The sequence below is a fragment of the Perognathus longimembris genome, chromosome 19 (genome assembly GCF_023159225.1).
Source record: "Perognathus longimembris pacificus isolate PPM17 chromosome 19, ASM2315922v1, whole genome shotgun sequence".
NCBI lineage: Eukaryota > Metazoa > Chordata > Mammalia > Rodentia > Heteromyidae > Perognathus > Perognathus longimembris.
Window position 1 is genome coordinate 22,757,463 of NC_063179.1, and position 72,089 is coordinate 22,829,551.

A 72,089-nucleotide genomic window follows, 5' to 3' on the forward strand; every position below is an offset into this window, starting at 1 on the left:
CTTTCTTTTATCAAATATATGATTCTTCCTTATTTCACTTTTCATTCAACTCTATGAGAAATTAATTCTTTTTTCCAGGTTTACAGATGTGAAAAGGGATGGGTAGGGTTGAGAGAGATGGAGGAGAATGATAAAAAAAAAAAAGAGGTGTCATTGATCAAGGCATTGTGCTCATAAACTGATGTGTTGAGTGGAAATCCCTTTGTTTAACTACCTAAAGAAAATAAAAATAAATTTAAAAGAAAGGTCAGTCAGGATGCCTGTACAGCAGGTTTCTTATCTATTCAGACTTGCAATTTGAAGTCCTACGTTCCTCAGAGTCCCCTTTGTGAATCAAAGGCTTGGAAACTGTAGGTAAGGTAATTTCTAGAATCCACATCCAGGTTTCTAGATCAGTGATTAGTGAACTTTCTGTGTACAAGATCAGAGAAAAAATAGGATTTATATAGTAAATGTCTCTAAATCGATTTTCCCATTATGGCATGAAACCTTTCATAGTCTCTATATAAATGGTTAGGTGTGTTTGTGGTCTTATAAAACTTCACTTATAAAAGTAAGCAGTAGGCCAAATTTAGTTAGCATACTAAGGCTTGTTGACGCTTGCTTCCAAAAATCTTTGCAATGCTGGGATTTCTTGTTCATTCAGGAGTGAATGCAGAGACCGAAGGAAAGGAAAACTGGAGGAAAAACTGTTGTGCCTCAGTTTTCTCTTCAAAGCGTGGCAATAATGAAATCACTCCAGACCAATGACGTTTGTCAGCCATTTAGAAAATATTTTAGACAATCCAGGTTCTCATCTAATTTTATTTGCTTCTATCAAAGCAGACGGAGATTCACACCAGTGAGTGTTGAAGACAAGAGCGAGATAAAGGGAGTATACAAGGAGTGTGACAACAGTGTACTGCAAAACACAAGTTAGGATGTCCTCAGAAATTTCTAACCTAGGGCAAGCAGAAGACTCAGACAATGCAAAGTTTGCATCAGAAATCTCCCTCTCTGTCTCTGTCTCTGTCTGTCTGTCTGTCTCTCTCTCTCTCTGTGCAAAAGTTTCCAGTTGTGACAACATATCCATGTTCCCTTTCTTCACGTTTACCACGATTTGTCATTTGTAATTGCAAACCTAGTTGCTTGGGTTAAATATTTATTTGGGGGGACTTTTATAATTAGTTATAACTTGGTAACTCAAGTTTGAGCCATAAGATATAAATAGAAGTTTTGTGTATAACTTTCGGGAGGTGTTCTGGAAAGGAGATAGAGTGTTCTCTGCCTTTCTTCTTATTGGATGAAATACACAAATGATGGAGATGGCTGAAGCTTCCGCAGCTACATTTCTCATGAGAAGAAAGCTATATACTGAGAATCACTGAGTTGCAAGATGAGAGGAGTTTGCATCTCTGATGATTTTTCGAACTACTAGACTTCTTTCAGGAAGAGAGTAAACAACATAGCTATCCTTATAAAAATAACATCATTTTATATTTTCTTGAAGTACAACATCATTTGTACTAACATCCACTTTCATAAAAATGTCAGTTTGGGCCTCACTTTAGAAATACTTAAACATACTCAAACCTGGGAAAGCCCATACTTCTGTCTGGTTGGCAGCGCACTGGGATCGTGGTTCATTTCTAAGTCATTCAGAGATCAGAAGTCAGCTTAGGACAGGGGATGCAATGAAGAGGCAATAGGAACAGCGGTCTATCATCATGTTCTCCCATTGTGAACTTACTGGTGCGGAAGTAAACTGATTCTGGACTAGGGTTGTAGCTCAGTGGTAGAGTGCTTATTTGGCTCATGTGAGGCCTCGTGTTTGAGCCCCAGAACAGGCTCAGTGAAATGTTAGGTTTTAAGAAAAGATTTTTTCCTGTACTAGAATAAATAAGCTTAATGGTACATACCTATAATCCTAGCTGCTCAGGAGGTGGACTCAGGAAGATTATGGTAAGGCAGGCCTGGACAAAGTTATCTGGTTTCTCTCTCAAAAGCAAAATACAAAACCGAAGGACTAGGGGCCTGGCTCAAGTGGTAGAACATTTGCCTAGTGTGTGAATCCCCCAGTTTCTTAGGTAGCAGGTAGATTTAAGCAGTGAACCAGAAAAAGCAAAGGAATGTTTGGTATGTGGCTAGCACATACTGATCATGAGGGCTAAAACAATTGGTTACACAAAAGGTACACATGTCACCCTGTCTAGTTATACAAAAAGAATACAGAGGCTGCCAAAACACACCACTAAACCCCCATTCAAGCAAAGTGGAGTGACCAAGAGTTATCTTGGGGTCATTAACCTGACTTTAAAAAAATGGTAACATTCATTTATTTGCAATTTTATGCTAAACTTATTCCCATGACCTAGTTTTTGTTTCTTCAGTTTCTCCTGGGATACCTTTTTCTTCTGTGCAACTTCCTCTTCCGGTTTAAGAACAATCTGCTCCTTTCAGTAAGGATCATCTCAATGTGGCAGGGGAGCTCATGGATGAGTTACTCCTACTATGGGCTCTGTAAGTTCAGCTGTGCATCTTGGGTGTTTTGTTCACCTGGATGTGTTCAATGACCAGGGAGTCTACATCTAAACCCTTCAGTTCAGCATTACTCTCTGTATTCTTAAGCATGTACAGCAGAAATTCAGCACTCTTTTTGGGCCACCGACCCTGTATCCAACCCCACTGTTTGGCCTGGGCACACTTGCCAACTCCACCATGCTGGAAGGGCACATTGCTTCTTTAAAATGACATCTTTTAGGTGCTTGGTAGCTTTTCAGATATGCATACCCTTGATGGCCTGGGCTGTTTCTCTGGTGTTCTTAAAGAGAGCACGAAGATTTGAACTTCTTGATTTTGTGGGGTTTCTGGGTCTAGAGAGTAGCAAACCATTTTCACAGGTCACCTCAGGAAAAGCTAACATGACATTTTAATCTTATGATAGTTACATATTTTTTTCTCTACCCTACATGCCAGGTTTTACTTCGGGAACAACAGGCCATCACATACACAGATAATTTTGTTTTTAAATATAAAAATGGAGAGGTTCAGTTCCTAGAAAGGACACATCCTAGGAGTCGGAGAAGAGGGAAGGACTTACACAAAGTTTCTCCTGTACCAATATGAAGACTGGAACTTCTAGAGACTGAAGATCACTCTCCTTTCTAAGATGACTTGATATTTCTTGAGGGTATACGTCTACTTCTATCAATACACATTGCTATCGCTGCCACCATGTTTCTTGCCTTGTTTGAATTCATTTCTTGTGGAGCTGCAGGCATTAAAGAATCTAACCAGAAATTTCTGAAACAGGGAACAGGTTCATTCTCTATTTGTCAAAAAACAAATTGAAAAAGAAAGATTGGAATAAAGAAAGAAGAGAGAGGAGAAAGGGGGGGAGGGAGAGAGGAAGGAAGGAAGAAGGGAGACAATGTAATCAGGGAGAGGGAGAAGGAAAAGGAAAGAGGAAGAAGAAGGAGGAGAAGGAGGAGGAGGAGAAGAAGGAAAAAGAAGAGGAAGAAGGAAGAAGACTTTTTTCTGTTCCAAGGTATGATGTGCTGGTGGTTGTATAATTATATACTCAAAAGATGAGCTATTGGCCTTCTCCAGAAGCACCTGAAGCTTAGAGAAGAGTGGATTACTTAGATAAAAAGAAGAGATAGTAAGAAATGTGGCTTCTGAATTTAAGCAAACACAGTTTCAATAAAAAATCTGAAAGTGTTAAAGAAAATTCACACTTTGGCAATAAAGAAAGAAGTTTATTAAAAAAAGAAAGCTTCAGCCAGTTCCAATTTGAAAATTCCATTAAAGAAATTGTATGAAAATTAAGAGAGTGACCCATAGAAGACACATAAGGATTCTTTGTTCTGTCTACAAAAATCTAGAAATACTATTGCCTATGAAAACAGTACCTTGAATTTGTCTGGGACCTTCAGCCTGCCTGCCTTCCTTCCCTTCCTTTTCTTCTTTCCCTTCTTTCCCTTCCTTCCCTTCCTTCCCTTCCTTCCCTTCCTTCCCTTCCTTCCTCTTCATTGATGGGAAGGGTAAGATGGTCCCTACAGTTACATGCAGGTGTTGTCAAGAGACTCACTTTTGGGAGAAGATGGTTGATCTGTCGGGGTTGCTAAATTATAAGAAATAATGAATTTACTAATTAATCAGAAGCAGGTCTTGACTTAAATGCAACATTTAGGCTTATGTCACCAACCAAGGATTATGACTAACCCTAAAATGAATTCCTCTTCCATAATTTCAAAATGGATGCAAATGGAAAAGAGGTAATTAAGTTTAAGCGTTATCAGTGTACATATGTTCTGTTTAGGAACATCGGGGAGACAATATTCTCTTTCCCCAGCGTGTGGCACTCTGACTCTAGCCAAGCCGTCTGATCCATGCCCTTCAAAAACAATTCACTCAAGACAAATTCCTGTGCTGCTTTTCTGTCTTTGTTATGATTCACCAGGGGTGGAGTCTGCATTGTGAGGCCACAACATGAAAATTATTTTATTAAAGGATCTTGAAAACACATTAGTGAATTGGCTACCTGGAAAAGTTTTGGATGAGTAGGTATTAAACGTGGGGAGGAAACCAGGCAAAGAGGACAGAGTCAGCTGCTCTAGAGGGAGTAGTACCAGAGCTCCTTCTGAAACTGACCACAAGAACAGGGCCTGTGTTGCTGGAATATGACCCTTCCCAAAAGAGTCAGGAATCCTGAGTTCTAGTTTTTAGCTTTCCTTGAACTCAGTCTCTCATCTGGGAAATAAAATTAAACAACATGGGTTTATATCCTTCCTCCCTTTCTTCCCTCCCTCCCTCCCTCCCTTCTCCCCTTCCCTCTCTCCTTCCTTCCTTCCTTCCTTCCTTCCTTCCTTCACTCCTTCCTTCCTTTCTTCCTTCCTTTATCTTTCCTCTTTCTATCTCTTCCCCTTCCCTCTTTATCTCTTCCTCCTCTTTTCCTCTCTAATTCACCAAGTTTCACTATGAAATCCAAAATGTCCTGGAACGTGCTATATTGACCATCTTGACCTTGTGATTTTCTTTCCTCAGCCTTTGAAGTGCTGAGATTACAGATGTGCATGACCATACTAAGCTATATGTCTTGGCTAAGGACAGAATAGTGCTTTAAAATAGGACATTTTGGGGCTGGGGATATGGCCTAGTGGCAAGAGTGCTTGCCTCATATACATGAGGCCCTGGGTTCGATTCCCCAGCACCACATATACAGAAAATGGCCGGAAGGGGCGCTGTGGCTCAAGCGGCAGAGTGCTAGCTTTGAGCAAGAAGAAGCCAGGGACAGTGCTCACGCCCTGAGTCCAAGCCCCAGGACTGGCCAAAAAAAAAAATAAATAAATAAATAAAATAGGACATTTTACAACGTTTTGATATTAGAAAATTTTGTTTCAAAACAAAGACAAGTATCCTTTAAGCAAATACTTTCTAGGTGGTCATGTGCTGGGATCACCACTTCCACACACCCAGAAAAGAGAAAATAAGTACACCAGACTGAAGCAATCCTGCCTGCACGCCTTCTTACTGCTCTCCTCACAAAGTATTTCAGTGCACTAGAAACTTCCGGACTTGATGGTTTAGTATTTTCAGAATGTTATTTGAAAAACTAATAGCCTATAAAATTTTATGATCTACTTCATTTTAAGTTTGCCATAGATTCTTTAAAGTTCACCTATATATGAATTTCACTTGAAATGAAATGAGGTCTGAATCCTAATTGTGTGGAAGGCATGGATTAGTCTACAAGGGTTCAGACTGAGATGTAGAAAGTAGATACTACTGGCAAAAACTATATATCTAAAAATATTTAATTAATATTTCAAAAATTATAAAACATTAATATACTTAGTAAAACACTAGAAATTTAAGAAGTATACAGATGATGGAACAAGTACTTTTTCCCAGAGAACACAGAAAAAATGTACTTAAACTCCAGAAGCCAAATATGCCACTAAATGGGGGGGGGGGTGCTATCATGAGGAAGATAAAGAAAGAAGAACATTGAGGAAAATATGGTTCTAGATGAGAAGAATAAATCTCCTATGATAACTACACAAAATGAATGTAAAATGGACTTAAAGCCTATATATAAATCCCAAAATTTAAAAATCCCTACAAGAAAACAAAAGGGGGGATCTTCATGACGTTGGAATGGCAGTAACCTCTTGGTTATAGCATGAAAAGCACAAACTCCTAAGCAAGAATAGACAAATGAGACAGCATTCAACTCAAAAGCATCTGCACTAACCTATAGTAACCTGTAGAAACCATACATCTGATAATAGTCCACTGGTCACATGTATGAAGAAGTCACTTAACTCCTGATCCAATCAGCTGATTATAAAATCAGCAAAAGATGAGTTGATATTTCTCCAAGGAGCACATTTACCAATGAGCAGCAAGCATAGGAAAACACATTTCATGTCACAAGTGGTTGGGGACATACTAATCAAACCCACAATAGGATACCACCTCACCTCATCTCACGCTCCACATTAGTTAAGGATGGTCATTAAACAAACAGAAAAATCATGTGGTACAGAAAGTGGGGAGAGTAGGAATATTTGTGACTGTTAATGGGATTGTAAAATGTGGCTGCAGTGATTTAAAACAGTGTAGAGATTCCTCGAAATATTAAAACCAGAACAGCACGTAATCCAGCAGTCCTCTTATTCCTAGGTATGGAAAACAGGAAACTGAAGACATAATTACACTCTCATGTCCACTGCAATATTTCTCAAAATGGCTAAGAAGGAGAAGCAGCCTAAATTTCCATTGACAAATGAATGAACAATATAAACTACACATATAATAGGTAAACATTCAGTTTTAAAATGGAAAATCTTTACAACCTTTAAAAGGAAATCTTACCAGAAATGACAGCATGGACGAAAATTAAGGATATTATGCTAAGTTAAAGAAACCAGTTAAAAATGATAAGTGGGCTGGGAATGTGGCTTAGTGGTAGAGCCTAGCATGCACAAAGCCCTGGGTTCAACTCCTCAGCACCACATAAACAGAAAAAACTGGAAGTGGCGCTGTGGCTCAAGTGGTAGAGTGCTAGCCTTGAGCAAAAAGAAGCCAGGGACAGTGCTCAGGCCCTGCATCCAAGCCTCAGGACTGGCAAAAACAAAAAAACAAGGTAAGTACATGGAATAGCTGAAGTATTCAAACTCAGGAACCAAGCCCTGGTGGTTGTCAAGGCTTGAAGGTGAGAAAATGGGGATTTGTTTTCCAGTGAGTATGGAATGCCAGCTATGGAAGAGGACAGTGTTAATCTGTTGCATAGCAATGGCTGTGACTAACCATACTATCCATGTAAAAATCAAGAGGCTGATTTTGCTTTATCACTATAAAATAAGGTTAAGCCATTCTATAACAGTTATAAAGATAAGCTGACTGTGTGTTATCCCCAGAAAAGTTAGTTTCTTTGTCAATTAGATATTCATGTCTGATCTATCAAAATGGAAATGCAAAAACAAAAATAAAACCCTTTAAATCTTTAAAATTCCCAATTCATTATATTGGAAATATAAACTAATACAAACTGCTATGGAAATCAATGTGGAGATTCCTCAGAAAACTAAAAATAGAACTAGCATATGCTCCTACCCTGTCTGAAGTGTGTCTGAAGAATATTTTATGTGTATGTCAGGATATAATAGAAGTATTTGTATACACATGCTTATTGCAGCACTACTCACAATAGCCTAACTATGAAAAAGCTCACATGCAAAACAAAGAATCGATGAAAAAAATGTGGTTCACGTACACAATGGAGTACTATTTAGTCATAAAGAACACTGATTATGTTGTTTGTAGGGAAATTTCTGGAAATGGAGACATCATGTTAAGTAAGCAAAGTAAGATAACATGAGCCAAATATTTAATATATTCTAATAGTTGTAATAAAATATATTTAGAAAACATAAACAGACAATCAATTTAGATTTCTTATTTGGTCAAAATAAATCTTTCAAATATGATAACAAGGAAAGTGAAGTCCTAGGTTCAATTCCTCAGTACCACATAAACAGAAAAAACCGGAAGTGGCTTTGAGAAAAAAGAAGCCAGGGACAGTGCTCAGGCCCTGAGTCTAAGCCCCAGGACTGGCCAAAAAATAATAATAAATAAAAAAGGTTTGTATAACACAAATGAGAAGTCTTTTTGAATGATACAGTATCCATCTAACTATTTTGGGTTTACCTTTGCACATAGTGCTATTGAAGTGTTTGGATTTTTTTTATTACCATGTACCCATCTGAGAGTGGTAGAAAAAAATGACATTAGAATAATGATTTTCTCTATTGCATTGTAAGTTTATTTCTGTATGAGGAATTCTAGAACTAGACAAAATGAACTGGGCATTTTGTTTATGTGATTTTGTCATATGGCTGACTTTGAGTCACAAGAGAACAGTGTGCAAATTAAAGATATTCAAGATCCAAAACTGTAAGAAACTAGAAAAAAAATTGAACCGCCAAGTGTAATACTGCCCCCAACCCCACAATAAAACAGTATCGATGAGTTTTATTATAATTCCTTTATGTATGTATGAATTTTAATCCTTATAATGACTCAGGATCCCACATTATCTAACTTCTGTGTGTGTGTCTGTCTGTGAAAGCGAGAGAGAAAAAGAGACACACACACACACACACATACACACAGAGACAAACCAACAGACAGACAGACAGAGAAATCAGTTAGAACTTAAGACCCTAGGCACTGTCCCTGAATTTTTCTACTCAAGGCTAGCTTCACTTCTTAGCTTGCAAACTTGTAAATAAATATGTTGGGTGGTATACAAGTATATACAAATGTATTAACTGAAATATGGCAGATTCAAGGGCAATCTCAAATGTCTAATTCCTTAGAAAGCTAAAATCAAAATTCAGAAAAATAAAACACCAGGAAGCTAGTACTGGAAAGGGGAGGGGTGGAGTTAAGAGGAAAGGAAACATGGGTAGATGAATGAAAAGATGAGTGGGGAAATGACACGAAGTCAATGTATAGTCTAGAAAACTAAGGAGAGGGAAGGAGTAGAAGGGTAGGACGGGCGAAAGGTTGAAAGGGCTGATATTGATTAAGATATATGGTGTTGATAAACTACTTTGCAATTCCTTTGCACAACTACTTAAGGATAATAACACATTTTTAAATTACGAAGAAATACATGAAGAATGATTCAGAACTACCAATCATAGCAAAACCTATCTTGTTTCTTAAAATAATATTTTAATGATATTTTCCAAGTTATTTTAATAAAGCTTACTTCCATGAAAACCAGTGGGAGAGTAAGAGGAGGTAAAGTAAGAATGAGGAATAAAGCAAGTGAATTGGATCAAAGTAGGTTATAATCGTGTATGGAAATACTATAATGAGACCCCATTGTACAACGAAAACATACGAATACAACTTTCTGAAAGCATCTCATAGTTCATTTATGACTAAACCTTTTCCTTATTGTCTCTTGAACTACCTATGGGGACTTAGTTCTTCAATTGCTCAGAACCAAAGCACTTTTCCCACACAATGTTCATCTCTTTCAGAAAATCATTATCCTCAACATAGGAATTATCATTTTTATTTTGCTGTTATTTTATTTTTATTTTTTTTCAAATTTTTATTATCAAACTGATGTACAGAGAGGTTACAGTTTCATACATTAGGCATTGGATACATTTCTTGTACTGTTTGTTACCTTGTCCCTCATACCCCCCTCCCTCCTCCCACTTTCCCTTTCCCCCCCTGAGGTGTTCAGTTTACTTTGCAATTATTTTCAAATACTTTGTTATTCAATGTTTATTTCTACCATTAGACTAGTTAACAAAGTTATGTGACAATGGTATAAGGAAAGAAATTCTTGAAGCATGTTAATTTTACAATTTATTAATGAATTTCCTTATAATGACAATCTTTTCTCCTCTGTGACCTTGAATGACCTTAGCTCCTCACCAGACCACTCTCATCCCACTTAGGGTTTTCCACAAATGTCATCTCAAGCCAGTCCTCATGATAATCTTATTTAAAATTTTAGTCCCATTTTATCCATCTTCCCTGATTTGGTTTCTTTATCCTCCTAATGTTCTGCATAGGACAGTGATTTATGTATTCATTGCCTCCTCCTTCCTCATTACAGTGAAAATTCCATGACGACAAAGGAAAGAAAGGCATCAGGTTTAATGCATTATTCCATCTGACTAGATTCTATCTGACCTGGAAGACTCTCACTTTTCTTGCAGAAAAACTCCTTCCCTTTTATTACAGGGAATTCAATGAGACTGACAACATCAAGCTATCTATTAAATATTAACTGGGATTCATTTCAATCTTCCATTTGATTTAAAAGAATGGAATACACAAAGCAGTTTGAGTATTTTCCTGACATATTCTGACATAGTGGATGACCTTCCGCATTAGTGCTCCAACACACTCTATTTTGGAACAAAGATCCATGGCTCTGTTTATGGGACAATTGGAACTGACTGCATTTCAAGTGAATCAGACCATCAAGCCTTGGAACATGGCTTCAATTACAGGTGTGCCTCGAGGGCTTCTGAAACACTAGCTCCCTGGGGAAAATTGTGTGCTTCTCCCCTGCTACCTGCCTGAGTCACTGCCAGCTCTCAGTACTATTGAAGTGTGTCACACCTTAGAATTTAGAGATTTATTTATGTTGCAACCTAAGATTAGCCTATGGGACAGATGGAAAAAAGGAACTGAATTTTCAAAACTATAGCCAAGACAGTGGCAAAGCTGGTCCTAAAAGAGATAATAAGCAGAACTGATGATTCATGTAATGGTCTCAAGATTAGACCACACTAATTAATGCATGAAGTCATTATGGCTTTCTATCAAAGTGAACTTTGCTTGAACCTGCTTCAAAGTAAACACTCAAGACTATGACATGGATGCATAAAATTCTGATAATTTAGATATTAAGAAGAGCCAGATGTCCTATTATAAAACACATCTTTCATAGTCTGAGCATTGAAACAGTGAGCAAGTGTAGGAAATGTTCAAAACAGTCATAATTACACGGTATGGTTGGTGGATGAATAATTTTAGTTCTTGGATTTGAATCAAAGCATGCATTTTATGCTAAACATTAAAATTATTTTATGCAAAACAATGAAGTAGTATGCTTCAAAAGGAAGCTGTGGTATAATTTTGTTTTGACAAACAGTAGCTACATGTTTATCAAAACTATTTAATTTTCTTCCTAGGTGAACAGCTAGCTTACAAATCCCATCCTTTCCTGAAGTCAATTGGGTCTGGTTATAAGATTGAGTCATAGACAAGAAAATATAAGTGGAAGACTGTGTGCTGCTAGAAATCCTAGGCCATAAAATTGTCCTATGTGTGATTCTTTTTGCTTCCACCATCTGTTGGCCAGCTTTTGAGAACCTAGCAAAGAATTCTGAGTCCTTGGAGGATAGTGTAGTCATAAAATGGAAGGAGACTGGTCCTGGAATCACAGTGGAAGAATTTCCATTGGATAGTGAAGTAGAACCCCATATGAATTAGCAGTGCTGAGCCACTGAGAAATGTCTGATTAAACAGGAATAGATTACATTGTACTTCCTTTTCTTTCAGTGAATGCGTACTATGGAAACAATATATTTTGAAGAGGGAATGGACACAGTAATTTTTATCTTGGTGATGACAGGAGAAAGTTTTAAGGTGAAAGAAAAGCTCTATGCACAATTAGAGTTTTCTAAAGTGAGAGTTGGCTTGTCTTCTAGTCTTAAGACCACTTTAGGTTTATAAAATTTGTTATTTCTTTATTTATCTATATTACTGGGGTTTCAACTTAATCTCACACTTGCTCAGCTGGCACTCTACAACTTGAACCATGCCTCCAGACCTGATTTTTTATGGTTATGTTTGAGACATTTGGCAAACTTTTCTACATGGGCTGACCTTGATTTTCCAGATGTTATCCTTCTGAGTAGCTGGGATTATAGATATAAATCACTTGGTGCCCAGTTAAAATTAATTTTTAAAAGATAAAGGAAAATAAAAGCCCTTCTTTCATTTCAAAAACACACATTTATCTGAGGTTTATTATGATGTTCAAATGCTCCTTTGACTTAAGAGATTACTCTTAGACGTCTGATACTGAAATAGAGAACAAAGAGAACAAGATACATGGCTTATACTTTTCTTTAAAACTTGGCTCATGTGTTTGTTTTTCTTAAGCCCTTGTCTCACCCAGTGGGATTTCTACTCAAATATAGTAGTTTGATCCTCTAGTCCACATTAGAAAGCATCTATCACATACAAAATTCCTAGAATCCCATATTGATTATGTTCATATATTTATTTCCCATTGCACATTTCTCAATATGTCAAACCTTGCCTCATTTCCTGGGTTGCTTTATTTCCTCCATTCTATTCTGGATGCAATTGATGCATCTTCTCTTTCATTACTTTCAAAATAATATAAAACTCTGTCATGTTGGATAATGATTATGAACTGACACCTGGTTTTGTTGCCATGATAGATGGATAAAGAATGATCATTTTGAATCTTAAGATTAATCCAAAGGGCACACACAACAAAAAGCCATATCAGAATTTTCTAAATATAGTCTCTCAAACAAGCAAAACTTCAAAAAATTTGCTTGCATGCGTGAACTCCTGAACACAAATAAATTTATATACTCTTTGTAATGCACCTACCCGACAATATGAAGACATTTGGGTGTATAGCATGAAAGATATTGGAATGACAGAAAAAGTCTGGGGATAGAACATGAAAAAAAGGTTGTTTAGTACTATATACTAAATTCTTTTTTTTTTTTTTTTTTTTTTTGGCCAGTCCTGGGCCTTGGACTCAGGGCCTGAGCACCATTCCTGGCTTCTTCCCGCTCAAGGCTAGCACTCTGCCACCTGAGCCACAGCGCCCCTTCTGGCCGTTTTCCATATATGTGGTGCTGGGAAATCGAACTGAGAGCTTCATGTGTAGGAGGCAAGCACTCTTGCCACTAGGCCATATTCTCCACCCATAAATTCTCAATAAATAATAGGGTTGGACTTCTAAAAATTATACCATAAAGCATTTGTTCTCTTTGGTCAGATACTCTTCTAAAGTCTATTATTTCTTGCACTACCTATTTTCAAGTAATTTTCTCATCTTTTCCAAATGATTCATCTCAGAGTTGTAAAAGACAGAGTAAACTCTTCATAAATTTAAACTGGAAAAGCATTCATTATTCAGAAGAGTATAGGAACATAGTTTCTACTTGTGCTGGTTAAAAATAGTGACTATTTTTCTTTCCAAATTGTTATTATCAAACTGATGTACAGAAAGGTTACAGTTTTATACGTTAGGCATTGGATACATTCCTTGTACTGTTTGTTACCTTGTCCCTCATACCCCCCTTCCCCCTCCCCCTTACCCTTTCCCCTCCTGAGGTGTTCAGTTCACTTACACCAAACAGTTTTGCAAGTATTGCTTTTGTAGTTGTTTGTCTTTGTTTACCCTGTGTCTCTCAATTTTGGTATTCCCTTTCAATTTCCTAGTTCCAATACCAGTATACACGGTTTCCAATATACTCAGATAAGATTACAGAGATACTGTAGGTACAACCACAGGAAAGTGATTCAAGAACATCATCAATAATAGAAGCTACAGATACACATGGGACATTGAAAGTAGTTACATCTGTGATATAACAATTGTCTCCATAACATGGAGTTCATTTCACTTAGCATCATCTTAGGTGTTCATAAGGGTATAGCTATTGGGCCTTGTGATGCTCTGCTATGACTTGCCTAAACCTGTACTAATTATTCCCAATAAGAGAGACCATAGAGTCCATGTTTCTTTGGGTCTGGCTCACTTCACTTAGTATAATTTTTTCCAAGTCCTTCCATTTCCTTACAAATGGGACAATGTCATTCTTTCTGATAGAGGCATAAAATTCCATTGTGTATATGTACCACATTTTCCTGATCCATTTGTCTACTGAGGGGCATCTGGGTTGGACTATTTTTCTTTCTTAAAACATTAGAGCTAGAACCAGCAAGCTGTCACTAAATAAAACAATTATACACGAGATTTGTATGTAGAAAAATATACAACCAAAGATTCCTCTATTTATATGTCTCATTACAAAGCATAAATTCACACTTAATATGAGGAACTTTTCTAACAGTCTCAAAGATGTGTTTCCTGTAGAATTAGGTCATAGGATAGACCAGTAGCTATTAATTAAGAAACTAGAAACCAGACTGTGATCGTCAGCTGATGAACAGGAGTTGTGAAGCTTCATTTTGTTGTAGTCATGGCTGGGCCTCCCAGATGTGTGCAAATAAAAGCAGAAGCAGGATCCAAATGGAGATGAGTGCATACTGCTGGGCTGTTGAACCCTACTGTCAATTGTTCATTTGTTATGCATTATTTTGGAGTCTCCACTTGAGGCTTAACTTGATTCTCATTGCAAAAGGCTACTATATTAAAAGCAGCAGCTCTATGAAGTCAAATGTGCAATAATAATAGAGTCATCTAATTTCATAAAGGGCTATAAAAAGAGAGACGTCTACTCTCAAAAACAGCCCATTACATCCTTATTTTGTCTAAGGATTAAAGAAAGATAGGAAAAGTAAGAGATAACTATGGACAATGGAATCTGCATTCCATGAACAACCCAAGAGACATGGGCCTTTCCAAATGAGTTCTTGGCTCTGGACTTAGAATTTGAAATATTTACCTCTCAATGAGATCAGTTTTTGACCAAGTTCTAATAAAATTGTTTTGATACTTCTTATCAGTTCTACATAGACACTACTATGTTTTACTAAACTGAAATGGTGTTCATGGATTGTGTTTCCTTCCTTACAGAAGGCTTGACATTTGAAAGAGGTCTAGACAGCCAAAGGTGAAATGGTGTTCATGGATTGTGTTTCCTTCCTTACAGAAGGCTTGACATTTGAAAGAGGTCTAGACAGCCAAAGGTGAAATGTGTCTTGGGACTGGTTCCTAAGGAACTGGAATAAATACCCAAATGTTAGAAATGTGACTTCTCTTTAGAAAATATGCTGCATGGCATAAAGAGAATTACAGGTCTAGTTTCCCTGTGAGATGATTTGCTGTGCTGACCATTGTCTTCATCACTCACACTTTCCTGTCCACGCCAAAGGGACACAATCAGTCTCAAGCCTACTTTCTTTCTTTTTACTTAGCTCAGTTGATATCAGAAATGTAGTTCAATTTAATGAAGTCAGAGAAATGTATTTAAAAAAACATTTCAACCTTAGTAACTAGACATGTAATAGATTTATTTCTTATTGTCAAGCAGATGCAACACCTTATTAACATCACATTGATATTAACTAAGATATGCCTCAAATGCTACTACTGAGAATGAATGTACTTGTTATCAATTGGCTGCATTGGAGCTTTAAAACAACAGGGAGAATTGAAGAAACAAAGCACTTACTGGCTACCTCCTTTTACTGAAACCAGTTCAAGCTCAACATGTGTTCCTGGTGCACCTGTCATTCTAATTTATCAGATAGCAGCATAGTGAAGGTCCTATATTTGTACAATGAGCCCTATTTTCTTACAGACTATTCTAGGTGTATATGTTATGAAAGAAATTAACATATTTCTGGAGTTAGTCCTTTATAGAAAATGTAAGCCTAAGCAAGGGGCATCCTCATTTTAAGCTCTCATGTGGAAATTTTGGCTACTGTGTCAGAAGCTAGATCCATAGAACCTTAACTTTCCCAATATGGGTGTGGTCTCTACCTCTTGAGCAGTTCTCATATAAAAATACCAAAATAAGATTCATCCATATATGAGTTCTTGGGTCACAACTTATGTGCACACACTCACAAATGTTTGTTCACATCTGACTGCACAGTTGAAATGACTTATCTTCCAAATTTCAATTGTGATTCGCAATAAAACTTGGTAGGCTTTGCTATTTGGACTAAAACTAGTACATATAGGGAAAGCCGGATTCTGCTTGATGATATTAGCCTTGCTGCCTGCACATTTGCAAAGAGACATTTAAAAAGATTCATTATTTTCCTGTTATTCTTCTTTGATTTTCATAACTCTAAGGAAAAAATAATCACTTTCATGTTGTGGCTGGTATACTGTCTCTTCCAAGCCAAAGGTGAACGATTCATCACACTCATCAGTGATAAAACTCATGGTGGGGGGGCTGGGGATATAGCCTAGTGGCAAGAGTGCCTGCCTCGGATACACGAGGCCCTAGGTTCGATTCCCCAGCACCACATATGCAGAAAACTGCCAGAAGCGGTGCTGTGGCTCAAGTGGCAGAGTGCTAGCCTTGAGCGGGAAGAAGCCAGGGACAGTGCTCAGGCCCTGAGTCCAAGGCCCAGGACTGGCCAAAAAAAAAAAAAAAAAAAAAACAAAAAACCTCATGGTGGGAAGAGGAAAATAACCAAATATATTTTGAAGTTAATTAGAATTAAGCTCTTAAATTTTGAAAAATCCAATTCACTCCAACTTTACACACAGATGTCTCTTATGATTGAAGTCTTTATAACAAAGAAAAGTGCATTTTCCACTAATACATTGCTATTAAAAATTCAGAACTTATGGACTGGGAAAGTGGCTTAGTGGTACAGTGTTTTGCCTAGCATTTGAGAAGCCCTGGGTTCAATTTCTCAGTACCACACAAATGGAAAAAGCTGCAAGTGGCTCAAGTGGTAGAACACTAGCTGTTGGGGTTTTTTGCCCCTCCCAGCTCGGACTCTTCCTTCTTTCTTTCCACCCTCCTTTCGTCCTCTCCCCTAACCCTCGGCCTGCAGGTAAGTTAGAGTGGGACGTGGGGGTCGCTCCGACCTGACGAGCACGTGATCTGCCGTAGATGTGAGATCACCTGCAACGAACACATGCAACGGGGCCAGCTTCTTAGAGCGAACTGACTTTATTGAGAGAAGGACAAGGGGAGATGATTTCGAGGGAGGGGTTTGGCCAGGATTCCGATAGGCTAAGAGCTGTCACCTGACCCCCAAGGGCTAACATCACTGGAGCGTGCCGGGCTGGCTAGAAGGTTGGGGGCTGTTTGCCCAACCGGTTCCTCTGGATTCCAATCCAGAGGGGGTAGAAGGGCCGCATTCCCCAGGGCTGGGGGAGGTGCATCAAGCCCCTTCCATCAAGGGGAAAATGGATCCCAACACTAGCCTTGAGCACAAAGAAGCTGATGCACAGTGCCCAGGCCCTGAGTTCAAACCCCAGGACTGGCCCCCCCCCCCAAAAAAAAATAGTCAGAACTTAGCAATAGCTCTCTGTTCTTAGTCTTCTAGCAAGTAGTACTATTTTTTCAGAAAAAATAATAGTTTATTTTTACCAGTATTGATAATGTTTTAAGATATTTCCTACAATGTGAGACTCAGTCAATGTTACCTCATTTCTTTCAGATCTAAGTATTTTTTTATTGCTACATTTATTTTTTTCTTATTTATTGTCAAAACGATGTACAGAGAGGTTACAGTTTCATATGTTTGGCCTTGGGTACATGTCTTATACTGTTTGTTACCTCCTCCCTCATTCCCTCCTCCCCCCTCCACCTTTCCCTCTCCCTCCAAGAGTTGTTCAGCTGGTTTATACCAAATGGTTTTGCAAGTATTGCTTTTGGAGTCATTTGTCTTTTTATCCTTTGTCTTTCGATTTTGATATTCCCTTTCACTTCCCTAGTTCTAATACCAGTATATACAGTATCCAGTGTACTCAGATGAGATACAGTGATAGTGCAGGTACAACCACAGGAAGGGAATACAAGAGGATCATCAAAATAGAACCAGATAGTAGAATATACCCATTTGACATCTGATATAGCAGTTGTCTTAATCATTCTCATTAGACATATAAAATTCTTGCTTTATAACATGTACCACAATGGTTCTCTTTTTAATGAGTTAAATGAAACTGATGTGCACTCACTATTTAAATGATGACAATTGTGTTTTTATTGTTATAATTTGACCAGCAAAGCCATCATTATTTTTTAAATATATTTATTTTTATTAAGGTTTTGTACAGAGGGGTCAAGTAATGAGTACATTACTCTTTTAAGACAATGTCACCACTTCCTTTGCTTTACTCTAGTTTCTCCTCCCATCCTTGCCCACTAGTTACAAAATGCACTTTCTGTGCATGTAAAATACACTTTCTACACATATATACTGAATAGCATGATTGCAATTGTTCACCCTTCTCCCTCCTTTTCTGAGCCTCCCTTAACTAACTCAAAGCAAAAAAAAATACCAACAACAATAACAAAAATTCATGTGGCTATTATTATTTTTATAAATATGAGTAATGATAAAAGACTGATTATTCATCAGAGGGTGTTGAGAAACTGGGCACATGTGCATTGAGTCTCACTGGAATGATGGTCTCATGAAGGAGGTATCCAAAAGACCAGCAGGAGTCATGATGAAGTTCAAGCCCTGAAGAATGGAGAGGCAATGAAAGCCAAATAATTGGATGTGTTCCCTGCTCACATGAGGTGCTATAATTTTCAACAAGCTTTTCTCATGATTATAATCTGAAAACTACTATTTTATTCATTTTTTTCCTATTTCTCATAGACGTTTACTCACTGTTGACCACTGAGTGAAATCAAAGTTCCAGAACTTTTAGGCAGCAAGGTATCCTTTAGTCATTTGTCAGTAATACAGTAATTATTGTACACAAGTTAGGCTGAACTTATTCACAATTCCTCAGAAAACCCCATTAATCTCTGCCGAGGATTCACGTATTACTCTATATCTAGATTATCTGTTCAGAACTATATAATTTGTCTTATAGATATTTCTTTCTAAAATTGACCTATATTGGAAAAAATGACAGTAAGGAGAATTTGTAAGAGAGAGACTTGTTTCCCAAATCTACATATAATGTTAGAAAAAGTATGAGTCTTATGGGTTATGAATTCATGTGGATCTTCAAGGCCTTTTTTTTTTTTTCGCTAGACTTCAACTCCCTGTCTATCTTAGGAATAGGGTGAGGTTTTTCCATTTAATAAACTGTGAAAGAAAGCCAACAAAATCTTAGCTAACAATCAAAGAAGAGACAGGAGTAGTGATTTTGAAAACCCAAGTAGAAAGTAAAAGAAATTTCCTATTTGCATTGTTATGGCCCAAAAGTGCATTTGAGGCTACAGGAAATATCCCCCTAACAACCTGTAACAGGTAAATGCTATCCTTGGAATGTGAACAGCACAGAGTGAGTCCAGGAAGCCTGGATCTTCACTAGTCAGAACTGACAAGCTACTTGGCAATAAAAGACATCATAGAGCAAGAACAAAGTCTGCCTGAAGCAATGGCATCAGTAAGGGACATAATTCACTTAGCTTGGGGCTGGTAGAGTTTTCCTTTGTTTGAACCAGGACATGGACAAGATTATTAGAGTAGCTGTTTTGCTCTTCTGAATGGGTTACTAACACAAATAAAACACTTCTGGTACCCTCATTTCTTCCTTTTACTCACATGACAAAGACAACAGGCTTTATGAGAGGCATAGCACATCTCAGAGCAATGCAATGTTGTTATCATAAATAAATTAGTTTAACCCTATGTCACCCTTAAGTGAGGAACATTTCACTGACTTGCAAGCAGAGCTACAGGCCGGATGGGTTCTCAGGAGAAAAGTGCATGGGAAAAGGAGAATTTGGCACCAATTGACAATGAGATAAAAAAAATTACAATGTGAGACAGAATGGCTCTCAGGAAGGATGTGTATACCAAAACACTTTCACAAAGGGATGAAAGCAGTAGAAAAGCATGGGAAATTGTGCAATGTCTTATAGTAGAATTAAAACAATTCTTCCCCTATACAGATAGTAACATTAGTTAAAAAATAACAGCAATTGTATTTTGTAGCTGTTTTTAAAGTTGACAAAATAGAATAAGAAGCTTTTACATACTACAAGGTAATATTTTATATTATTATATTGCCGATAATATTTATATTACTCATATTAAAATGTTAACCCATGTATATCCTATAAAATTAAGAAAATGAGGGAAGAGGTGGGTTGGGAGGAATGGGGAAGAATGTTGAAAGGGGTGACATCGATCAAGAAGTATTGTATTGGTGGGTGCAGGTGGCTCATGCCTTTAATCCTAGCTACTGAGGAGGTTGAGATCTGAGGATCACAGTTCAAAGCCAGCCTAGGCAGGAAAGTCTGTGAGACTCTTATCTCCAATTAGCCATCAGAAAACCAGAAGTGGCGTTGTGACTTAAGTGGTAAAGAACTCTGAAGAGCTCAGAGTTCAAGCCCCACACAACCACCACCACCACCAACAACAAAAAGGTGTATTGCATTTATAAACTGTTTTGTTGAATGGCAACACCTTTGTACAACTTCTTAAAAAATAATAATCAGGAGCACAAAAGTCTTTAAAAGATAAAATATAATGTGCAAGGATAAAAATAAATGAAAAATAACCTGTTTATCTTAAGATTTACATTTAAAAGTTTGCATAGGGTAAACATAATCATTTAAATAAAAGGAAAGCCAAACAAATTTTAAGAAATAACAATAGAAATGAAAGTTCTTTCATCATCTCTTTTTTATATCTGCTGTGTTCATTTCTGTATTAGCTTAAGATAGATATCCAGCATTTATAGTGTTAGGTCTGTCTAATATAAAAGTCATTTCAGCCTATTCTATGTTACTAGAATGTCCTTGACATATCTGAGAACACAGAGAAAAGAGAATCCATGTGTATTTTCATATCTTAAAAGTTCATCACATTTATTTTCTTTAGCAAAGATTTATATATTTTAAGAGAATTAACAGTAGGAAAATTACCTCCACAAGTGCTTGCCTGGCTCTGAGTTGAATGGAGAAAGGAACTCTGCTCCTGTGACATAGAGCAGTCAGAATACATCATTAAAAAAAAATCAGACAGGGCTGGGAATATGGTCTAGTGGCAAGAGTGCTTGGCTTGTATACATGAAGCCCTGGGTTCAATTCCCCAGCACCACACATACAGAAAACGTCCAGAAGTGGCGCTATGGCTCAAGTGGTAGAGTGCTAGCCTTGAGCAAAAAGAAGCCAGGGACAGTGCTCAGGCCCTGAGTCCAAGCCCCAGGACTGGCAAAAAAAAAAAAAAAAAATCAGACAGCAAATATTAAAGAAAAAAAAATGGAAGGAAAAAATCATAAAGATTTTAAACTATTTTTAGTGTCTTGTCTTATTCTTCGATACTATTTTTTCCATTTTATTTCATTACTCTGCCACATTGCAATTTGTCTGAATTTTCAAGTCTCTTTCACATTCCAGGGAAATTACAATTAAAACCTCTGTGTTGTCTTGGTTACATGAATTTGTGATGTTTATCTCTGGAGATTTTCAAGTTAATATTTTTAATTATACTTTATAGCTGAGGTGATTGGAGAGCCCACTTTACCTACTCTGTAACTTATATTGTTTGTTTGCATATTATTTCTCATCTTTGAGTTAGTTTTTATCTCATCTGTTGATTAGTTTGTCTAAAATTGTCACTGTGAGATGAACTAAAAATTATATTACTCATCAGCTCCTAAATTTTCTAAATCAATAGAAAAATGATAATTGAATATCAAGTGTTAATATTTAATGGACTTTATGCCTGTCTCTCTATGCATGTATGCTTCATGCACACATACAATTATATGTATATGTGTGCATTTATACATATATGTACATATGCACACATACATATGTACATGTACACATACATGCATATATATCAACATACATGTGTATGAAGTGGAAAAAGTGTGAATAATTATTTAAAAGTCTTTGAGACAGTTTACTATTTCTTAAATAGTGTACAGTCTCTTCCTTCTTTCTAAGACCATTTTGGCCTGTTAACTTCAAAGTTCAGAGAATAACCCTTGATTAATTGCAATAGCTAAGAGATAGGCTATAGCAAGGAGAGCAAATATCATATGGAGACTAGACTAAACTTGAGAATGAAATATTTTTGTTTTTCTCCTTCATTTTTATATTTTCTCTAAGTTTAAGTTGGCTGTATTAGAAAATGAATCTTCCCACCAGCCATGTAGTAGGGTTCCCTTTTGGCCACATCCCCTCCAGCATTTGTTATGATGGTTAGTTTCCTTGATAATTGACATTCTACCTGGGGTAAGGTGGAATCTCAATGTTGTTTTGATTTACATTTCTTTTATGGCAGTGATGTTGAGCACTTCTTCATGTGTCTCTTGGCCATTCTCATTTCCTCTTCAGAGAAGTCTTTCTTTTAGGTCTTTAGCCCATTTGTTGAGGGAGTCTTTGAGGATTTGTTTTGAAGGAATTTAATTTTTTTAGTTCTGCATATATTTTAGATATGAGGTCTTTGTCCATTGTATGGCTGGTAAAGATCTTCTCCCAATCTATGGGCTTTCTGTTTATCTTGCAATCTTTGCTATGCAGAAGCTCTGCAGTTTGATGCAGACCCATGTGTCCAAACTTTCTTTGATTTGTTGCATTTCTGGGACTTTGTTGAGAAAGTTTTGTCCTGTGCCAATGAGGCCAAGTATTTCTCCTATATTTTCCTGTAGTGTTTTCAGGGTATCTGATTTTACTTCGAGGTCTTTGATCCATTTGCAATTGATTTTGGTGCAGAGTGACATATAAGGATTTAGTTTTAATTTGTTGCAGGTGTTGAACCAGTTTTGCCAGCACCATTTGTTGAAGAGGCTCTCTTCTTCCATCCTATGTTTTTAGCTCCTTTATCAAAGATTAAGTAGGCATAGTTCTGCGGATTCATTTCTGGGTCTTTAGTTCTGTTCCATTGTTCCTCAGGCCTACATTGTTGGTGGGAACGTAAACTTGCTCAACCACTCTGGAAAGAGGTATGGAGGTTCCTCAGAAGGCTAAACATAGAGCTACGCTATGACGCAGCAGCCCCACTTTTGGGCATCTACCCAAAAGATTACAAGCAATACCATACTAAAGCCACCAGCACAACAATGTTCATTGCAGCACAATTTGTCATTGCTAAAATATGGAACCAACTCAGATGGCCCTCAGTAGATGAGTGGATCAGGAAAATGTGGTACATACACACAATGGAATTTTATGCCTCTATCAGAAAGAATGACATTGTCCCATTTGTAAGGAAATGGAAGGACTTGGAAAACATTATACTAAGTGAAGTGAGCCAGACCCAAAGAAACATGGACCCTATGGTCTCCCTCATAGGGAATAATTAGCACAGGTTTAGGCTAGTCACAGCAGAAGATCACTATAGCCCAATAGCTATGCCCTTATGAACACATAACATGATGCTAAGTGAAATGAACTGCATGTTATGGAAATGAGTGTTATATCATTGTCATAAGTATCTTCAACATGCCATGTGAAATGGTACCTTTTTTTTTTTGATGTTCCTCTTGTATACCCTTCCTGTGGTTGTGACCCCCCCACCCCGCTTTCACTGTATGTCATCTGTGTACCCTGGATACTGTATATACTTACTTATATTAGAACTAGGGAAGGGAAAGGGAATATCAAAGTCAAGAGACCAATGATAAAAAGACAAATGACTCCAAAAGCAATACGTAGAAAACCATATGGTGTAAACCAACTGAACAACTCATGGAGGGAGAGGGAAAGGGGTAGGGGGGAGAGGAGAATGAGGGAGGAGGTAACAAGTTGAACAAGAAATGTACCAAATGCCTTATGTATGAAACTGGAACCTCTCTGTACCTCCCTTTGACAATAAATAATTATTCAGAAAAAAACCCAAATGGATCTAAAAGTGTCATTAATTAAATCACTACTTGTTTGAGAGGACAGTTTATAAGGCAAATAAATGCAAAAATTTTATAAAATTCAAAAAGGATTTGTAGGAAAATAGCAACTGCTATTTTCCAGGGAAATTTCAGTCATATATATCAGAGAACACAGGCCTTTGCATGCCTGCCTTTTGGAACTCAAAGTCTTTTTTGTTATTTTTGTTGCTGTTTGTGTGTGTGTGTGTGTGTGTGTGTGTGTGTGTGTGTGTGTGTGTGTGTGTCTTAAGTGAGAGTTCTGGGGCTTGAGTTCAGGAACTAACCAATATCCCTGATATACTGTGGTTGAGGCTAGGGCTTTACAACTTGAGATCCTTCTGGCTTTTTAGTAAGTAATTGAACACAGGAGTTGCATCCTTTTCTTCCCTGGCTGGCTTTAAACTGTCATACTTATATCTTGCTTCCTGAGTATCTAGGATAACAGGTGTAAGCAACCAGCACCAAGCAATTTTATTTAAAAATATATATATATATATATATATCACCAACTTTAGAGTTGTTTCCTTTTCAGTTAGGGAGTTCTGATTTCCCCAACACGTTGTGTCAAATTGCATACATTCCTTTCAGAGCTTGATAAAAAGAAGCAATTTGTCATCTCTGGTATGATCTATGATAGCAAAAGTCTGGACAAATATTTAAATAAATATCCATGAGTTACACTGAGATTATTGGCTGAGAAAGTCTGCATGATTCTCCTTTGGAATTTTCCACAAGAGAAAGGTGCTTTTGCATTTTTTTCTCATGTAATTTCCAAACTCTCTGGAGTTTGGGGTTTAAAATAAAATAAAATTTACCACCAATTTTTTTAGGAAAATTTCTGTAAAGTTAGGAATTGTATCTGGAGCTTCCTTGATTTCTTTCATAGCTAAAAGATGAGTGTTATACTGATGAGATACTTCTTTCAGCTTCTTAACACTGTTCTTTCTGCTTTGTTGAATCTTCCATCCTGAAGCTACTGTCTGTGAAGATGTTTGAGAATCCCTGTTACAGAAGTAGACTTACACTTTTCATTTTTTGTTTTTTAAACAGAAGGCAATTTTTCCCTAGAGAGTGGGAAAACGCTAGAGTTAATATAATTCTCCAGCCAGGAATAGAATCTCTTTTTTCTATGTCACTCCTGCTTTTGAGTTCCACAGAACTATTCTGAACACTTGATCTTCTCAACATTCTGGTCAAGATTTAGTGTATACATTTATAGATACACATACTCAGCCTTTTAAATTGGTTAGTTATTAATCAAACTGTTCTTGAATTCATTGTATCATGCCTTTGCAATTTGTGTTTAGCAGCTACAATATATTTTATTTAAGTGTTTCTTCATGACTGAACTCTAGGCTGTTGTAGGGAGAACTGGTAAGATGATGCATTTGGAAAGGTGATAGTGTTGAGGCATACTGGTAGTTTTCATAAATATAAAAAATACTCAAGGTTTGATCAAGAGTATAAAGCAAAATCCTTTCTGAGTATTTTTCCACTAATGAAACATAATTATAATATAAAATATATAATTATCGTGATTACATGAAAGTGAGTGTTCAATATTTTCTTCTTATTCTTTAAATAAAAAGTTGTATATAGATAGATGATAGATATTAATTGTATATGGATAATATCTCTGTAGGGATGCAAACACATTCAGTATTAGTTAATTATAAAGAGAGAGACTTGTTTCAGGGTAAAAACAGTGAGACATGGAAAGAAAACATTTTGTTATAATAGTTTCTCTTCCTTTTGAATGATGCCTCATCTTAAAGTACTAATTAACCTCAAACTAAATCAAATTTGAATACCAAAAAAGAGTTGTACATTGACATACCATTTCAATGATTTGCTATGGATAAACATACAGTATTTTTATAGTGAAAATTATTATTTTAACTTATATCAGGGCCTATCCTTTGTATAACATTTTTACAGGATTTTACTAGTGTGGACAATCCAAGTACATAGTTATCAAATTATAATTGTAGTATTTTATGCATTACAACAACAACAACAACAAAAATAAACTAAAACCTTTTCAATTTTATGCATTCCAGTGTGGTCCTAAAATCCATGTGCCTAGTATATTATATGATTAAAAAATAACATTTAGTGATGGGATGGTTTACTGAGCCACAAGCTAAATTAAAGGTTTAGCTTGAGATCTAACCATGTTTTGAAACTCCAAATTAGTAGGAAGATGAATACTTACTGAGCATCTGTTATATACCAATCTCTATTCTATTAATACAGAAGACTGAATAAGATAGAAAAGTCCCATGAGTCTTGCATTTTTAAAAACAGAAATAGGTTAACCCAAACAAGCAAATAGGATAAAATACAAGTTTCAAATGCTATGTTTGTGGCAAAACAAAATGAAAAATAGGGTAATGTGTCAATGCAGAAAAAAGCTAACTACTTTAGAAAGTGTGGTCACCAAAGCTCTGATGAAGTGACATTTAACCCCTTAGTTATACCACAGAGCCAGCTGAGTAAAGATTCTTGAAAGTGTCCCAAGCCTAGAGCCCTGACATGGGAATAATCGTGGTGTTTTCAAAGGAAATGATCAGAGGCAGGGTTGAGAGATGAAGATGGAGACATCATCAGAGTGGAGAGTGTATAAGACCTAACATACCATATTGAACAGTTTACAATGCTTTAGTTTCATTAGAAAGCCATTCAGGGATTTTTAAGAACAGGTATAGCATAACTGGATTTATGAATTAGGAATATCACTCAACTGTGGGGTCTCAGAGGATTGCTTGTAAGGGGCAGCTCAGAAGGTGCAGTGCAGTGGGTAGGGAGGAGTATTAGAATGTGAAATTCATTATGTGTTCGATTGATAAGAATATGGAGGGTTAAATAATAATAAATCAAGAATAATTCTGAGAATTTTTGTCCTGTGTATATTTCTTAATCTCTGAATGTGTGCTTGGGTAGACAATGAACTATGGTGGTTCAAGGAAATAAAGAATGAGATGAAGTTGGCGTTTTTGTTGTTCCTTCAAATTTTATCTATTTTTTTCGATTAAGTACAATTTGGAACTACTCATTATTTGCATGAGGCAGTTGGGAACTGGCCATTTAAAGAGAGCAGGAGTTATCTATTTCGGACAATGAGCTAACTAGATCAGTGCTAGAAAGATATTAGTTTGAGTACAAATTTATATTGAGTACAGTTAGCAAACATGTGGACCGTCTCCAATAAGTATATCTGTTTGAAGATTAGCATGGAAATTAAGTGAAGAGCTGAATTAAACTAGGGTTGGGTGTTCCCAATCCGGTATAAAGAAAGAGCAAAGTTTAAGGAAGTCATTATGGTTTTGGACTGTGAAACAGATTCTTTTTAAGAGTGAAAGTGGGAATTTAGAAAGGATTATGAAGAACGAGAAAAGGTGAAAGCCAATGAGCAGAAATTAGCAGTAGGAAATAGGGTGAAAAGTAAGTATAGGTAATTTTTAGTGAATATGATGCCTGAAATGGAGATTTGGGGATGTAGTATATATGAGCATAGAACTGGTTGAGATGAAGAAAAAGATGAGTGATGGTCTTGAAAGTCCCAAGAATTGATTGTTCAGTGATCTGAAGGATGATTTGGGGGTGATTAATCACAATGATCTGGCAGAGTCAGTCCATTGGGCTGAGTTGGGAGGCTGAGGGGTGCCATACCAGAGGGTAGGGAGTGGGGTGAACATTACACACATGCTTTCAAGAATCTTAGAATTTTGAAAGAAGGTGCAAAACAGAAGTATTTATAGGAAATAACGAGGAGACTTACTCCATTTCCAGACTAAAAATAGTATAGAGAATAGAAGGCAATCCAGGCCTTCACTTGAGAGAAAAATAGGAAGAACTGTCTGCAAGAATGAGCCAGGTTTCCTTTGGAGCAAAAAGGTGAGTAAATCAAGGCTTTCTAGAAACCATTGTGAAAGTATTTGGGAGGATGGAGAGGGTTGGGTGATGTTAGATTAGTGCATTGCAGAAGAGGAGGCGCCTGGCATCCATGAGATGTTTTATGGGTTTGGGTGGATGATGGTAATTGAGGGCAATGAAGTTATAAAGCATGTTGGCTTTCATTCAGACCGTGTGGCCTAGTTGGTCCACAGAAATATAGAGTTATTTGAATCATGTGAAGCTAAAGGTTCATAGTATTGATCTCCTTAATTTTTTTCTTTTAAAAATAATATTATTAAATTATTTTAAGTAGTTGTACAAAGGGGATCTCATTCAATATGTCAGTTTTTTAGTTTAATGTGTCTTTTTTTTTTTTTTTTTGCCAGTCCTGGGCCTTGGACTCAGGGCCTGAGCACTGTCCCTGGCTTCTTTTTGCTCAAGGCTAGCACTCTACCACTTGATCCATAGCGCCACTTCTGGCCATTTTCTATATATGTGGTGCTGGGGAATTGAACCCAGGGCCTCATGTATACGAGTCAAGTACTCTTGCCACTAGGCCATGTTCCCAACCCCGTTTAATGTGTCTTGATCATCAGTTTCATTATCCTTCCCTTTCCCACCCAACCCCACCTCTCCCTCAACTTTTATTCTAAACTTAATATTTTCCTACTGCAGAAATGAGGAGTTGTCTTGTTTCACATATGAGAATATCACATATTCTGTGGGAGCCCAAGGGTAGAAAAAACAACTTCTAATGCTTGTAACTCACAGAATGTGGAAAGGAAAAACAATAAGAGAAAATAAATGATGGTGGCTTTGTATATAATATAAATTGTAGAATTATATGAGGAGGGAATGAATTAGATAGTCTTGCTAAGCAGAATTCTTGAGAATGGAAAGTTTAAATAATACTTGGAAAACATTTTGTTTTGCTGGAAAATAAAGTATATGGTATTTTTGTCTGGTTGTTGTACTTGAAATGGATGGAGTTAACAAGTTAACTTAATTTATTATAAGCCTCCACCCTTGGGAAAATAAGTTGATTCCCATGGAAATCTAAGGAAGGAAATCATCTAAAGATTTAGTAAACCTGAAGTTTGATGGTCAAAGAACTGGATTCTCAGCATCTTTTGAAAGATTAGACTATTTAAGGATTCTGTTTTATCCTAAGAGTTTTCAATCATTAACATCACTTTGTCACACTTTGGTGGGCTTTCTTCAACTATTTCTCTAACTCTCCTTAGTGAATTTGTTAGTTCTCATTGCAGTTCCTAACACAGAGAATCTGTTTATTTCTCATGCTACACCAAGTGATGAAGCATCAGAAGACAGTCTTCCTCTTATCTTCCTTCTTCATTGAACCAAGGCTGGGAACTCCAGGGTTGGAATCATTTCAGCCAGCAAGGTCTCAGATGGCACAATCCCTCAGATGTACATATGCACAAGCAAACAAAGACTCCTGTCTAACTACTAAAATTTTCTGGGTAACAACAGGACAGGAGCAAATCCTGAGAAATGATCATTTGCATTCTAAATCCATGCATATTTAGTTTTAGAGTTGTTATGATTGCATGATGCCACACCCAATTTTGGCTCCTATACTAGGACTTCTTTTAGAACTTTGCAGATGAATCACAGAAAGTGAAGTAATTTAACCAGACAGTTCTCTGGTCTGATTGCTTTTATTAGACATTAATAATCATTTCGTATGGGAAACACATTTGATGGGGAATTAGCAACTTATTGCAAAAACATCCTTCCACTTCTTGAAATATAGCAAGTGAGTGGAGCATATAATGAATGTTACTCTTAGCCCAAGGTATGCCTCTGTCAGGATGAGGACCTAGAGAATTTGAGAAAAGGGTTATTGGGGAAATTCACTTTAGACTTTACTTAAGCTTTGACTTTCCTTGTTCAAGAAAACAGGTTGTTTACAGAGCAGCCTGGACCTTCCCAGTTGTATGAACTTTAAATCTAACAGTATACTAATCACTGAGTTCCTATACACTTTGTGAAAAATAATTGGTATTTTACTAAAATTTTCAACGAGAGCATGTCATTGTTAGCCATGGGTAGCCTCGGATAAAGTAGACTTTACCTATGAAAAGCAGTTGTTCATATTCTCTTATATTTTTTTCAGGCACTCCTAAAGGACCTTCATCACTTTGTCACCTCCTCTTCTAGCTTCTTGGGGTTTCCCTCTTCTGCTGAAGCTTAGCTTATGAATGGACAAGCCTTTCCAATTGTCTTCGTGTTTGTTTTTAAGGCTGCCAACAGAACACACACTTGAGACAAAAGGGAGCGGGAGAATGACAGAAGGGGTGACATCGAGCAAGATGTACTATACTTACAAGTTAACTTGTTGGATTGAGACTCCTGTACAACTATATAAAGATAATTAAATTAAAGAAGTAAACAAAATAGAGCAAAATAAGCACAATTATAATTACAGAGTAGCAAACATCTACAAATTGCATAACAATGTAACAATTAAAAACCTTTGCATTTTCTCATGATAGTAGTTCTAAACCATCATCCATACTGTTAATAGAGACTATTTTTTGGGTGTGTGGAATTTACCAAAACTCTGTTTTCTCACATTCCAGTTTCCCTTATAATATAGAACAGGTGGAGGCAGTAAGTATCATTTTGGTTTGGAAACAAATTAGAACAAACTCAAGGAAAGTCTTTAGTTTATTTCTCATGGAATCTAATATTGCCACTGGTTGGGAAGTCCAGTAAAGCATTGATAGATTTTCTGTGTCCTGAGCACTTGTCTATAAATCAAAGAGCAGGCCTTTACTGGTGCCAGATCTTGACTTTGAACTTCACAACTTATGGAACTACAAGAAATTAGTTTTAGTTGATTCAAACTTACCCACTTTATGTGTGTTTATAGCAGTGCAAATTGTCTAAGGCAGTCCACATGAACTGTTTCCTATAGATTAAGAATGAAAGGTCTCCGAATGTTCAATCTTTACATAAGACCCCAAGTTACTCCCTTACATTGGCTTTACTCTTAGTCTAATGTTATTCTCCTGTTCTAGTTTTAGCAGGAAAACTTTCATATTACATTCATCTCCGATATGCATTGCACAACAAAGAAATCAGGCCTAGGTATGGTGGTACATATCCTAATCCCAGAACTAGGAAACATAGTTTCAGAGTTTTAACTTGAAGGCAAAAAATGGAGTGCACAGTGATATGCAAAATGAATGCACTGAGTCTCAAAAGAAAAAAGGCAACAAATAAACTGTAATTTTAACAGAACCCAGAAAAATCTAGAATATTGTAAAGAACAATAAATGTCGGTATTGCTTTCTCTCTCATTTCTGATATTGCTCACTGATAACAGAATGCTGGGGCTCATGCAGCTTCACTGTGGGCTATCTCATGACTAAGTAAAATATATATGAATATAATAGTTATACTAACAATTAGAGCAGTTATCCATCTCACCTCATGTAATAACAATGCCTGGGAAAATCAGATAACTATAGAGGAGAGGGGACCGTGGTGTAAAAATAGGGGTGGAACAAGCTTCCAGTTCAGATGAGCTACTCTTTTCATGTGGCAAATAGAAATCCTTCAGTAACTATCAGGAGGGTTTAGGGAATGCATCAACTTGCTTTCGAACTTTTCTTAAGTTGAGCCTCTTCCAGAAAGTGCTGACAATGACAAGGCTGGTGTTGAACATTAGCCTTTGTGTTTGGGGGTTGGTTATTGACATATAATTCCTTGGAACTTTCACCTTTGTGAGTTCCTTAATTAAGATGAAGCATATGTATGATGACAAATAACATCAGGGGAGGTAATTCTCTTGGGAAGTTCACAGGAATCATTGGTGTCTCTTTAGTTAAGAAGAGGTTGAATCATTATGCTTTTAATTACAAATCATATTGCCAACTTTCAATAAAAGAGGATTTATATTCTCTGACATTTTAGATGTTAGCATTGGGCATTGTTAAATTGGCCAACTTATTCTGGTCAAATGAAAGAGGTATAGAGTTGAGTATTGTTGTAAATTCATGTTAGCTCATACTTTTCTTTTTCCAAGAGTCTAAATTTAACTGTATGGTTTTGGTAACTCTAATAAAGGGAATGAAAACAAATGTAGCAAGTTATCCTAGATGCATATGAGTTAAACATTTCAGCTAGTGGAGACCATTATGCTTGTGCATCATCTTGTAAACCATTCAATGTACAGGAATGTTAAGTCATGAATCTTATACCAGAAATTACACCATGTGACACATATTCATTGACCTTATTTACTTGGGCCCATGAGATATTTGGTTCAAAAATGACAAAGACATTAGCCTTGTGCTAAAGAGATCAGGGACACAGCCCAGGCACAGAGTTCAAGCACCACAACTAAATGAATATTCATTTATACATATATATACATATATATGTATATATATATACATACACACAGAGAGAGACACAGACACACACTCTATACCTTTTTTGGTCACTGGATATGTAGGGAACTCTGAAGCTGAGCTGTAAGACTAGGAGAGGGATGAGAAGTTGGAATATCACCTCACCAAGTGCTCAGAAGGCTGACAACCGGACTGTATGAAGGGTGAGATAAAGGGACTGAGTCTTTAGTCATAGCTCTGCCTGGAGTCAGTTATCACTGGGTATGCAAACTGTCTTACTATGTCAATGATTATGTTAACCCTTGGTTGCTATGAGTGTAGCCTGTTTTGACCTATAGTAACTTTCCTTATACTAAACCAAATAAATAAGCTTGCCTGGTGCTGATGAGAAAAAAAAAGATAACTGAGCTGAGTGTCTACTTCTTCACAATTCATTGAAATACCAAAAATGACTATCAACTTTAAAAGACCCACTATGCACAAGGGTAGCACGCCACCACTTCAGCTACAGCTCCACTTCTGATTTCTTTGCCCAAGCTAGCTTGGAGCCTCAGTCCTCAGATCGCAGCCCCCCGAGTAGCTAGAACTATGGGTATGATTCACTGGTGCCTGGATAAAATTACCCATTGACATGAGCTTATTTTTGGATTTTTAGAAGTAAAATTTTAACGTATTAAAATATTAGTAAGTAAACAAATGTAAGAACAGCAAAAAGTAGTGTTAGAGGAAAATAGACCTATTAGAATGACTAATATCACAATGAGTTTTATATTTCCTTACCAGGCTAAGGAATGCAATAAAACAATTTTGTGAGGAACTATGTTAGTGGGAAAAATGAAGGTTTTAACATGTTGGAAAGGTATGGCTTATTATGAGTGTGCTTATTAAGTATTGAAAATTCTGAGTAGGAGAGAATAAGAATCCAGGATGGTGGTGTTATTGTAATCCCCAAGTTTTGTTTGCTTTATTCATTGTTTATTTTCAGCTTTCCCAGGTAAAATTGAAAATCAGTTGTATATATTTTGGGATCACAGAGTGGCTGAAGTGATGGAATGCCTGCTTGATATCTACCACAAATAACACAAAGAAGTGCATATCTAAAGTACACAATGAGATGTTTTAATATACATATAATTGTAAGTTGATTGTCACAATTCAGCTATATTTAGTTATCATTTCTGTGAGGAGACATGTATAAGGTACTCCCATCAAATACAAATGTAAAATGTTATCACTAACTATAGTTACCTTGCTATTCCTTTGACGTTTATAGCTTTTGGACAAAAATCTTCTCTTCCTTCCACTCCCCAGTCTCTATTTTCTGTAAGTTTGACTTCTTCAGATGTCACATATAAAAGCAAAATAATGTAAAATTTGTCTTTCTGTATCTGAATTATTTCACTTAGAATAATATCTCTTAAATACATTCATCCAATATGACTTTTCTTTTTTAGGGTTGAAAAGTGTTCCATTGTGCATATGTATAATCCAGTTCCTTTATGTCTAGCTATGTGTGTGTGTGTGTATGTGCGTGTGTGTGTGTAAATGTTCCATTGTGTATGTGTATATTGAATAATGCTCCATTGTGTATATGTATAATCCAGTTTCTTTACCTCTAAATTATATATACATACATATATATATATATTCATGCTCACACATACCTATATGCATACACACATATATGCTACAATTTTCCTTATTCATTTATATTCCTGTGGATACAAGTTATTTTCTATTGGCTATTATGAATAGTTCTGAGAGGAACATTCAGTGCAGATATATTTTCCAGATAATGATTCTAATTCCTTTGGATATAGAAGTTGGAATACTGGATCATACAGTAATTTCATTTTTGTTCCATTACAGAAATGTCCATAAAGTTTCCCATAATGACTATATATTGTATTATTCCATCTAATAGTTGCATTTTCACCATCTCTGTAAATATTTTATCATTTGATTGTTTGATAACAATCAGAGTAAAGTGATGTTTACCCTCAAACATACATATACAATAATTTAAAAATATGGCACTGGCATAAAAAGAGACACATAAACCCATGTATTGGAGTGGAGAGCCCTCCCCAAAAAAATCTATGCCTGCCCAGCCCACCTATCCTCAAAAGAGGTAGAAAGAATAGACAATGGGGAAAGGATGATTTTTTAAATTGATGATGTTCAGAAAATTAGTTATTTAATCACAAAGTAATGAAATTGAACCCGTATCTTGCAAAATTCTCATGTATCAACTCAGAATGAAAGTCAAATCAACAAGAATTTTTGAAGAAATCAGGGAAATAGTCTCATGAAATGAAAGTTGAACACTGATTTTACAAATATTATTCCCAAAGCACTGGTTAAAAAAAAGACAAAAATAAACATGTGGGACCACTTCAAACACAAAGATTTCTGAAAATACAAACAACAAGTCAGCAGCATGAATGAGATGGGAGAAAATATGTGTAAGGCATGTGTCTGACAGGAAACTAGTGTCCAGCATAGGTAACCAATTTCATAGCAATAAACCAAACACTTTTTTAAATGACAAAAGGACTTGAATAGATATTTTCTCAAAGGAAACCTATGTGGTCAATAGGTCAATGAAAAAAAAAATTCAGTCCTTAAGTTGTATTTTATCCAGTATTCTCACTCCAGCTCAAAGGAACTGATGCCTTACCTGAGGGGGAAAAAAGCCTAATTGACAGATAGTAGAAGGTTTTGAAATAACCCAGACTTCTATTTCACATTCATCAGCGGTATATTTTGAATGAAATGTGGGAAATTCCTAATGTAGATGATCATTTGGCATTAAAGGAAAAACGTTGGATGTTTCAAAACATATTTTGGATGTGACTAAGAATTAGAAAAGGATGGAGAGAGTAGTCACATTCAGGAATCATTCTTATTTTGTGTAGATGAAATCATTTCTTCAATGTAAGAAAACACTTTCTTTTTTTAGGGTGTGATGTGGTGTGTTCTCTATAATAGTTCATCCTGCTCCTCCTCTCCTGCTCAACCCTGCAATTTCATAGAGTAATCACTGTGTGTCCTAAATAGAAAAAACGAGATGATTGTGCTAAAAGACAAACATTGGAGTTTGCCTGAGGGAATCCTGAAGGACAAAGAAAGCAGCCAGATTGCATGACCAGAATGGAGGACTCTTTCCTGTTTGGAAAAGTTTGCATGTTTGGCAGAATGTGGTTTTGTTGCTTCCATTGTAACATCTTCTCTTGGTGAGAAGGACAAAATGTTCTCTCTTGGCTTTCTATTATGTACATCAAAACAACAGCCAACAACTAAAAAAAGCTTCCTAGTTTCTAAAAGACAAAATTGGCTTTAGTTGATTTGTTTCAATAATAGTTTACCATCGGCTGGCCATTGAAATTATTTGTACTCTAAATAATTTTCCATGCAAATGCAATAAACATCTAAGAGAAACTACACTGACCTATAAATAATAAGATGTTTTTGCTCCCAGATCTTATCTCTGAAAAAGTAGCTGCTACATGAAAAATCTCTTTGTCTGATGTGTATTATTTTTGGTAATAAGCATCTCCCTCTTAAAGTACAAGATTCTTCTAGGCACACTAACAATCTAATATAGTGCAAAGCATGCTAATGCTATGAAATGTAGTACATGTACCTTGTGTTAAGGATGACTGGTGTAGCCATTCATTGCAAGTCCTTACAAGGTTTGTAGAGTTAGGAGAAATCACTGTAGGTCGGTCAGTTGCCTTTTCCATTGCTTTGTCCTGGCCTTGCTTGCAGCAGAGGGCACTAGAGTTCTGTGAACCTTCTGTGCTGGTTTCCTCTGATAACAACCTCAATAACTATTATACTAATTTAAAAACCATACTGAAAGTGTCCCATCTTCAATACTATTTTTTCTCCCCTGAATGAAAAGCAATGTAATGGAGTTGTGGTTCAAGTGGAGTTGTGATTCAAGTGGTACAGTGCTAGCCTTGAGCACAAAAGTTCAGGTGCAGTGCCTACTCCCTGAGTTTAAGCCCCATGATTGATGCGCACATGCACACACACACACACACTCACACACACACACTCACACACACATACACACATTGTAATAGAAAAAGTCTACCCACTCTCTGCCCAAGTGGTTTCAGGGTTTAAATAGTTTATCATTTCCTGATATTTTGTTGAATATTTCAAAGTATTAGATTAACATTAATTTTTTCATGTATTGACTTCCTCTTTATGAACCTGAAACCTTAGCTTTCTGATATTGTTCTTGGACATTCCTTTACTATATTTCTTGCAAACACAATTTTGCATTAGTTATTTGGGGATCTCTGTCTTTTATTCATGTAAGTCACTTACCATAATACTCATACATATACATACATATATGTATACATACACATATTCATATACACATATATGTGTATGCATATATATATACAGTGTATACAAATTATTGAAAGTAGGCCCTAATGAATGAAGGTTATTTATTTATATATCAAAACATGTAGCAAGCAGAGAAAGAAGCCCATTGGATGAGCAAAGAAGCTACTGCCAACTAAGCCCCAAGCGGGAGAGAAGCCTTATCAGCTAACCTGTTGGCACTCTTCACTGTGCAAATTTGCACTGGAAGCCGAAGACCACAAAGATCATCCTCTCATAGAGGAGAAAACAATGGGAGGTGGTATATGGATCACTCCAGGAATGGCAAAGATAGATACACAATTTATTTAGTCATGTGTTTATTTCTATATTATTTATCTATCTACCTTTATCATCATTATCATCACCATCTATTATCTATCTACCTATCTATTTTCTTCGTAGGCTATTCTTATTTTTTTTCAGAGAGGCAAAATGAAATTGAATGTCCCAAAAATTCAGAACCAGGGCTGGGAATAAGGCCTAGTGGCAAGAGTGCCTGCCTCTTATACATGAAGCCTTGGGTTCGATTCCTTAGCACCACATATATAGAGAAAAGGCCAGAAGTGTCACTGTGGCTCAAGTGGCAGAGTGCTAGCCTTGATCAAAAAAGAAAAAAGATTTAGAACAAGAGATGTTTGTGTATTTACAAACAAATCCCTTCACAAGATTGATAGACACCTATCTTGCTCAAGTCACTTAGCATGATTAAATTTTGCATGTGGGAAGATGGCATGAGCTGAAATAATATTTTAAGGGGCAAATAGCTGCACATGGAATTATGCATTATATATACTCATGTATATGAAAAATAAGAGCATGATTAATTTATTATGGCTGTGAGACATTAATCTAATATAATAATACCTAATTTATGTTAGAATTTATCATTTGAGAGGCTGGCAACCTTTTGATTATCTTACTCGCATTAACAAATATTCTGCAATGTATGTCAAGGTAATCACTATAATTTGTACTTCACAATATTTTGTGTTGAGAGTAAGTTTTACTTTGTCAAGTGTTCATCAGAGTAAGAAGATTATACGTTCAAAAAGATACTTGTCATAACATATTAAAGTTCGATACCTTATACTTGTCTCCACATTGTTATAAACGTTAGAATTTAAAATATCACTTTATTGCTTGCATTTTAACTACATAACAAACATTTCCACATATTAATGTCTTTGTATAAAGTTTTATTTCACAACCCAACAATTTCTTAGTAAGAGATTATTAGAAGTATCCATACCTTATCAAATTCACACCAATTACTTTAAAAAATGTTTACTTTTTTGTGGCCTGGACACTGTCCCAGAGCTTTCTTTGCTCAAAGTTAACACTCTACCACTTTAGCAACAACTCCACTTCTGACTTTCTGGTGCAGATTTTTGTGCCCATGTTGGCTTTTAATCAAAATCCTCACATCTTAGCCTCTTGAATAGCTAGAATTACAAGCATGAGCCATCAGTTCCTGGCTTTAAAATCATAAGTTCTACTCCTGTCATTTGTCCAAAGGTGTATAAACCAGGATACAGTAAAACCACCAGCACAACTATGTTCATTGCAGTACTGTTTACCATAGCTAAGGTATGGAATCAGCGCAGATGTCCTTCAGTGGATTAATGGATCAAAAATATGTGGTATATGTACACAGTTGAATGTTACTCATCCTTTAGAAAGAGTAATAGTACATCATTTGCATGGAAATGGAAGAACCTGAAAAAAATTATTTGAAATTAGGCCCAGAGAGACAAAGGTTGCATGTTTTCTCTCATAGATAGAACTAGAGTTCGTTTTTAATATATAGGTAAATACTTTGGGTGGTATGAAAGTGTACACAAATGTATTAACTGAATGAAATATAGTAGGCTTGGGGGAGAATTCAAATAGTACAAATCCTTAGAAAGGTTAAATCAAAGTTTAACAAAATAAACACTAGGGAATGGGTATTTAAGAATGTATGGCAGGGGGCTGGGGATATAGCCTAGTGGCAAGAGTGCCTGCCTCGGATACACGAGGCCCTAGGTTCGATTCCCCAGCACCACATATACAGAAAACGGCCAGAAGCGGCGCTGTGGCTCAAGTGGCAGAGTGCTAGCCTTGAGCGGGAAGAAGCCAGGGACAGTGCTCAGGCCCTGAGTCCAAGGCCCAGGACTGGCCAAAAAAAAAAAAAAAAAAAAAAAGAATGTATAGCAGGGTTAAAGGGGAATATAGAATAAAGAATTCAATTTAAAAATTAATTAAAATTCAATCATAAAATATTATTAAAAGTGAGGCAAGGGGTGGATTGGAAGGGATGGGTGAAGTGACATTAATCAAGATGCATTGTATTCATCAACTGCTTTGTTAAATGGCAACTCATATGTACAGCTACTGAAAGAAAATAAATAAAATAAAATGTGAATAGAATTTACAAGAATAGATAAGATACTTTCATGAAAAAAAATGTTAATTCACTAGAGCAAATTATTTTCCCGAGAGGCACCATCAACTTTTGCTCTTCTAAGCATCAAATTAGTTCAAATTGAGCATGTTTTGACTATGTTCTTACCTAGCAACTTGATAGGTAAAAAAATTGGCCTGCTATTATTTTAATATTAATTCACTTCCATAGTTGTGAAGTTAGAAATTCTCTTCTTCATTTTTATTCCTCCTTATATCCTTACTTTTGATATAATTTTTTGACTTTTGTTGTAATCCATGCAATTTAATCTATATCATTTTTTAGGCTAATGACGTTTTTGAAATTTAAGATACCATATATTGTATCAATTCTAAATAATATACTAGTTTTGCTTTTTAGGTAGTTTATGATATTTGTTTCCATACTAAGTTGTTTATTTAGCCGATTGTATCATTTCTTGCATTATCTTTAATGCTTGCCTTTATTTTAAATTTTAATATTTAATCCATTTAATTTTACAGTCATTGAAGGATGAAATCTATGATTTTACATGCATATATGCAGTCATGAATCTCTTAATGACCAGCTAAGAAGTATATGTTCTGAGAAATGGATTCTTATTGTGCAAACATCATAGTGTGCATTTATACCAACCTAGAGAGCTCAGCCTTGTTCTGCACATGTAAGCTGTAGAATGAGGCCTTTTGCTTTGATGGCACAAACTTTTATACATTTAGGCTACAGGATGTAGTCTATGGTTCAGGTGCATGACCTTCTGCACATCTAATCTATAGGGTTCAATCTATTGTTTAGGTGGCACAGCTTTTCACACATCTAGGCTCTAGTATATAGTTGCTCCTAGGTTACAAACCTATGCAGTATATTATAAGATTGAAAACAATAGACAATTGTACATAATGTTAAATATTTGTGATATCATAAATATATAGAGAGAAGGTCCAATAAAACCACCACATAAAAGATGAAAAAGTGGTACCCTGTACCTTACCATGAATGAAGCTTACAGACCTAGAGGCTATAGTAAGTTGATGAACATGGGTATGAATGTGATGGCCCAAGAGAGATTATTGCATATCACTGTAGACTTTCTAAATGCTATCAATTTTCAAAAAAACAAATGGCAAAGATATTTCTAAACTGCACTTGCCACAATCAAATTCCTAAGTTGTTAACATTTATTCACAAGTAGAATATATATCCTTAATTTATTTTAAACTAGAAATATCTCATCATTAGTGAGTTAACATCCTTCATCATTAACTACTGAGCTGAGTGGAAGTTATTCCTGGAGAAGATTCATGCTGACAGTATTAACTTTACAGCAGACTGATACTATGTAGTCATGTTTCAAACACATTGACTAGAAGATCCATTCCATTATTAGAGAACAATCTTGTCTTAGTTCTTCTCAGGAGTCATAGGATTAACCATCTTGTACATTTAATGAAAAAGTACAAAGTGAGTAATTTTTAACAGCTGTGGAGACAAAAAGTATTCATTTTGTGTGGCCCTAACAATAAACTCACATGTTTATGACAAACAGACTCCAATGAATTTTTGTATTTTATATTAAGCGTGGTTATACTGAAAGATGTGTTTGAAATCTTAATTTATTAGTGTTTAGATTCAAATGGTGCTTATTATTGTTTAACATTTCTTATTATTGAATTTAATAATCTAATCTTTGTTTATTCCACCAAAGCAAAAATTAGAATTTGACCTTGTAACTAAGTATAGTTATTAAAGGTATAGTGCATTAGACTTTCCATTGCTTTCACAAATACCAGAGGAAAACAGTTGAAAGTAGGAAGGATTTATTTTAACTTGCAGTTTCAGAGATTTCTGCTCATCATGGCTGGAAGAGATGGTAAAATAGACCCAGGAAACAGATAATAGCTGCATTCAAGTGACTTCCTTCTTTTACCCCTTGTACTACATCTGGACCCCCAGTTTATTGGCTGGCACCACTACTATTTAAAGCTGTTCCTTTAATTAATCCTCTCTAGGAAGATCCTCCCAGACACCCTGGAGGTAGGCTTTACTAATCGTATAGTTGCTTCTTCATTTAATAAAACTGACAATCAAGTTAATAGTCATGCATACCTTTTATGACAGTGTATCATAAACAATAGTCTTAGTTATTTTTATTGCACTGTAAATTAAGGATGATAAATGATGTAGTGACATATCATGAATTAATAATGGATGAAATGCATAAATTGGTTATATAATTTCTATGTCTTTTTACCTTGATTTTAGAAATCTGTTCATAATGGTATTTGTAGTAGTTTATTATTTTGGTTTAGTGATTGTCCTTGAAATACATTATTAACTCTTGTCTGAATTTTAAAAAGGAATTTACTTATAAAGTAAAATTAAACTAATTTGTATGTTTGGAATGCCAATGATTTAATTTACTTACTTGATTATTTTCTGTAAATGTAATGTGCTAATATAGCCCCTGACAAAATTTTAATTAAAATCCAAAATTTTAAATACAAAATAAAAAATCACTATAATTTATCAAAGTCTTCTGATAATTGAGAAAATTTGAGAATATAAAATTAATAGTCCTTTGATACTTTTTTGGAAGGTTATTTGAGTATCTATCTCAGAACTCCCAAAATTGAGTTCAATAGTGGTCAAAAATCAATGGCCTTTCTATATGCTAACGACCCGAAGACGGAGGTGGAAATCAGAAAAGCAACTCCTTTTGCAATAGCCCCTCAAAACATAAAATACCTAGGAATAACCTTAACCAAAGAAGTGAAAGTCCTCTTTGATGAGAACTTTAAAAGCTTGAAAAATGAAATTAAGTCAGAACTAAGGAAATGGAAAAACCTCCCATGCTCCTGGATTGGGAGGATTAATATAATCAAAATGGCAATATTGACAAAGGCTATCTACAAATTCAATGCAATACCCATTAATATCCCAACACCATTTTTTAATGAAATAGAGGAAGCAATCCAGAAATTCATATGGAACAATAAAAGACCTAGAATAGCAAAAACAATCTTAAGCAGAAAGAACAGTGCTGGAGGAATTACAATACCCAACTTCAAGCTGTATTATAAAGCTATAGTAATAAAAAACAGCCTGGTGTTGGCAGCGGAACAGACCTGAAGACCAATGGAACAGAATTGAAGACCCAGAAATGAACCCACAGAACTATGTCTACTTAATTTTTGATAAAGGAGCTAAAACAATAGCTTGGAAGAAAGATAGCCTCTTTAACAAATGGTGCTGGCAAAGCTGGTTCAACACATGCAACAAACTAAAACTAGATCCTTATATATCACCTTGCACCAAAATCAATTCCAAATGGATTAAAGACCTTGAAATCAAAACAGACACCCTGAAAACACTAAAGGAAGGAGTAGGAGAAACACTTGGGCTCCTTGGCACAGGACGGAACTTCCTTAACAAAGACCCAGAAAGGATACAAATCAAAGAAAGGTTGGACAAATGGGACTGCATCAAACTGCAGAGCTTCTGCATGGCAAAGGACATAGCTCGCAAGATAAACAGAAAGCCCACAGACTGGGAGAAGATCTTTACCGGCCATTCAACGGACAAAGGCCTCATCTCTAAAATATATGCAGAACTAAAAAAATTACCTTCCACCAAAACAAAACTGCAAAGAACCAATAGCCCCCTCATCAAGTGGGCTAAAGACTTACAAAGAAACTTCTCTGATGAGGAAATGAGAATGGCCAAAAGACATATGAAAAAGTGCTCTACATCACTGGCCATAAAAGAAATGCAAATCAAAACAACATTGAGATTCCATCTTACCCCGCTAAGAATGTCATATATCAAGAAAACTAACAATGACAATTGTTGGAGGGGATGTGGCCAAAAGGGAACCCTACTTCATTGTTGGTGGGAATGTAAACTGGTTCAGCCACTCTGGCAAGCAGTATGGAGATTCCTCAGAAGGCTAAATATAGAACTCCCCTATGACCCAGCAGCCCCACTTTGGGGTATCTATCCAAAAGACCACAAACAAATTCACAGTAAAGCCACCAGCACAACAATGTTCATCGCAGCGCAATTTGTCATAGCTAGAATCTGGAACCAACCCAGATGCCCCTCAGTAGATGAATGGATCAGGAAAATGTGGTACATATACACAATGGAATTTTATGCCTCTATCAGAAAGAATGACATTGCCCCATTTGTAAGGAAATGGAAGGACTTGGAAAAAATTATACTAAGTGAAGTGAGCCAGACACAAAGAAACATGGACTCTATGGTCTCCCTTATTGGGAGTAATTAGTACAGGTTTAGGCAAGTTGCAGCAGAGGATCACAAGAGCCCAATAGCTATACCCTTATGAACACATAAGATGATGCTAAGTGAAATGAACTCCATGTTATGGAAACTACTGTTATATCACTGTTGTAATTACTTTCAACGTACCATGTGTATCTGTAGCATCTATTATAGATGATGTTCTTGTATCAGCAAAAAAAATAAAATAAAATGATCAAATTAATAGTCTTTTGATACTTTTTTGGAAGGTCATTTGAGTATCTATCTCAGAACTCTCAAAATTCCATAGTGGGCTATCATCAGCAAATATTTTGAATAATATATCATGTGAGAACTTAATTAAGCTTTTCTTTAACGTCATTTTTGTCATGTAATTCAAATGTTCAGAGAAATAAATGGAATTCCCATAACATAGTCCCTTCAATTATCATCAATTATTTATGTTAATTAGTATGATTTCTACAAACATACAGTGATTAAAATGAAAAGTAACGATGAAATTGACTGACTTTCCAACAATGTATTTTAAAGTGCCAAAAAAGTATTACACATGTAATCTAGACACAAAAGTAAAAGTTTCTTCATCAAAAAGAAAAAAAAGAGCAATGAGATAGATGTCAGGGATAAAAGAAATAGATGTCCAAGAATTAGCTCATAAGCTATGTGCTTAAAATGCACAAATTTGTTTTCTCTCATATGTAGCTGGATCTAAAATATACTGGGACATGATAAATTCTACTCTAGGCATACACATACAGTGAGATCAAAGGAGGAAACTCTTAGGGGAGGAACACAGTGGCACAATGCTTATGTGCTTCTGGTCATATAAAATAATATTTATCAAAATGGATTCCAGGAAATGGAACCATGGAAACAATAAAAATTTTATTGCTGTTTTCTTTTCTTTTTCTCTTGTTTATTTATCTATCTTGGTGGGGAGGGGCACATAAGAGAGGACCGAGAAATGGAGGGACAAAGGTGAACAAATGCAGCAGTTGTACTCAATGGACCCTAAATTGAAAATGAACTATACGACCTGTGAGTGGAGATGGGAGAGAAAAACTAGGAGAGTGTAAGGGAATGAGTAACATTGTCCAAAAATAAAGTACTCAACGCTTGACTTATGTAACTGTAACTCCTTCATATATCACCTTTATAATAACAATAAAACCATAAAAAATAAAATGCACACATTTGTTGTCTTAATAATGCAGGGGCCTGGACTAGTACATAATGTCATTCACAGTATCACACAGTAACGTTTTTATTTTAACTAATGAAAAACTTCAAACTTCATTTCTTTCGTATACGTATTTTGACAAGGATATCTGTGTTTTTATGCATGAGAGATTAGTCATCAGTTATTCCAAGTATTGTCATACTGGGTATTTTTACTGCATTACAGGAATAATACCTGCTTGATCAGTTTCAGAATTAAGTACCAATCTTATTCAGACCATAACACATTAACCTGATATAATATATTTGGAGAGACTTCTCATAGGAAGCAAACAAAGAAAGAAGTTCTTGCTTGTTTCTCTTCACCTATTGCCAAGTGGCCATTCCCCAATTTTATAGTTAATGGTAATTATATAAAGGGGTCTTGTAGTGTCTCATGTTTCTATATTTGCATACAATGAGCCACGGCCAAAGCTATCCTCTCTACCAATCCCTCTCATGCTCACCACCAGTTTTGGCCCATTTTCATGTGACTTTTGAACTATATAGTTCATCAAAACATAGCTCCACCTCACTCTGTGGACACAAAACCCAAAGATTATCAAACACACACAAAAGAACACTGTAAGGCCACACAGGCTTGAATTGAATTAGGCAGGTTTCCCATTATGACATTTGGAAGACAAAATAACGGGGGTTTCTTTATCACCTACCGGACTAGCTCAGCAGGAGAAATAAATCTTAACCACGGATAAACCCTTGTGGAAGGTTCCATTCCAAACAGCTCAACATCCCGGTAAGCTGTAGTGCCAAAGGAAAACATTATACAGGGAGCCTGTTGAAACAAGAGGATATTGTACACTCTGTGGGAGGATATCAGACTGGAGAAAACTACACAGAGATGCTGGCTGAGTGGATCTGGGGGTGAAAAAAAACAACACCTGCCTATGTCAGACCTTGATGTAAGGCATTTCTATGCTTTTATTCCTCGTGCTTTTCTGAAAACTGATAACATTAATCAGATTTATGTGATCTGTGAGGTAGCAACAAGACTCTCACAAGGACTTCATACTTGGTTTATAGCTTCGCTGTCATCCTTATGAAATTCTTTTTTTTTTTTTTTTTGGCCAGTCCTGGGCCTTGGACTCAGGGCCTGAGCACTGTCCCTGGCTTCTTCCCGCTCAAGGCTAGCACTCTGCCACTTGAGCCACAGCGCCGCTTCTGGCCGTTTTCTGTATATGTGGTGCTGGGGAATCGAACCCAGGGCCTCGTGTATCCGAGGCAGGCACTCTTGCCACTAGGCTATATCCCCAGCCCCCTTATGAAATTCTTAATGGGTTTTGTCTTCACTTTTTTTATTTCCAGTGAAAGATTCCGTGTTTTCATTTTGTACTGAACTGCACAAATCAAGTAGTATAACAATCCAGGCCACAACCTACCCATATGTCCTATAAAAATAGTTAGGTGTGAAAATATCCATCATTACACCAAGCCATAATGCTCTGAAAATTAAGCAATAGTTTGCTACTTACTTGTTTCATATCAAAATCTCAGCTACTCAAGTGTGACTATTGAAAAAAGGTCAACAAAGCAAAACTTAATGGAACTTTTTATTCTTTCCTGAACAAACCTGTCAAAATGATATAATATTTACTTTGAATTAAAGTACCTATGTGCAGCAATTAACCTAAAATATACAGTAGCCTATAGACTACTGAGAGAAGTGGAGAAAAAGATATTTACTTGGATTTACAATGTGTTACTACAAAGATCACAGGGACTTTTTCTGATCTTCATCAATATATTAAAGTTTTATCATTAGTTCTGAGTTTTTATTCTTGTACGTGAATCCGTCTATCAGTATTTCAGCACACCCAAGAATCCTACCCTGAGGCACATCAGAGGATAATATAAATAGCAGACACCAGCAATTAGTCTGTGGGCAGGACCATAGACTAATGTGATGACAAAAAATGTGTTGCTTATATGGTAACAGGCTGACTTCTTTGACATGAAGAGCGGGCTTTTCTTATGGCAATTTGTTTCTCTAAAATATTTGACCTAAGTGCCTCCTTGTTTAAAAGCTATTCCCAGAGCAGATTGCAGAGTATTGTCTAGAACTATTGCAGGAGGATGGAATGTGTGAAGTTCACACTTGTTATTAGACCTTTAACTGCCTTTTACTTGCCAAACAGTTACCACTTGAACATACCGTAACCACTATGATGAAATTCAGATTTCTCATGATTGTCATAACTTGCCTATCCTTCTCTCCAACCACTTCTATTTTGGTTCCAGAAAGTAGGCTGCCTCTTGATATAGTCTGACATTCCTGGAGTCAGTTCCAGGAAGGCCAGTTAATTGGTGGTCTCACTCCTCCTTTGGACTATCGTTTCAAAGGAAATGATTTTCCTGCCTCACTCATTCCTCCAGTAACTGTCTCAGAATACTCTTGGTACCACTTTTATGATCACATAAAATGATGTTTATTGAAATGAACTCCAAGAAATGGAAGCAGGAGGTTTTTGGTTGTTTTACTTTTTTGCTTGCTTTTTCTCCTGTCCCCTTTGTCTCTGTTTATGATCGTGTACATTTTGTCTTGTATGCAAGTTTATCTGTTGGGGGGAGGGTAACATAGAGCACAGAAATGGTGGGACAAAGGATGAACTAATGCAGCACTGATACTCACTAGGCACTGTCTTATAAAAGAACTATGCAACTTGTTGCGGGGGGAACGGTAGGGAAAATCTGGGAGAAAATGAGGTGGGGGTAACCCCGTTGAAAAAACGTGCTAACCTGACGTAGGTAACTGTAACCTCTCTGTAGAGCACCATTACAAAAAACATATATAAAGCCCAGTGCCAGTGGCTCACTTCTGTAATCTTAGCTACTCAGCAGGCTGAGATATGAGGATTGCGGTTCAAAGCCATCCCTGGCAGTAAAGGAGACTCCAATCAACCACCAGACAACCAGATATGGCACTGTGGATCAAGTAGTGAAGCGCTAGCCTTGAGCCGAAGCGCTCAGTCCAGGTTCAGAGTTCAAGCCCCACGACCGACTAAATAACGAACTAACTAAATAATATATCTTAAATAGTTGTACACAGGAGTTGCCATTCAACCAAGCAGCTACGAATACAATGCATCTTGATCCCCTTATCTCTCCCAGCCCTACCCTTTCCCCCTAATCTTCTTGATTTTGTAGAATGTGCCTTGGATAGTATGACAACATCCCGCTCCCACTTCCTCTCCGGTAAACTCAGCCTTAGGGAAACTGTGGTGAGAGTTTGGTGGTTACTGATATAATGAACAGAACTCCTGGCGGCTCTGCTGTGATTCAGACATGGCTGCGAAGGCATGTATGCCTGAACTCTGTAACTCACCCTCGAGCAGAGGCCGCAGTGCCAGGCCTGAGGCAGGGATCTGAGGACGGCAGCCAGAAGCCTGTTGGCCTGTCGGCTCCACAGCACTTTGAACCACTTCCGACCACTCTGACGTACTTGTGCTGTAAAAATAAAAACAACGCGAGAAATTGACAAGATGACAGTCAAAGATGGGGAGGAGAGTATGCTTAGAAAAGAACAAAGAACACTGGAGATGAGTGTGGGAAGACAACTTGTATCAGCCGTTATCTGTGCTGCATGGATCTGGCATGGAAAGATTTGAGGGACTTGTTCAGTCTTGACAAGGACTGGAGCCAATCTCTGGTCTTTGTGAGAATGGCTTCATTTTGTACTCAGCAGTGACATGAGGAAAATCTTGAATTGTTCTTACAGGCACGTCAGTGTCAAGACAGGTTCAATGTGAACTCAAAGCACAATGATAAAAAAAAAAAAAACAAAAACAACAACTCACTAACTGATTGGATCTTAAAAATGTAGGATTTAGTGCTTTATGAAAATGTGTTTTGGGTTTTTTTTTTCCCCATCACCAAAAAACTCTTTTATTAGCTTCTCCTTTTGTATTTAGACCACAAGTACACTTGCATGTTAGAGGTCTGCTTTTTTTTTAATTATAAATTTGGGGTCTCAAAATTAAATAAGCATATTCATTTTTATATAAATACTTCTGTGTTCTTTTGAAAATTATTTAATTGTCACTTATGTTCTGAGAATTTGTATAATGATAACTATAATCATCACTATAATTTTGCCACCTATAAACTTTTTGTAGCAATAGACCTGGGTTGCTAATTGGTGAGAGTTCCTTTAAGGTAAAGTAAAAAATATATGTAAGTCAGAAGTCAGAGGATATGAATTTAACAGTTAATGTTAGAATAGTCGCTATTAGTAACAAGATGTCTTATATAAGTGAATTTTATATTTTAGCTGATATATACAAATTGTGCTCAGTTCCCCCCAAGGACTGAATGGGAAAGTAGAAGTAAATTTTTCATATAGATAATATTTTGGACTTTCAAATTTTAGAGTAAAATTAGTAAAAATATGAATAATTACAAAATTAGAGGCATTTTATGGGTTTTAGTGAATCGTTTCAAGTAAGGATTTGGTTTACATAAGTACAATGTGATCTTTGCTTTTTGCTAACTTCCAAATTGGTGGCATTTGTTTTTATAAACAGGTAGGAATACATGCATAAATATATTCTTAGATTTAAATGTAAACACAGCTAATTTTAAAGTTGCTAATTTGCAATTGGGTTTTCCATATATATTTTAAATTTTGATAAGGTAATTTTAGTTTTATAATTTTACTTTCACTTTGATTTTCACTTTTAATTAAGTTGTATTTAAACTTGTTAAACTTTGAATATGCTTACATGTTATCTTGAATCCTTCAGATTTTTACTCTGAATAGGTGTAAACGATGCAAAATGCTTTACACAACAATTTCCTTTTGTCCTAAACTTATTAGAAAGTAAGAATTATCATTTAAACATATTCTTAAAGCTGTGAATTATGTATGCAATTATTAAAATTTTGGGGCTGTTGTATGGATCAGACCTTCTGCATGCTAGGCAACTGTTCTATCATTGAACTACACTAAGCTGTATTCCCATCATTTACTTAAAACTTTCATTCTGAGACAGGGTTTTGGTAATTTACCCAGTATGACCTTGAATTCTTGATCTACCTGTATCCAAGGAGATTATAGCTATCTACCATTCCAAGTATCTCATAATTTATCGAAACATCACTAGCACACACATAGCATGACAGATGTGCTATACTAATATAACTATATCTATTTTACTGACTGCTTGTTTAATAAAGCCTACAGCTTCACAAATATTTTGATATGCATTGCTTTGGAGGTATATTTAGCAATTCAGGAGGGCAGAACATTTTTAATTAGTTTGTTGTTTGATTCTTCCCTTTGAGGCAGACCATCTGTCTGTATGCTATGTGTATGGGTTGCCATTTTTCCTCTTCCCTCAGGGCTTGCAAATGTTGGGGCTAGCTAAGTTTTGACAACCTAGAGATGATTTGAATTTCACCCTAGCCAGATCTGGGAAAAGTACTATTTCTCTGCAGTTGTTTCATTTATGTGAGCACTTTGAAAAGACAGTTCTTTCTAGTTAATTCAGATTTGAATAAAATATAGAAGCTACTTCATACATTTGTGGGATAAATTATTTTAAAGGTTTTATATTTCGTTTAAAAAAATGTGACACACATAATTTCAGTGATCATTCTGGACACAGAGTTTGGAATGATCTATTCATATGCCCCAATAAGATAGAGGTCATAAATCATTTTATAATTGGTTATTCTTTTTTTGTTTTCATATTGTATGTATTATTATGGGGAGTTTCAAATGATGTATTATCAGTCAACACTGAGGTTATCCAGAAAAAGATATCAGTGACATATCTATGGGATCACTCATCATTTCTCTCCCCCACTCAATGGTTTGGGCTCTTTGACTCAGCATCATGATTCAAGGTGAGTGTTTGTCTAATTCTGTGGCCTTCTCCTTTCTTCCAGAGAGCCTTACTGACACTGAAATGTCTTAGTGGACATCTTTGGGTTGTGATTCAGTTGAAAAGTCTCCTTCCTTTTGGTACTATCTCATGGCTTAGCTTGATGTTTTCTATAACATGTTTATCTTGATTCTACATTTACTTTTGTTGTAGGGAGTACAGCTGACGCCACCTTGATTAGGGAAACATGATAGGAAATGTTGGGGGGACCCCAAAATTCTGCTTCTGTAAATGGCTTAACTTATTTGTTGCTTGCTCTACCTCCTGAGTCAACCCCCTCCATCTGTGCTACACTTTCACCTTTATAAACCCTAATTTGAGGATGGCTCGGGAGCATGGTGGCAGCTCCCAAGTCTGCACTGTGTCCTTGGCCAGTCAGTTTGCTTTTTGCTTCCCCAATAAACCCATCTTTTTGCTTGAGACTGTCTTTGAGTGGTGGACTCTTGGAGTGACCGGGAATCTACTTCTCTATTTTTGTTTTGTTTCAACTTTTTCTTTAAAACAAATCAGAACTCATCAATTGGTACTTACTTACTTACAGCAGAAGTTCAAGCCAAGGTAAAGTACTCTGCCATTAAGTAAGGGAATGGATGACTGATACGATGTGTGATTAACAAAATTTCTGAGTACTGTCTTTAGGACTCTACCCTTTTATACTATCTATAAAATTATAATTAAACTGAATCGATCTTTAGGTCACTTGTTTTTATACGGACTGTAAAATTATTTCAGACTGAAAATTTTTCAGACTAAAATTATTTCACTTGCAGCTCCACTATTTCCTGAATCATTACTGTTCTTTTTCACACTCTTTACACTTAAGTTTCATATTCATTTGGTCAATTTAAGTATAAAAGGTATCTGTTTAGCTAGGAACTGTTCAAACTTAAAGCAGAAAAGTTCCCCAGACTATATCTCCAAAATAACCACTAAAAAGCAAGACTACAGGTAAGGTTCATATGGTATAGCACCAGCCTTGTAAGCTTGAAATTCAGAGTTCAAAGTCTAGGACGTAATAATAATTAGTATGTTAACAGCCACAAATTTATACCAATGCGTGAATTGCTTCATATAGGAAAACAACATGAGAATGAATTTTTACTGGCTTGTAATTTCCAAGAATTTTACACATATTTATTATTATAAGACATAATAAATTATGTGACTGGGGAAGGGGCATTTTTTTGGTGTAATCTTATAACCATACTTAATTTCACTGTCCACTTGCCCCAGTCAGTGAAAGACTTCTTATATAAAGCTGTAGTTACATGAGCAGTACAATTTCTTTCCCAATATTAAGTCCTCAAGTTCAATGCATTACCTTTTCTTTAAAAAAGAAAAAAAGCTTTATTGAGATTTTGTTTGCATTACCATATAATTTAAAGTATTTAGTTTCTGTTTATTTTTGCTTGGCTGTCTCTTCTTCTTTTTCTTTTCTTTCATTCTTTGTTGTTGTTGTTGGTCGTGGTGGTATAGGGCTTGAACTTAAGGCCTGGTGCTGCTCAAGGCCACCCCCAATTGGAGATAATAGTCTTAGAGACTTCCTTGCTAGCATTAGCTTTAAACAGCAATCTTCAGATATAAGCCTCAGGCCTAGGTAGGATTATAGGTGTGAGCCACTATCACCCAGCTTTCTTTTTCTAGTTCGCAGACCACAACTGAAACATGGTACCTGTGGACTCAGTCACAGTCACTCATTGGCTAAGTGCTCTACCAACTGAGCTGTGCCTTCAATCCCTGTCTCTGTTAACATCTCTCTCTTTTTCCTTCTTAAGCATTAGTGTTATCTAATTTTTTATTTGTGTGCATATATATACTTACTCAACTTTACTCACTTCATCTCCTATGCTCCCCACTGAACCCACTATGAACAAAACTATTTTCTACTTACTTCACTTCCAATAAACCTCTTCTATAAAGCTTATCCTTTCTCAACCTAGTATTAATTAAATAGGTTAACTATCCTTTTTATCGCCTTCCTACAACTACCCTAGTTAAGGAAAATCATCCTAGATCATTCAGATAAATCCTGAAACCCATTTCCATCTAAAAATATCTTAACACTAGCACTGACTGGTCTTCATTAGACTTTATCACAAACACTAGGCCATGCTTTACCACATACTAGCTGGCAAAACTAAGCATTCTCACTTTGCATGCAGAACAATCCCACACACAGTGTCTTAAATACTGAACTCAACAATCTCTCAATCACTCTGCCAATTCATAACCACCTTTCAACCACCACCCCATCTTAACTGAGCTGCAAGAAACCACCAAACAACAAATTCCAGGCCCAGATGCATAAATTTTAGCCAAAGATCATGAAATCCATGAATAAACAATGCTACATGCCTCTTTCAAAAGCCAATAATGCTAAAATGAAGGACTTACATGAGAGTAAAGAGGAAGAAAATCCAATGACCTCCACAATGATAATTGCTTAATGAAATAAACAGACGTTTCAAAAGCTGCATGAATTCAAAGATTCAAAGAAAAACAAAAGAATAAAAACAAATAGCTGAGTGGACTAAATAAGGCACTATGAGTATGAGAGAGATGAGACAAGAATTTAATAAAGAAATGGAAACTTTTGATGAAAATCCTGGAAATTAAGAACTTACTTTCTCCAATTTAAAAAAAAACCAAAACACCTCAATTGAAATCTAGGTAATAGGAAGGGAGAAGTTGAAAACAGAACATCAGAAGTTGTAGATAAAAGCAGAGAAATTAGATAAAACAGTAAACGATACTGAGAAACATTTAAAAGATACCATGGAAATTTATGAGAACTCTCAGTTTCTATTAAAAGATCAAACCTATGAAAGATGGGGATATATGAGGAGGAAGAAATAAAATACTAAATAAAGTAATGGCAGAAAACGTAACAGAATTTGAGAGACAGTGTCATCTTTGCCACAGAGGCATCCAGAAACCCCAAATAGATAAGATTGGAGAAGAAACACCAATAAGTGCATTATAGCAAAAATACTAAATATTTTGAATAAAAAAAGAGTGTTGAAAGCTGCACTAGAGAGGAAATGACACAGGGCAAGTCAATTAGAACAGCAGATTTCTTCTCACAGATACTAAACACAAAGGAGGAATTCTTTTTGTATATAATATTACACAGAAAGTTAGTTCTCCAATTTTCTAATGTATAACATCTTAGGTGATCACACCAAGCAAATAATATAGTTGAGAATAAGTGGTAAAACCCCATACATCATAGACAGAAGACAATTTCTACCTTGCAGTGTTTTATTTTATCTCCAAAATAATGCTACTCGTTTCATGTTAGACAAAGTGGTTTGGATTAGGAAAAGAATAAATACTTGCAGAATACTTCACTCAATATTCTGCAGACTGATTCTAAGTTATCTGAATTAATAAACTACATAACTGGAAAATAACATAAGTGTAAATATGTGTTTAGTGGAGAGGCCTTTTCTTTCACTAATCTTGTTTGCTAAAGTAGGTCTGAAGCTACATTTTATTGCTAACATTAATTCTGAATAAAAATGAGATAATAAGTTGTTTCCCAAAGTTGGTTTTAGTCAGCCTTGGATATCACAAAGGGAGAGAAAAGGGACAATCATATTTTGTACTTGAAGTAAATGCCTTTTATGTAAGCTGATATTCTGAAATATTTTGTAATGTCATGGGAACTTTAAAAGCCACTCTATATTCTCAAACAAATATGAAAGCTTAAAATTAAACGACATTTTCTAGTTCTTTTAATGAGAAAATGTTTGCCTGGTTTTCATTCCATGCATAATGTTGCATGATTTGCTGAGCTACCCTACACATACTATACCTTTCACCACTATTCTGAGATTATTACAATAGAAAGGAAATCTTATAGGTAACAACAACAAAATATGAGTTTCTGGGCCATAGGGAAAGAATGAAAGCAAAATATCAATTGTAGGTAAAGATCATTTTTTAACTTGTGCCTTATTTTCCTAAAATTATGCTTTTTATTTTATCTGTAAATGATGAAATAGATATTATACATAATCTTTAAGTAGTTGTACAAAGGAGTTGCCATTCAAAAATGCACCTTATGAATACAAAGCATCTTGATCAATGTTACCCCTTTCCTTTTTGTTCCCCAGCCCTCTCAACCCTGCTCCTTTCCTCAGTTTTCTTAATTTTATAAGATATGTTTTGAATTTTCTATCTGCACTGTCTCTTCCTTTCCTCGTTTATCCACGTTCCTCCTTTGGTCCCTCCCCCTTGAGTACTCTTCCATGACTCAGCATGAGTCAGCAATTCAGTGAGTCTGGGAACTGGAAATGAGTTCAGATGTGATAATTTTCTAACACTTTAATATGAATAAAACTTTTGAATCCCTTTATTTCACATGTTTGTGGTTATCTGTTTGAAGACAATTTTGTAATGCAAAGCAATTCAGGGAAAGATTTTTCAGACAAAACCAAAAAGTTGCTACTGTATTATACTAAGAGAAATATATCACTTGAGTGACTCAACAATAGTAAAGTATCAACTTTTATTATATGAAATCTTGGAGCACCGACAGCTAGTAAAAGTTTTCGATTGCCAAAAAAGAAACACAAAATAAGCCATTTCAGGGAAGAATTTCAACAACTTTAGCATTACAAAACAAGTACAATCCTCAAGTCTGCAAAAATGGGAATGAGGTAAAGAAAGGACCCCTCTTCTGGGAGGGAGAGAACAACCTTTTATTTCATCCGTGCCTTCAGATCTATGCAGTGTGGGGCTACGGTCAATTTTGGAAAGATTTCATAGCTGTGGAAAATTCCTAGTTTAGAAAGCAAACAGCCAGGGCCTTCGGCCTCCGCAGGGAGCTGGAAGGGGCCGCGTGCCTGCGCTGGCCCGCGGCCTATGCGCGGCCATGAGCTCGTAGCCTGAGCGCGCCCTGCGCTTGGTCTGTTGTGGACCGCGCCCCACCGACACCCATGAGCCCAGGCGAGTAACCGACATCAGACACCATGTAAGGAAATTGGACTGTGACAGTTCACCATGGCTTATGGCTTACCACGCAAGAACACAATGAAAACCATCTTGCATTGCTTACACATTAGCCTGGTTTAATAACATAGCCCAAGTCCAGTTGCCTTTCCTGGAGGAAATTACATATGGTTGTTCTGTACAACTCACCAAAGGTAAAAACATGAAGGACGGTATGCTCCCTTCAACAGAAACTATCAAACTTGAAAGGGAATATGAAATGAAGCGCCTAACTAAACTTAAATGTCAAGAAAAAGCGAATGAAGAAATTGGGTTTGTCCTAAGGGAAGGGAAAGCTGGTCTGAGAAGACCTCTTCAGCCCAAGAGACAATCACCTGCTCATCGAGTCTGTGCTGTTTCCCGCACCCAAAGGGAAGGAAGGTGGCTGACTCCTTCATGTGTCAAGTTCAGTGCTCACACAGGAATGCCCACTGACGGGTGAGCCAGTGCCTCTAGACGTGGGCTAGTGGCTAGCGCTGACATTTGTATCACAAATGACAGCACTGTCATAGATGGAAAGGCACCTGGAGTTGAGTCATTTATGCTCTTAATTTTGATTTTTGTGATACTGTACTAAGAGAAGAGGAGACTTTGTCAGAGCATTATTTTGAAGAAACATTTTGAGTTTGCATCTTTGAGATCCCATGGAGATACCAAAAAGAAGAATGACCCTGGAACACACATACATACATGAGAGTACAAAGAAGGTCTTGTGAAGAAAATTTATCTGCACAGAGTAGTTGGAAATTAACTAGAAAGAACAGAGATTGGATGTGCCAATTTTCTAGATTTTGAATCCAATAAAGCATAACCTGTTAATGTGATATTTAAGCACAGTTTAATGTTTTCTTGGATGATTTCACAGGCAGGTTAGCATCTTTTCATTTGATAACCTCCTAATGGAAGGCAGTGTTTACCAAATGCACCAGCTCCATAGCAGAGCATTTGCCAAGCATGTGTGAGGCCTGGGATTTGGTTACCAGTACCACAACAATTAATGAAAGGAAAAAACAAAGAAAGGAAGAAAGAAGAGGAAAAAGAAAAAAAAAAAGCATAGACTTTAGTCCCTTGCTTTTTTCCCCCCAATACCAGTTCTGCTTCTTATAGTGATGTGACCTCTGGTAAGCATGGAGAATTTGTATGCAAAAGTGCCATTTGCTGATGTGTCTGCTGTGTCACCCAGGAATTCAGAAGTCAATTTTCTCTCAGTAACCATAAGGAAACCTAAGCATTTCACACTTGTTCTCCAACAGAAGCTGCAAGTTACATTCTATCCTTCTTTAGAGCCTCTGTGAAAATGAATAAATGAATTTTCTCAAAAATAAAAAAAAGAAAGCAAACAGACAAATGACCATTGTTATTGACTATCATTAAGTTGATTGGAGGGTTAAAAACAGGGATATCAGAATACTAATATAGTGGTATTCCAAGTAGCTGATAAATAGAATAATACAGTCACAAACCAGTCAGCATGAGCAACACAGACCTTTAAATGGATAGTTGCTAGAGAAATCCAGTAGAGCTTTTATGTGTATTTGTTAAATAGAAACCATGTTTTAAGTAAGCTCATCTAACAAACTAATAACACAAGTGGGACTTTCATTTCACCTAAGTTTACTGAGTTCATTCCCTCTTACGCTCTCTCTCATCTTGATATGGAAGGAGTTGGGAAAAATTTATTAATTTTAATATATAAAATGTAAGTGAAATAATTTAGAGAGAGGTAAATAATAATAGATCAAGTAGTAGTTTGCCACAGCCCTTGAATAAGTATGGTGGCAACTTATTTGGCTGTTGATAGAATATAAAATGTTAAAGAAACTCAACTTAGAATATTATCTTTTCTGTGCCTTTTTGTTATGTTCTAAGATTTGTTTTCAACTCTTATTCAGAGAGATATGGTTAGTATAGTCAGTTTCTTATTTATGACACTGTAATACTTAGACCAGGAAATTGGAATTATTGATGTAGAGGCTGATATCTTGAGCCACTACTAAATCATACCATTAGTTGTAAATTTGATGCTGGCTTCCCAGGCGTCTTTCAAGTCACTGGTATAATGATACCAGTTAACTAAAGTCAGTAAGTCAGCAAAATCATCAATATGAACAAGGAATGATGAAGACAGGGGAGGGAGAAGGTGGGGGAAAAATGAGGGAGAAGGTAACAAGTAGAACAAGAAATGTACTCATTGCCTTTCATATGAATCTGTAACCCCTCTGTACCACACATTGACAATAAAGAATATTTGTTTTTAAAAGAAATGTTTATGGGGCTGGGGATATAGCCTAGTGGCAAGAGTGCCTGCCTCGGATACACGAGGCCCTAGGTTCAATTCCCCAGCACCACATATACAGAAAACGGCGAGAAGCGGCGCTGTGGCTCAAGTGGCAGAGTGCTAGCCTTGAGCGGGAAGAAGCCAGGGACAGTGCTCAGGCCCTGAGTCCAAGGCCCAGGACTGGCCAAAAAAAAAAAAAAAAAAAAAAAAGAAATGTTTATGAATAGAGAGGGTCGTTTATTTTTAAAATGTCATTCTGAAGCTGGTGCTCATGCCTGTAATCCTAGTTGCTCAGGACACTGAGATCTGAGCATCGCAGTTTGAAGCCAGCTCAGACAGGAAAGTGCATGAGACTCATCTTCAATTAACCCCCAGAAAGCCAGGAATTGCATGGTGGCTCAAAGTGGTAAAGAACTAGCCTTGAGCAATAAAGCTCATGGTCAGTGCCCAGGTCCTGAGTTCAAGTCCCACAATTGACTCTGTGTGTGTGTGTGTGTGTGTGTGTGTGTATCATTCTTAATATTTTATCTTATAGGATGGAAAGAAAAGCTTTCAATTTTATATATTGTCACATTCTTGCAATTTATCCAAAACCTATTTTTATTTCATACCTGGAAGTATGATGCATTCATGAGTGATACAAATCAGTTTTTCAAGATGACAGATTTCTGAAGTTTAGCTGCACAACAAAGAACTACTAAAAACTACTAAAGTATTACAACACTACTATACTCTACCCTTAAACATGGCAGTTTGTGGTAAAGAAAGGACTTTTGATAAATATGAGGCTACATTTTATTTACTTATTTATGCATTCATTCATTCATGTAGATTATGGGTCTTGAACTCTGGGCCTGAGTGGTGTTCCTGAGCTTTTCACTCAAATCTAGAGCTCCTACTACTTTGAGTCAAAGCTCCACTTCCAGTTTCCTGGTAATTAATTGAAGATAAGTTTCTCAGGGACTTTCCTGCATTTGCTAGGATTGTAAGTGTGAGCCACCAGTGCCCAGCCAATATTTCTTATTTACAATACATTGTTTGCCGTGAATAAAAAATATCAGTTGATCGATATATTTATTTTTTATAACATTTCTGGAAGAAAATTACTGGAAGAAATTATCTCCTATTTTTAGCAGGAAAATTTATCAAATAGGTAGGGCACAAAAGAACTTTGTGTTCTAGGTAGACTAGGCATGCTGAGTTTTACTTTGACCATTTTTGGTGTAACTGAATTTTCAGAGACAGAGAGACAGACAGAGACATACACACACACACACACACACACACACACACACACACACACATACACACAGAGAGAGAAAATAGAATGATGGAGAAACATACAGAAACAGAGACAGAAACTCGTTAAATATTTCCTGGAAAGGTTGTTCTCCAACCCATTTTTCACTGAGTTTAGATAAAAGGGCTGCAGTTAGAATGAAAAAGGGTGATTCTAAATCAGTAAACAGCTCCTTAATTGACTAGTGTCCCTCATGTGTCTTCCCCTCCAGTGATATAATCAAAGCCAAGTTTAAAATTTGTAGAACCTCAAAGAAATTCATACTCATCCTCCAGTATTAATTTAGCCTTTTGACACTGAGATTTGTTTGGAAAACCAGTGTTCTCTGGACTATTTCCCTTCAGACACCAACATAAATGGCAAACACAGTCATTTAAGTTCTTAATCTTATGCAATTCACTTTAAGTTTCTGCATGAAACTCCTGTTTTTAATGTCCAAGAACAGGTAGAAAGCTATTCTTTATATCTGTCATACATTTAATTATATTAAAATATGCCTCATAAATTATATGTACCGGGGCTGGAAATATGGCCTAGTGGTAGAGTGTTTGCCTTGTATACATGAAGCCCTGGGTTCTATTCCTCAGCCCCACATTGATAGAAAAAGACAAAAGTGGCACTATGGCTCAAATGGTAGAGTGCTATCCTGTGACCAAAAAGGAGCTAGGGACAGTGCTCAGGCCCTGAGTTCAAACCTCAGGACTAGCAAAAAAAAAAATTTAGATGGTACATCTACTTATGTCCTTTAGTTTATATGTACTGCATAATCCTCTTTAAGATGATGTTTCTATGATGGAGATGATTCTTCAGTATAGGATTATAGAGTTGAATAAGCCTTGCTTTATCATCATAGACTTAGTGCTGGATCAAATGTATACTATGATGCACTCTGCTCAACCCCTTGCATTTCTGTGTTTTTCTAGTTCCAGAGAAGAGATAGCTAATACAGCTAATGAATTACAAACTTAGCTTCACCCATGGTATAGTTCATCTGGGCCTTCCTGTATCTGTCTCTAGAATTTTTAGCTTTATTTCTGATAATATTTTCCATTTGGTTAAGATATACATATACTTATGGAAAAGTGCAATATGGGCAGAAGTCACTTGCTATGAATGTCACAAAAGATTAATATTTCTCAAATGTGGAGGTCATGTATAGAGGTAAATATGTAGAAGCAAAGAGACACTTGGCCCAGTATTTGGGGATTTGACAAAATCAAAGTTTGATGAAGACACTATGAGGACCCTCAGATTCAAAATGTCTTCTGACTCATCTGCTCTACTGTCCTGGTGTTCGAGGTCTCCAGATGCGAGCCAAGCAAATGCTATCCAAAGAAGCACTGCAGCATTCCTGACAAGGTTTCCCATCACCCCACCCATCCCTCCTTGATAATCAGCTAATAGGAAGCATTCACATGAGTTTACTTGGGAATTGGCAGAGGCATTGTTTTCCCCGTTGTTGCTGCTGCTGAAATAGTTTGGGTCTGAAATCATCCTGGCTGTGGTCACATTTCTTTGGCCAGAGGATATTGTGAAAGCCTTGGTCACCACAGAAAAGGACGAATGTTCTCTGCTCAGACTGGAAAACAGGGAGTTGGTGAGAGCAGCCTGAGTGGCTTCATGGGAGGCCTGGACCCATGACTCAGGCTCGTGAGCAAACCACTGTCCCCAGGCGTGATGGTCCATTTCCTCTCCCTTGTACACTGAAGTCTTCTGTAAACTTAATTTTATTTTTTTGTCAATTATGTCATCAGATTTTCTGATAACTTTTTGAAAGTTATTTATTGTTTAATGACTTTTTTGCTTGCTTATTTGGAACTGAGGAGTCAAACTTAGGGCCTCAGGCATGCTAGGCAAATATTTTACCACTAAACCACAATCTCAGTCCCTCTGATAGCTTTTATAAAGAAAGATGGCTTCATTAATTATCTTAATTAAGACAAAGAGAAAAAAGAACTTCTTTATAAAGATGAGGATCCAAATTTGAGGTTCTACTTTGTGAGTCACAATCTTTTTACCTACTATCTTATGCTGAACAAATACTATTATATTAAAATTTGGTGTAGCGTTCGTTTTAAGATATAAAAATGACCAAATCTGTAATATAATAGTGTGGCTTACCTAGGTAGATTACAGCAAACAGATCTTACCTCTTACCTTGGTGGCTTTTTTTAAAAATTCGATTCAAACTGCTATGCAAAACTACTGTAAATTGGATGCCTTATAGATAATAAACTTATTGTTAGTACTTTGGAGGCTGGAAAATCTAAAATCAAGTTGCTGGCAGATTCAAAATACAGTGAAGATCCATTCCCTAGATTATTTGATATGTTTTTGCTATATCTTCACATAGTAGAAGGGCAAGGCCACAAGCAAATTAAACCTGATGTAAAATATGAATATCACCACACCTAAAGAAGATACGTGGAGATACGGGAAGCCAATTTGTGATGGAAATGCCATCTAGGAAAGATCCAGGATCCAACTCAATTATGTTCCAAGAGGTTGTTCCTAAGAAACAAATGACATGTCAAGAAGAAATAGTTCTTTGTGGAAGACTCTAAAGAAGAGATGAAAGAGAAGAGAATCATTGATCAAGAAGCACTATATTCATAAACTGCTTTGGTGAATGGCAGCTCCTTTGTATATCTACTTAAAGATAACAAAAATATACATACATATATGTATATATACGTACGTATATATGTACATATATACGTACGTATATATACGTATATATGTATATATACGTATATATGTATATGTAGATATACATATACATATATACGTATATATACGTACATATATACGTATATATATACGTACATACATGTATATACGTATATATACGTATATATATGTACATACATGTACGTATATATACGTATATACATGTATGTACGTATATATATATATACATATATATTTGGCCAGTCCTGGGCCGTGAACTCAGGGCCTGAGCACTGTCCCTGGCTTCTTTTTTGCTCAAGGCTAGCACTCTGCCATTTGAGCCACAGCGCCACTCCACTTCTGGCCATTTTCTGTATATGTGGTGCTAAGGAATCGAACCCAGGGCCTCATGTATATGAGGCAAGCACTCTTGCGACTAGGCCATATTCCCAGCCCCTAAAAGTATATATTTTTTTAAAGACTATCCGTATACTCCCATTACTTTTTTAGATCCAAGTTCCTGGGCTACCAACCAAACATTAAGAAGTATTTTTATATTTAGTCAACTGATGATGCTATTGAAGTATTTGTCTCTACAAACTGGTAAGTAGAGGCACAGTTTCAAATTTATTTTAAACTAATTTGTTTCCAAACTGACTTATGCATGTCACATTTATAAAACACTTAAGTTAGTAACTCACTGAACCTAATACATGTTGTGAAGCTTTTCCATCCTTTTCTCAGTGATTGTATTACTCTTCCCTTTGAGAGATTAGGTTTTCCCAGACTGCTATACTTAAAGTGTTTTTAAAACCTAATTGTAACTATTAGATGTAAAATTACCTAACCAAAAATAAATTACAGGTGCAAAAATTGTATCATAAAATAGATTTATTGGATAGTAAAGTTAGGTCCTGTTTCTACTTGCCAAGATGCTATTTGAGGCACTAAGTAAAACTTTTATTTTACTAATTGCCCTGCTTTTATTTTAGTAGGAAAGATATTCATATATAACTATTGGCTGTACAAATGCAGTAATTAAAACAATACCAAGGAATCAATGTTAAAATTATCTCAAAGAGAGTGAGAGTAAGCCCAAAACTTGAGCAACAATCACACTTCAGTTAATTTTCTACTTAATATAAACACATAGGTTTATTCAAATAAACACAAGCTATTTCCTGGATATTACAGAGAGATTCGAGGATTATTTTTGGGAAGCTCAGACTGATGGATAACACCTTTGGTGTCTAAATATAATGAGCAACTGAATTCTGAGCTGAATTATTCCAGAACCACAGGGAGACAGAAAACAAAGCAATCTTGGGTACTTTTAATTTTAGTCTTGATTTCAAGATTATCTTTCAGAGCTCTGTCATGATTTTCATGAGAAAGTTGTACAGTATTCTTAAATATATCTATTTGAAAGGTTTTAATTTGTGTTAAAGTTTCTGAAACTCATGAGAATTCTTGAGAATTGAGGAGATGAACTCCCTTCATAGCCTTCTGGGGCTGCCATAACAAAATATCCCAAACTGGGTGGCTTAGACTAAAGATAGATAATCTCGCTTCTGGTGATACATCTATTCCAGTATGCATATTTCCCTCAGTCTCTCTGTCTACTAAAGGAACTTAGACATTTCTACTTCTGACTTTTGGCAATCATTTTGTCCAGATTTCCAAGAGTCATCCCAGCAGCAAAATTGTCCCCTGGAGTCCTTGCCAGGGTAGTAACTCCTATGTCCTGGGAAAGTGACCCCAAGTCACTCAATTATCTTTTATCCAGTCTTGCCAAGCACTCTCTCAAAATTCAGTAACAGGAATTTCTTCTGACTCTGGCAGGTACACACTAGATAGTTTTGTTTTGTTTTGTTCATAAATCATGTCATGTGTAGTCTCTCTCTTCCTCCACTAGCCAGACACATCACATCCTCAAACAATGTAGTTGGTAGAATGTAACTGTGGAAAATTGTCTAACAGCCAGGATAGAAAGTGAGTGAGGACAATTTCTGAAGCAGACACTGGTTGCTTCACAGTGGGAAGGCCTCTTCCATGTATTCTAGCTTTGCTGAGTCCGAATTTCTCCTCTGAAGGGCTTGGACCACCTCCACAAAGCTGGAGACTTGGAGAAGCCAGAGCTGGCTTCCACGGGCATCCAGACACATGTCACCATCTCCTATTTTCAGAACTCATTTTTTACCCACTAGGGCCATTTATCTTTCCATAATAAATTGCATTGGATTTTCACTTCACTGTCTTAGGAGCACGGTGACTAGCAGTTTTAGCCTCATGCCACCAAGTCAGTGGTGCCTCCTTTTTTGTTACAAGAGAAATGAGCTTTTTTTCCCCGGCCCCACAGACCCTTTGCATACTCATCCATCAAAGCTTTGGAAGGCCCAGTGTCTCCAGGATCATTTTAATGCCATCATTACAACTTTTCAGAAACTAGTCTCTTTGTAGGTGTTCCTCACTCAATATGCTTCAAACTATATCCTATTTCACTGTTATTCCTCTGCCAGGTTGTTTCCCTTCAGATGTGTAGTGGCTTAAGGTGCCATTGTGTTCCCATTGTTTGCATCCTACATTCCAACACAGTCATGTCCTTTTTACCTGACCAGTAGTGGAGGAGCTCTCTCAGCTCTCAATCTTGCCAGCCATCTTTGACTAGTAGCCAGAGAAACTGCTAGTTTTAGCCTAGATGTCTTAGATGTAGATAGCATGATAAACTAGGCATACAAGGGAACTATTAGGTGAAATATTGATGATGGAATAGACAGCGAGTCAGAAAAGGCTGGAAAGACTCTAATGTCACAATCCTTGTGATATTGCAAGGAGTATCAAGTCTCTTTTAAAGTATGTATTTTATATCAGTGCTTAATTGTCTGATGCAAGCATATAGAAATGCAATTGAGTTCTGGACTTTGACGTGGGTACTTTAATCTGTTAAATTAAACTACTACATATAATATAGCAGAGCTTCATTGTAGAATAAAGATGCCATTTGTGAATAAAGCCAGTGCTATTTCTTCCTTCAAAAACAGTGTATCTTTTATTTCTTTTTTTTTTTTTTTTTTTTTTTTGCCAGTCCTGGGGCTTGGACTCAAGGCCTGAGCACTGTCCCTGGCTTCTTCCCGCTCAAGGCTAGCACTCTTCCACTTGAGCCACAGCGCCACTTCTGGCCATTTTCTGTATATGTGGTGCTGGGGAATCGAACCCAGGGCCTCATGTATACGAGGCAAGCACTCTTGCCACTAGGCCACATCCCCAGCCCCCTTTTATTTCTTTTACTAGTATTTGTTATTATCTTTAAGTAGTTGCACAAAAGTTTTGCTATTCAACCAAGCAGCTTATGAATATAATGCATCTTGATTAATGACATCCCTTTCAACATTCTCGCCCATTCCTCTCTACCCACCACCTTCCCTCATTTTTCTTAATTTTAAAGGATATACACTGAGTTTTTTCTTGTTGTTTACTATATTCTCTTCTTTTTCTTCTCTCCATTCCTCTACCCACCTCCCCTGACTCCACCTCACACCTGTCAAGTTTCTTCTTCCTGGCAGTTATTTCGTTGAACTCTGATTTAGCCTTTCTAAAAATTTACACTGTTGGAGTTCTCCCCCGGATCAACCATCTTTCAATTAATACATTTGTGTACACTTGCATACTACCAGAAGTATTTACTTATATATAATAAATGAATTCTAGTTTACATTATGAAAGAAAACATGCAATCTTTGTCTCTGTGGTGCTGACTTATTTCACTTAATATAATTTTACAGGTCCTTCCATTTCATTGCAAATGATGCAATATTATTTTTCTAATGGATGAGTAAAATTCCATTGTGTATATATCACATTTTCACAACCCACCAATGTTCTTCTACTTGCAAAAGTCAGCAGAGGTACTAATGGAAACAAAGAGCGATGACTGTAGGCAAGCTAAGCAAACAGTGGCTGGTAGATCTTCAGAAACGGGAGGGAGGAGAAACATGGAATGGACCTCCCACCTGACATCTTATCGATTCAGGTATGAAATAGAAATCATGCTCTCTTCCTCATAAATACAATGTCTTTTCTGATGGATATTACTATGTGGATCAACTCAAAGGTTGGAGATAGAGAGAAGTCGCTATTATGATACATCTGTATTGACATATTCGCCTGTGAAATTAAAAGAGTAGGGATTTTGTGTGGGAGACTGAGATATACATAGTCAAAAGTCTTGATCCTACTACTAATAAATGGTAGCTTTATGTTTAAAATCGCTTTACCTCTCATCCTATGTCTTACCCTTCGTAAAACAGAAATAATGTTTTTTTAATGTTTATGCAATCATAATATGAACATGGTAGGTTCTCTATAAACATCATTGTGTTTCATTACCATGAAATATTTAAATGATTGAAGCTGAGTATTTCCATTTTGATTGCCTGTGGGTACCAATCTAGTAAAAAGCTGGAGGTTGAAGTAAACCCAGAAAGTTCCCTTGGGTGTACACTTCTGTAAATTAATAGAGTATATATGCATGTCAAGTATTTTAAATATATTCTAGGTTTATCTGACTCTTTTATAGTTGCTTTTGTGGCTGGAGATAACAGGGAAGGTTAAGTCATCCTTCCTTTTACAAGCTTCCCCTTGGGTAGTGTTGAAGTTTTTGTGCAGTGAATTGAACCATATCTCACTATTTTTATAGACCCATGATGGTAGTAAATGAATACACGAATCAAAGGTTACAGTGCAAAATGAATTAGTAATATTGTTTGCCTGCTGGGAACCAAACTAGTGACATCTATTAAATCATCCTGTAGACAAAGATCCCAAGAAGGAAATAGAAGTTCAGAAATGCTACTGATTCAATCCCCAAGATCGTAATTTTCTTTATCTCACTGGTCCCCACAAGTCTTGACTACTGCTAATAGATCTGGATTTTATCAACAACCTATTCTCGGAGGTATTTAAGATAGGGAGTGAACACTTCTAATGGTTGGACTCTGTTGTTTGAATGAACAGTAGTTGATGTACTGTAAATAAGTTTTAACTTATAAGAAATTTTCCTCTGAGAACAAGTTCTAACTCATAATATTAGAAATTTTCCTCTGAGAACAAGTGAAAAACTCAAGAGGAAGTATTCCACAATCTTTGAACAGTCTTCTAAAAATAATGTGAAGAGTTTTAACAAGTCAAACTTTTGGGAAAGCCTAAGATGACTGAAGAGAAATCTATTAATCCTCTCCCTCCAAGAGCAACTGTAACAATACCAGAGAATCAGGATACAATGGCTAAATAGAAAACAAAAGAAACAAACATGTTTGTGCAATTTATGGTTTTATACTAAGGGCATCTTAGGCCAACAGATCAGGAATGGAAAGTTTCAAGCAAACATAAAGTTTTCTATAGAAACAGAAAGGTACTATTTGATACTTGAAGAAATTGGTTCTACATTTGTTTCTGTCTGGAGGCAGCCTGGTCAACTCACAAGTTTCCATAGATCGTAGGGCTTTTCGGCTGTCCTCTTTTGCTGTTCTGCTCTGTTAGCTATAAGGTCTTCCTTATCAAAACATTGGATATTTTTAGGTTTTCCTTACTTTAATCTTTAACAGCTAGCTAAATAAATGTCTACTTTCTCCTTTAATTTGTTAATGAATCTTAGGTGAAATTGAATTTGGTTGCAATATTCCCTTTCTTGAGTGAATTCAAGTAAACGAACATGATCAGCTATGTAGCTCTAAAAGAATACTTAAAAATGATTGGAATAAATTGTAACTTTTATAATATACCTAAACACTTTCAGAAAAATAGGGGTAAACTGCAAATTAATGAACAAGAAATCAAGAAGAACCTTCTGTTGATTGCATACTTGAGGGAATCATGGCTTCTGGTAAGCAATACTAACTGGCTAAAAAAGAAAAAAATACTAACTGGTTGATTACATCAATAAAGGAAAGCATTGTTACAAACAGGAGACCTCTTCTTAGTTTTCAATGAGAATCAGATTGATAGAATGAATATAGCGGTGCACTTAACAATGGGTTAAATAGAAAAGCATCCTCATCCTAAAGCTTTGTCACAATTGAATGGCCAGAACTGTGTAGAAATATTGTAGCTGTTGAATTTTTTATAAATTGGCTGATAAATATATGAAAGAAGATACCCTGCCAGTAGTTATTACTTAGTAGTTCTACAATTCAAACAACCACTTCTAAACTGCTCTGATTATGTGTCATTAGTTATAAAGTTAAATTTAGCCAAGAACCCTCAATATATGGTTTCATAGATCATATTTTAGTTGCATACATCATAAAACTCAAACAATATAGTCATTTCAAAATCAAAGAAAATTGAAATTACAAGCATTTTAACTTCTTGATAATGATGATAATTTTCATGTTTTGTAATCTCTTTTTTTTTCTTATTTATTGTCAAAGTGATGTACAGAGAGGTTACAGTTTTATAAGTTAAGCCTTGGGTATGTTTCTTGTACTGTTTGTTACCTCCTCCCTCATTCCCCCTTCCTCTCTCCCTCTTTCCCTCTCCCCCGATGAGTTGTTCAGTTGGTTTACACCAAATGGTTTTGCAAGTATTGTTTTTGGAGTCGTTTATCTTTTGTGATCTCTTGCAGGAAAAACTCTGTTGTGAACAAGCTCAGGGTTTGAATCAGTACTGCTATTGTTGGACTTTGGCTCTGTCAGTTACCAACCTTGTAACTTCAAACAGACCATTCCATCACTCTGTTGTGTGTGTGTGTGTGTGTGTGTGTGTGTGTGTGTGTGTGTGTGTGTTTTGTTTGTTTGTTTTTTGGCTTTTTCCCAACTGCAAAATAGAATAACTAGAGGACTTGCCTCATGAGGTCATTACGATAACTAAATGAAATCACATATGAGAAATCCTTTGAACTTCTCCCTAGTATATAACAAATGCTCAAGCAATATAAAGTTATCATTGGCCATTGTTATTATCTTATAAAAAGCTCAACTAGATGACAATTAAGTACATCTATATTTTAAAAGGAGTTCTCAATTTCTCTTTGGAAGGCTGCTTTCCATATCTGATTTTCATAGCTACCTATTCATCATAATTATCCTTATAACATAAGCTGAATAAACACTAAGAATAAGAATTCTCTCAGCTCTGTCTTTTCATTATTCTTTTCTGTTACTTTTTAGTATGAGCTTCATTCAATGGCTTCCCAAGAGGAATCCAATCAATCATTTCTCTACTGTCATGTTTAATTTACCCTGATGTAATCCATCAAGTAATTCAAATAACTATAAGCAAATTCTATCAGATCAGAGTTTCTTACATGCAAAAGGAAGATGAAAGGTATCATTTTCTTTAATCTGCTGATGAATCACAAAGGGACCCAAAACATAGTGTTTGACACCATACCTATTATGATATTTCATTAGGTCTTTGTTAATCAGGAATTTGGGCAGGCAGATGGGGCAAATTTTCTGCTATATTTTGAATAGTTAAGCCATGCAAATTTGGAGATCACCAGAACTAACCTTTGCACTAAAGCTGCTCCATAGAAAATTCTTTTCTATTCATCCATGTGCACTGCAATACTTATTATGAGATAGTAATGCTCCTACCCAGAGTTGAATATGGAAGACTTGAAAATACATAATTCACTACATTATTGAAGCCAGTGTTTCTTAATCAGTGTCTTAGTAGCAACTTGAAAGTGTTACAGTGAACAAAAACAGAACTCATGTAATTTTTCTCCTTTTGGTAAATCATTACATGTTTTAGCACAGAATGTCTCTGTGGGTGAGGTAAGACTAAAACCTTGCATGTTCGTTTCTTGCAGCACAAGTAATATAAGTAGTATCATTACCTGAATCTTAAACGGAGGTGAGTCAAACAGGCAGTTTTACTAGATTAAGAGTCATCCATTTTCTAATAGATACCTGTGGTTTATCATACTAGCCACACTCTTTCAAATATCTCCAGGAGATAGTACTTACTGTGACTATGACTTACAGTAAGGTGTCTTTAACAGGTAATTTCTTCTTCAAATCACATTTAATTTTATCTAGTGCTTGTTATCTGGAATACTAGTTTTGCTTATCAAAAATGGATAATTATGTAAGAAATAGTATCTTTATGAAAGCTAAACACTCAAATAAAGACTATCCAGGAACAAATATACCAGTTAGTTTGAGAAAACTATTTTGATAATAGAACATTATTTTATTAATATGGGATGAAAATTGGCAAGTTGAGTGTATTTCTTCATTTGATCCTTCAAATACCTGATGGCTTGGTTCCATCTTGTAGATGGGAAAATGAAGGAAAGAAAAATCAGCCCAGGCTCTTCAATGTACCACCATGGTCAAAGAACACCATTTAACGGAGGGATGCAAGAAGTATAACAGAATGGACTTTGGCTGCTGATGACATTCAGATAGGGCCAGGGTCTAGGAATTAGCAACCATGTTTATTATAAGGATGTTTGCCAACATCAACATATTCACCAGAGCTCTGCAATTACATTTCTGAGAAAACGTAACCATGGATTTATTTTTTTCCTTTGCATTTATAAACCACTTTAAGAAATATTAGGATAGAAACAGAGGCAGTAACAAAAAAACCTCAAGACAAGAACAAAGCCTGTGGAATTTTGATTACCCACTCAAACTTATGCAATTTGAAAAATGTTGAACTGGCTAGCTAAATTTAATTAAAAGCAAACTTCTGGCCTTGGTGTTAGGAATTCCATTTTTGCCTTTATGCATGCCAATCTCTGTTTTTGCTTATGTCTTTTAACTGGGAACTTTAAACTGTCTCTGGAGCAAAAAAGTTTTTTTTATTGTTTTCTCAGTTTTCATATGTTTTGATTACTGTAATGTCCCCAGTGTCTACTAAAGGGACCAGTACATAACTTTATGCTCAATAAATATTTGTTGAGTGAACATTTTATTAAATTACATTGGCCCAAATGATTTGCATATTGTACAATTCTTGATCTATTATTATTCAGCTTAATCATTATTTTTCTTTATTTAGACAAATATGAAAGTGTCTCACTATTTGAGGCAGAAAAATATTACTATGGAATCAGGGTATATTAACACAAACTTGATTTTTGTTTTTTTTTTTGGCCAGTCCTGGGCCTTGGACTCAGGGCCTGAGCACTGTCCCTGGCTTCTTTTTGCTCAAGGCTAGCACTCTGCCACTTGAGCCACAGCGCCATTTCTGGCCATTTTCTGTATATGTGGTACTGGGGAATCGAACCCAGGGCCTCATGTATATGAGGCAGGCACTCTTGCCACTAGGCCATATCCCCAGCCCGATTTTTGTTTTTTTGAACCTACCTTACTTCATTTAATATGACTATTTCAGACCCATTTATTTCAAAAGAAAACAATGTTTCCATCAGAAACACAAAGCAAATGATTAGGAAAACATTTACTATAGGTATAGGGAGAATGGTTAAGTCTTATGAGTGCACAGTATTTGTATAAATCTACAAGACAACAAATAGTGATCTAATAAAAATTTTGGCAACAGAAATGAATAAATGATTCATATAAAATAAAAAGGCACAAACAAGAGAAAAAAATGGTATATTTCACTTAAATTTTTTAAAATGCTAAAGCAAAACAAAAACAGATTTTTTTTTGACAAACAGATTTTAAGTCTTTAAATTTATTGCCAAAGGTAATTTGTTTGCTATTTTGTTGAAAAGACTAGAATAACAGTGCTCTTATGCTTGGTTGGTAAAAGAGTATATTCATGTCATTTTGATAGTTAACAAAACCCAAATCCACAAAGATTTTGACATGTTTTTAGTGATTCATTCCATAATTATTTTTAAAAGAGTTCCAAGATACAATAAAAGTCATTTCAACATTGTTGTAACTGGAGAATTCTAAAAGTAAAAATATCATTCATTTCTACTAATAATCTAGTTAGGTCCTAGTCCCACCCTTTGTTTTGTCTCTCTAATATTTTGGTGGTACTTAGTACAGGTCACACTAGAAAAACAAAACAAAAAAATGAAACAAAATGAAGATCAGAAAGTTGATTTGGCAATTTTATGGTTACTTTTCAATATGACACATATAGACATAACTTTTTATTTTATAACTTTCCTTATAATTTAAATTTTTCCATGAGTATGGAATATGTTTTGTAAAACATAACAGTATTTTTTCAGAAATTCTTTTAATGAGGATGTACTTTTAATTCATTGCTCTTGCAGTTAATTTTGGTGCACATGATGATTACTGTTAAATTCTTGGGCTTCTTTCTAATCATTTGATTTTGAGGCAGACAGAATTCCACTTAATTAGATTTTAGTTCTTTTATTGAGGAAATGTGATTTTTTAAATATGGAGCAATATCAGAATCTCTCCCTTTAGTTTTAGTATAGTGCTTGCTAATTTCACATGTAGGATTTTAATGTGCTGAATGAAGAAATTTTATGCCTGGATGTTCTCAATTTGAGCTGTGGTCATTTGGTGCTAAGTATACTGCTGAAAATCAAAAGACATAGTCAAGAAGGAAAAGCTCAGCAACTCTTCAACTTGACCTTGACAGAGACTATAATTGAAGGAATAAAGTAGCAGAAATAAAAGG